General features: G+C 34.7%; 3 protein-coding genes across 5 annotated transcripts; all 3 read left to right on the top strand.

Moving 5' to 3' along the window:
• The first annotated feature begins 26,622 nt into the window (after nucleotides 1-26,622).
• LOC132183770 (uncharacterized) lies at nucleotides 26,623-38,566 on the top strand. Of its 3 annotated transcripts, none has more exons than XM_059597184.1 (11): nucleotides 26,623-27,035; nucleotides 29,241-29,415; nucleotides 29,515-29,637; nucleotides 29,828-29,948; nucleotides 30,506-30,634; nucleotides 30,837-30,946; nucleotides 31,069-31,252; nucleotides 34,410-34,610; nucleotides 35,316-35,549; nucleotides 35,741-35,948; nucleotides 38,176-38,566. In XM_059597184.1, the coding sequence occupies exons 2-11, from the start codon at nucleotides 29,393-29,395 to the stop codon at nucleotides 38,265-38,267; spliced, it is 1,425 nt and encodes a 474-aa protein (XP_059453167.1). In that variant the 5' UTR covers nucleotides 26,623-27,035; nucleotides 29,241-29,392; the 3' UTR covers nucleotides 38,268-38,566. The 3 variants fall into 3 exon arrangements, with proteins under 3 accessions (XP_059453167.1, XP_059453166.1, XP_059453165.1); XM_059597183.1 differs by having other exon boundaries at nucleotides 29,238-29,415; XM_059597182.1 differs by having other exon boundaries at nucleotides 29,217-29,415.
• A 3,294-nt stretch (nucleotides 38,567-41,860) lies between these two features.
• On the top strand, nucleotides 41,861-42,509 carry LOC132185903 (CLAVATA3/ESR (CLE)-related protein 12-like). Its single transcript, XM_059599716.1, has one exon. It carries the CDS (start codon nucleotides 42,144-42,146, stop codon nucleotides 42,450-42,452), a length of 309 nt encoding a protein of 102 aa, XP_059455699.1. The 5' UTR covers nucleotides 41,861-42,143; the 3' UTR covers nucleotides 42,453-42,509.
• An 18,677-nt stretch (nucleotides 42,510-61,186) lies between these two features.
• Nucleotides 61,187-62,139, top strand: LOC132184853 (uncharacterized). Its single transcript, XM_059598630.1, has one exon. The coding sequence runs from the start codon at nucleotides 61,269-61,271 to the stop codon at nucleotides 61,752-61,754; it is 486 nt and encodes a 161-aa protein (XP_059454613.1). The 5' UTR covers nucleotides 61,187-61,268; the 3' UTR covers nucleotides 61,755-62,139.
• The last annotated feature ends 9,950 nt before the right edge of the window (nucleotides 62,140-72,089 follow it).

Below are 72,089 nucleotides of genomic sequence, written 5' to 3'. Positions count from 1 at the left end.
AAGTTTCTTCTTTTAGGGTTTTGAAGTCTTGTGCGAGCTATGACTAAAAGTCTACGAATTTTAGGGTTTCTAAAGTATTTCTAAGTCTTATAAATAGACTCTTAAGTCTTTAGAATAGGGACATAATTTTCATGGAGAAGAATTGGAGCTCTTCAAGTTCAAGTTTCGGGTTTATTATTTTCATTTCTTATTTTATTTTAGGGGAAACTTCACTTACCCCCATAAACTTTCGCATTTTTTGCAGGCACCCCTCCATTGTTCAAAATCTCTCACTTTGGTGTATCCAATTTTTATTTCGTTTCACTTTTCCCCTTCCGTTAGGATTTTTTGTGAAATCCTAATGGAGCCCTTTGCACGTGCTGCGCATGTGGGAAAATTTTAACAAAATGCCTATTTTACCCCTAAACCCATTTGGACAGGCCACGTGTCTTTCTTCTTTGCTTCTTCGTTTAGTTTTCTACCACCATTTCCCTCCTCTGCTTCAGCTATAACTTGCTCTTCTTGTTTTGCTTGTGAGTCTTTATGGGCTTTCTGATGTGGTATTTTTGTGACCAAAAATATCAATTATAAAAATAACCACTCGCAATAGGACGAATCTTTGCAGGATATGGCTACAGAGAGGGTGTCGAACCTCAAAGACTGCAGGGGTTTTGTTATCAAAATTAACTTAATTAAAAAGAGAATTGATTTGATTTTCTTTAAAACTAAAGTACATGAAAATAAAAGATATTTAAAATAAGAGAGAGAGTGTAGGGTATTGACTTCACCTCTATCCGCACAACAATGGCTAATCATAATTAATCTCAGAAATTCATTCTATGTATGTTATAAATAAACAAGAAATTACCTTATTAAAGAATAAGCATAATCTATCTTTGGTTGGCACGGATCATCCACTTAACCACTAAGATGCGGTACGACCTGTCTTCCCTAGGTATAAATTATCAAATTTTTTAACAGGATACATACAATCAACGAATAAGTGTAACACATCTTCGGTTGGCACAGATTGTCTACCTAAATTACATTAAACTAGGGTGTAGTAAAATTTGTCTTCCCTAGGTATGGCTTATCAAATCCCAATGATCATATGTCAATTAAACCCATTGTATAACCATCATTCTCATAATCACAGAAAACAAGAATGATTTGATTTCAATAAAAGTAAAATACTTTCTAAGACAAGAGAATAATTTCACAAATATTGATTTTGGAATTTAAGAACAATTGCATTTAATAATTAAGAACAAAATCAAAAGGTAGCAATTCTCATAGTTATACAATCAACATGCATAAATTGAAAATCTAGAAATTAAATACAATCAAACCATTGTGCTTGTATATGGTTACATCAGCACCCCACGAAGGGGTTTAGCCGTTCATGATCTTCTAATTCCAAAGACAAATTTTTGATTTCTAGCTCTAGGAAGCGGTGTCTTTTTTCTCAATGCTTAGATGCCTATTTATAAGGATTAGGAGAACCCTAGAAGCTCTAAGAATCCCAGAAAAATTGTAATTCAATCTCCTAGTTGGATTGGGAGACCTAGAAAAACTTTCCTTCGGACTCATTTTTGTCTCTGCCGCCCGTGTGCACTCGAGCGCACTGTAGCTATAGTAACTTTGCTACAGTAAATTGCTATAGTACTGCTTCAGTGAATTCGCTACAATACTGCTACAGTACTTTAAATGCATTTTGAGCCCAAAATCGATGATTTTCTTTTATCTTTATTAAACACCTGAAAACATAAAAACAAAACAAAATCAAACAAATAACAATGCTAAGGAATTAACATATGCAAATTAAGAGGCTTGAATGTGCAACATTCGACGCTTATCACCCCCCCAAATTTACATATTGCTAGTCCCTTAGCAATACAAAACATAAAATAAACTAAAAAACAAAAAGATAAATCCATCTTTCGTGGGATGTACGATTACATTTACCGTATGCAACAAGCCTTTTAAACCCCTAGGCATTCCCTAGAGGATGAGTGAAGTCTAGTGAGGGTTTTTCAGGAATGATACTCACAAACATTGTCATCATTATGTCATTCAAAAGGATAAAGCATCAAAAAAATAATAGTTCTCATTCATTAGCAAGCTTAAAATTATAAACTCCAATCTTCAAAATTCCAAGGAATTTACAAGTCAAATCACTTACAAATGGCAGATTGAGATACACAAATTTCAATTAGTGCAAAGTGAACTAACACATAATCATGAGACTTCAAAATAATTCCAATATGAATGAATCAACATCTCAGAATTCATTGGACTTCATATCAAATGAAATAACAAAGGCATACATTTTTTTTTTTTTTTTGGTGTGTAGGCTTTGTAGTGCTTAGCTCCCTTAAGCTTTCTAGTTGACCCATGTATCGAGTGTTAGGTCAATGACTCCCAAACCAAATGACTTTAGGGCGTAAAGACACTCCTAAGAATTTACTAACTCGAGTCAAAAAGGCTACAAAGCTAAGCTAGCCATTTTATTAATTAACCCAAAAATTTCACTTTTTGACGCGAATACTCACTGCTTAATGAGGCAAGAGGTCCGGTTACTCAGCAAAAAATTCAAACTTGATTTTTTTAATTTTAATTTTAATTTTCTTTGTTTTATAGCATGCCAAAGTTATTCACCCAATATGTCACCCAACAGAATTCAAGATATTGAAAACAAATATAATTGGTCTCAAAATTCATACCTCATAGACATGTGCTAGTGTGCTCAAGATAGATTTAAATTTAAACAAGAAGCATCTCATGTTACCAAAAGTAAGTACCAAGACTTAAAATCCTTAAGTCATATGATCATGTGTTCATAACTTTAAGCCTATCAATGAAATTTAAACCAGAATCAAAGCTCAACCATATGCTTAAGAATGATATAACAACAAAAATGAACCATGTTTTATTTTTTCATACCCCCAAACTTGAATCATACACTGTCCCCAATGTATGTATAAACTAAAGAATAAGATTAAGAGTATAGGAATACCTGAATGAGTAGATGGGGGCATATCATACCCCCAAACTTGAATGTAAGAACACGTCCTAAAAAATGTGATACTCCAACCAAATACCAATCAAGTGCATACATTATTGTAAAAATATAATCAAATATTGAAGCAACAATGGATAAAATAAACCTAGATGGAGATCATGTACCCTGGTGGAGTGAGGAGTCAAGCGCATAGGGCCTGCGCTTGATCCTATGAGGTATTTCTCAATGTAAGTCTGAGTCCCGAAGGATATTACCTCGATCCTTCAGAAGTCCAAGCAAGCTCTTCCATCCCCTCTTCTTTATGATCATGTAGCACTCCACAAGGAAGAGGATTCCTCTTAACATCCTGAAACTGCTTCTCCGAGCTAATAGGTCTTGATGCTCCCAATGATGATGTTCGGGGTGTTTGGCCCGAACTGGTTTCATGATCAACCTCGTGTCTCTATGGGAGTTCTAAAAAATGGGGTAGCCAGGGAATTTGCCAAAAAAATTTCCACCCCAATGAAATCCACTTCAACAACCTCTGAATGAAATATGTCCCCTATGGGGTTGTCATCAGGTGGTGGAGTACTTGAAGTGAGAGGCATAGACTCCGGTGGGTTGCTCCATGATGGAACTTCGGACAGAGGATTAGGAGGTGAGTCTTCAACAATTTTTCCAATGTCATCCAAGAAGAAACATGCATTCTGATCGGGCGCATTCTAGGAGGCATTGAAGATGTTCATTCTGATCTTCATACTCCCAAAGGAGATCTTCATTACTCCGGTCCGGCAATTGATGCATGCATTGGCTGTGGTGAGGAAAGGATGCCCAAGGATGACTGGAATTTGCTTCTCTAGATTTCCTCTTGAGATTTGACCGTCTGCTTTATCTCGCCCGCCAGCTCACTCATCATTTTTAGTATCCGGTCCTCAAAATTAGAATTTGAGGGAGGTGGTGCGGCCTAGTATTGTTGTTGTGGAGGCCGGTAAGTGGAATGAGGTTGGTAGGGCTGCCTGTTGGATTGAGCTTGATTGTGTGGCCCTGGGGCTGAGTTGTCTGAATTTGGATGATTTCTCCACCCGGGGTTGTAGGAATTTGAGTACGGATCATTACCCTGTCTGGAGAAAGCTGCATTAACCTACTCATTAGCAATATTAGTATAATTTTCAGTAACAGGGCAGTTATTTACATGATGCATAGGATTAGAATAGAATGGGCATGATTCAGGTAGTGTGTGCGTGTGAGCAGCATTAGGAGCAAAACCAGCAGTCATCCATTGGTCAGCTTCTTGGTGATAGCCTCAACTACTTGGTTGGCCATGTTTGGGGAATGGCCTGCTTCATACAAACTTTCTGTCTTGAGTGCTTTAGGTGCTGGTGCCCTTCGCCTGGTGAAAACCTGCTGAAGAGAATTGTTACTCAAATTTTCAAACATAGACCATGCTTCATCTTCGCTTTTTAACATGAATGTTTCTCCACATGATGCATCCACCATTTTTCTATTGGACTCGGTCAGACCATCATAGAAACACTGCACTAGCTGCCATTTCAGGACAACGTGGTGTGAACATGATCTAAGGAAGCTCTGCAGCCTATCCCAAGTCTTATGGAAATCTTCTCCCTCATATTGGGAGAAGGTAGTGATAGCTCTCCTAGTGTCATTGGTCATTCTTATGGAAAAATACTTCTTAAGAAATTCTTGCTGCAATTGAGCCCAAGAAGTGATAAAGTTGGGTGTTAAGGATTAGAACCAATGTTTGGCTTTTTCCTTGAGGGAGAAAGGAAAAAGACGCATCCTTAGGGCATCCTCAGTGAATCTATTCATTTTAGTGGTATCACAAATTGCTTCGAAATCACTGAGGAAGTCATAAGGATTTTCAGTGCTAAGCCCTAGGAAAGAAGGTAAACTTCGTATAGTGCTGGGCTTAGTTTCATAATGGGTTACCGTAATTTCCGGTAGCCGAAAACATGTGGGAGTAGTGTAAGTGGTAGGAAGATAATGATCTTGCAAAGCTACGTGGTTACCGTCTCCCATGGTCTCAGTGGAACGCTCTTCTAGCAAATTAGGGGTCCTTTGGGATCTCATTTGTCTAAGAGTGCGTTCAATTTCAAAGTCGCAAGAAATTAATGGAAAAGACAAAGAACGGCAACTGAGCATAAACAAAACATAAAGAAAAGAAAAACTAAGGTAAAACAGAAAAGTAAAGCTCACAAACGGCCCTTAGATGCATTGGGATTTTGGATGCAGGCTGCTGTTGGTGTGCTCGATCGCACGACAGAGTACGCTCGAGCGTATTGCCGTCGATGGGTGCGAGTGTAGGCGTGGAAGGATCGAGCGCAGAAGGTGGAGTGCGTACGTGCGCTCGATCGCATGCGGGCTGCGCTCGATTGCAGTCACAGAGATGGGCAGTTACAGACCTGTTTGAGAATTCTAAAAAAAAAATAAAAATAAAAATAAAACACAAAAACAAAATAAAAGTTAGCAACGGAAAACAGGAAATTAGATTATTAAGCTAAAATTAATTTTTAAAATTTGACAATAAAACCGTTAAGCAGTCCTCGGCAACGGCGCCAAAAATTGATGTGGTATTTTTGGTATTTTTGTCACAAAAAATATCAATTATAAAATTAATCACTCGCAATAGGACAAATCTTTGTAGGATACGGCTATAGAGAAGGTGTCGAACCTCAACGACTGCAGGAGTTTTGTTATCAAAATTTGAAAGATCAAAATTAACTTAATTAAAAAGAGAATTGATTTGATTTTCTTTAAAACTAAAGTGCATGAAAATAAAAGAGATTTAAAATAAGAGAGAGTGTAGGGTATTGACTTCACCTCTATCCACACAACAAAATCATAATTAATCCAAGAAATTCATTATATACATGTTATAAATAAACAAGAAATTACCTTATTAAAGAATGAGCATAATCTATCTTTGGTTGGCACGGATCGTCCACTTAACCATTAAGATGCGGTGCGACCCGTCTTCCTGAGGTATAAATTATCAAATTCTTTAACAGGATACATACAATCAATGAATAAGTGTAACCCATCTTCGGTTGGCACAGACTGTCTACCTAAATTACATTAAACTAGGGTGTAGTACAATCTGTCTTCCCTAGGCATGGCCTATCAAATCCCAATGATCATATGTCAATTAAATCCATTGTACAACCATCATCCTCATAATCACAGAAAACAAGAATGATTTGATTTCAATAAAAGTAAAATACTTTCTAAGACAAGAGAAGAATTTCACAAATATTGATTTTGGAATTTAAGAACAATTGCATTTAATAATTAAGAACAGAATCAAAAGGTAGCAATTCTCATAGTTATACAATCAACATGCATAAATTGAAAATCTAGAAATTAAATACAATCAAACCATTGTGCTTGGATAGGGTTACATCAACACCCCACGAAGGGGTTTAGCCGTTCATGATCTTCTAAGCTCCAAAGACGAATTTTTGATTTCTAGCTCTAGGAAGCGGTGTCTTTTTCTCAACGCTTAGAGGCCTATTTATAAGGATTAGGAGAACCCTAGAAGTCCTAAAAATCTCAGAAAAATCGTAATTTAGTCTCCCAGTTGGATTGGGAGACCTAGAAAAACTTTCCTTCAGACTTATTTTTGTCTCTGCCGCCCGTGTGCGCTCGAGCGCACTGTAGCTATAGTAAGATGCTACAATAATTCCGCTACAGTAAATTGCTACATTACCGCTACAGTGATGCTACAGTACTTGAAATGCATTTTGAGCCCAAAATCGATGATTTTCTTGTATCTTTATTAAACACCTGAAAACATAAAAACTAAACAAAATCAAACAAATAATAATGCTAAGGAATTAACATATGCAAATTAAGGGACTTGAATGTGCAATATTCGACGCTTATCACTTTCCCTTATGGCATTGATTTGTTTGTTTAAGCAGAAAAGTTAATTTGCTTTTCTGATTAATTTTCCTTCCTGGGATTCTCTTCTTTCTTCTAGGTTTATTTTGGAATTTGATGTTTTGGGAGTTCGTGTGCTGATCCTTTCGCGTTTTTGTTGATGATATCTTGTGGCTTGAATAGAAAATTCTGTTCCGGTTTTTGGAGCTTTGAATTCCTCAATCTGGATTCTTTTCAGAGCCCAAAAAAACATTAGTCTTTTTGGGCTCTGAAAAGAGGAAAAGCGGAAAAAAAACACACCAACAATTGTAAAAAAAACAGGGAAATATATAGAAACATGGAAAAGAGGAAGATGAAAAGGGTGTCCCAATCGAATCCATTTCATTTGTCTTTTTAATCTCTTCCATGCTCAGCAGGCCCCGTCTTGTCCCTCTCCATAATATCACCGCCTCGAATTTCCTTTCTACGCCCTTAGCATAATATAGAGACTAAAAGAGCTTGAGACACGGTGAAAAAATGGTGGCTGGGTGGAGAAGAGCCTTCTGCACATCCATCCCCAAAGATAGAGAAACAAACAAAGTGTTATCATCAGAGAAGCATTGCGAGAATAGTAGCGTTGTTCAGAGCCCAAAAATCAGCTCCAAGTTCGGGTTTTTCTCCAACCCATCTACGCCTCGCTTGCAGTCTCAACAGGTCTCTAGCCCCAGCCTCCGATGCCGGACCTTCACCACCACTGCCTCACCCACTTCTTTGTTGCCGAACAGCCCTAAACTCCAATGTAAAGCCTCAACCACCCCAAAGAAAAACAGCAGCCCCAGATTGTTCTGGCAAGACCTCAAACTTTCCCTTTTACAGCCCAAGTCCCTTGCCCAGTCTTTTCAAGAACTCTCCCGCCAACTCGAGCATGAGTTCAACTCAAGCGTGAACCCAAGTGCCAAAATTGAAGGTCTGTATTTTTGTGACTTTCCTTTTCTTTCAAAGGATGAAATGGTGAAGAAGAGGGTTTTAATCTAAGAAGCAAAGAAGAAAGACACGTGGTATGGGTTCAAGGGTAAAATGGGCATTTTGTTAAAATTTTCCCACATTCGTGGCACATGCGAAGGGCTCTATTAGGATTTCATAGAAAATCCTAACGGAAGGAGATAAGTGGAAGAAAATTCAAGTTTGATACACCAAAGTGAGAGATTTTGAACAATGGAAGGGTGCCTGCAAAAAGTGCGTAAATTTATAGGGGGTAAGTGGAGTTTCCCCTTTATTTTATGAAGATGTTTAACATAAAAAACATGTGTAACTAAACTATTTCAAATCCTAACGGAATGGGGTAAGTGAAAGGAAATTCAAGTTTGAAACACCAAAGTGAGAGATTTTGAACAATGGAAGAGTGTCTGCAAAAAGTGCATCAGTTCATGGGGGGTAAGTGAAGTTTCCCCTTTATTTTATGAAGATGTTTAACATAAAAAACATGTGTAACTAAACTACTTAGTAGGGCTAGATTGAAACCCTAATTATGTTTATTTAATATTTCAATATTAGTGCCTTTGTGATAATCATATTGTGATGCTTAACTTGATTAATTCATATTTTTATTGAATTCCTTATATGTATTTGCTTGATCAACATATGCATGTTGTATGAATTAGTTAATTAAAACAATTTGGATGACCAAGTCCTGGGTTTAATAAGAGTAACAAAAGAATTCCATACCGGGTTCTTGGGTTAATAAACATGGAAAACCGAGAGTATACACCCATGCCTTAGGTTCTATGTATTTATCGATTTCCATATATTTATGCTTTCTTAAAGAACAACTTAGTATACACCTACACTAAATCATTTAAGAAAGAAAAGAATTAGAGTATACACTCATGCCTAACTCGTTGATTAGGAAAATCTATAGCTTAAGGAGTATACACACATGCTTTTAGGTTGACAAACATTAAGTATTCATAATATAATTAAAGCATTGACATATTGTTATATTATGTAAGCATGATTAGTGGTGGATATCAAAGCCCTTCTTTTTATCATTATCAACTCAAAATCAATCTTTTATCTTGCTTTGTTTACTAGATTTTAATTTTAATCAAAATTTACCAATCATCGCGGGAATGATCTCGTACTTGCACTCTATGCTATGGCTTTGAATTTGTGCACTTGTGAGTTTAAACGTATATTTATTGCATATTAATTTAGGTAGATATATGCACAACAGAGGGCGAGGGGGAGACAGAGGGGCGTTTGAGGAGAGAAGCATCGGATGGTGGGCGGCGGCACTGTTGGTCGTTGTCCTATGGTGGCGTCTCCGGATCTGGCTTCCGGTGTAGGTAGGGGAGAGAGATGCATTAGTGGTTTTGGGAGAGAAATTGTTTCCTAAGGAGAGAGAAAGAGGGAGACAACGTTTTTTGGGCTTTTTTTCATTTGATTTTTTTTCTTTCAAAAATGGCATTTTAGTAACTTAACCTCAACAAAGCAACGTCGTTTTGAATTTTTCATCAATTTTGACAGTAATGACTAATGAAGTGGCCAAATTGCAACTGATTAGTAGTTTGAGGGCTACTTTATTATATTTTGAACATTTTGGAGCTAAATTGAAAATGACTGATAGTTTGGGAGCCCTTTTTTATTTTTCCCTAATATTAATGTAAGATCATATCTTTACTATATATAAAAAGTGTAAATGTGGCTTGAATAGTGATTTTTCTTTGACAATTGAATTTTACGATTTTGCCCTTTTTAATCATCTGTAAATGTTAAGATTGATATGGGTGTTTTTGTCTTTCAAATAATTTAATTACTGTTTTGCCTTCCTAACTTGTAAAGAGTGGAAGATTTTTTTTTGGGTGTTTTCGGTCTTTTCATTCGCACTGTGTAATTGACGATGGTACCCTTGCTTAGCTTCACGTGGACAGCTTTTCAGAGTAGCTTTTTAATTGTTTCGCTTCTACCTCCTTCCACTAAAATAGAGTCTTGCGTGTTGCTGAAAGCAAGATTTGCTCCGTTTTTTCTTCGATTTCATCTCTCAGACCAAATCATGTCCAACTCAAGATTTTCTTCGATTTTTTTGCCAGAAACTCACCAACTCTTCTGATTGATGCAAAGATATGATCTACCAACTCTATGGATATGATTTTGCACAAAACAGAGATCTCATCTACTTTTGTATTATATTTTTAGAAAATGGTCTCAACACAATTTCGTCAAATTTAACTTAATTTTTTTCTTTTTGAGTTTTTTTTTTAAAAAAAAAAGAAAGTCATGGAGAGAAGCGTAAACAAGAGAAATTTAGTTTATAAATTCAGACTAAAATTAGTTCGAATTAATAATTATCCTTTTTTTTATACCTGTTTATTAGACGACTTGACTTTCCTCATCAAACCACACTAGGGACTCCATATCTTTTTGACCTTTTTTTTTTTTTTTTTTTTTTTAACAAAAGTAGCTTCTTAATCTTTCTCTGAGCAGCAAACTTCAGCCTTTTCTTCTTCCTTTTACGTGTTTTTTTTTTCATACGAAGATTATTATTCAATTTCTACAAAAGTTGTTGAACTACTAATGGCCTGCTTGTCTTTCCTCTCCCAACCAACCTTCAGCCTTTCTTCTTCCCCTTTTACGTGTTTTCGCACCACACTATAAAAAAAGACGAAGGTGTCTTCAATTTTAACAGTCGAGCTACTTTAAGAACATTTTCTTCACGGTACGCTTTCATTTGGGTCGTCAACACGTCGCACAATAATTCCATATGGTGCCTTTTCTTCTAAGTCTTTAACACATCGGGTAATAATTCGATATGTTCGGAACTAATTGTGAGCTCTAATCTAGAATTCGATTTGAGGGGCATCCTTTGTACTGTGGGAATTTATTTATAGACTTGAAGAATTTCGATCTGGTGGTATCTTTTATACCTTGTATATGAATTTATTTATAAGCTTGAGAGTTGGTAGGCAGATTAATTCTCTGTTCCAGAGTTGGTTTAAGTCAGGAAGTTGAGATAAGAGAACAACTATTTCTCGTAAGAACAAACTTTAAATGATTATCTTATAGAGAGATAATCTTGAATAGTTATCTTGTAGAGATAACCTAGGATTCATGGGAGCTTGAGCTGGAATTGAGCTTCTATTCCCCTGCAAACTTGGAATAAGATTTCTTCATTCCAATATAATCTCGATTAGAATATATCTTCTATTAATTAATTAAATAGCCATTTCTATTTAATTAATATCTTCATGGGCTTATCCTTGGCCAGTGGGCCCAGAATTTGATGGGCTTGGTGTGTGAATTTATTTCCAACAACAATAAATAATAATTGTTGTGAAATCAAAGAAAATAATAAGACAAGATAAAAAGATTGCAATATGTGAAACTAGTGCTTCAGGAACTATGTATGATTCTTCTATATTATTGTATATATTATATACTACTCAATACTCCCTTTTATAGACATAGATTCATAATGGAAGGTTAAGGAATATGAAATGGTAGTACATGAATTAAAAAGCTACATCAATGTATTACATGAATGTATATAATTCCAAGAGATGGAATTAAATGGTCATCACCAAAATGCATTAATGCATTCATAACACTCCCCCTTGAATGACCATACACTAAGAATATGCCTCGTTAAAACCTTGCCAAGGAAACCCAGTGAGAAAAAAAAAAAATGTGGCGAAGAAAAAATAGTACTGTAGGACTGCCTCAATAAACCTTGCAAAGGAAAACCCAGTGGAAAAAACCTTAGCGAAAGAAAAAGAGTACAATCATCATCATCATTTTACTCCCCCTCATTAGCATGAAGAGCTTCAATTGTTTATGATGAAAGATCCTTAAGTCGGCGCATTCCAATATTATTCAACAACTTCTTAAATGTTGCAATTGGTAATGTTTTGGTAAATAAATCTGATAAATTGTCACTTGATCGTATCTGCTTGACATCAATATCACCACTCTTCTGGAGCTTATGTGTATAAAAGAACTTTAGTGAAATGTGTTTGGTTCTATCACCTTTAATATATCATTCTCTGATCTGCGTGATACAAGCAGCATTATCTTCATATAATATTACCAGGCTATCTTTGATTGTGAATAAACCACACTTTTCTCGAATGTGTTGAATTACCGATCTTAGCCATATGCATTCCCGACTTGCTTTATGAATTGCAATAATCTCTGAGTGATTTGAAAAAGTAGCAACAAATGTTTGCTTGACTAATCTCCATGAAATAACAGTACTTCCACATGTAAATAGATATCATGTTTGAGATCTACCTTTATGCGGATCAAAAAGAAAACTTGCATTTGCATATCCAACTAATTGCGAATTTGAACCTCTTGAATAAAATAATCTCATGTTAGTTGTTCCACGAAGATAACGTAGAACATGTTTGACCTCATTCCAATGCCTTCGAGTTGGTGCAGAATTGTATCTTGCTAGTAAATTAACTGAAAATACTATATCAGGTCGTGTGCAATTTGCAAGATACATCAGAGCACTATTTGTACTAAGATATGGTACTTCAGGACCAAGAATTTTTTCGTCATATTCTCGAGGGCGAAAATGATCTTTTTTCACATCAACTGATCGAACAATTATTGGAGTGCCCAAATGATGCACTTTCGCCATGTAAAAGTGTTTCAGGACTTTTTCTGTGTATGTTGATTGATGATCACGAATTCTATTTGGAAAATGTTCAATCTGTAAGCCAAGATAAAATTTTGTCTTTCCAAGAACTTTGATCTCAAACACATTTTTTAAATAAGTGGCAGTTCTTATGAGCTCTTTTGGAGTCCCAACAAGATTTAAATCATCTACATAAATTGCAATGATAGCAAATCAAGATTCTGATTTCTTAATGAAAACGCATGGACAAATTGGATTATTCTCAAATCCTTATTTCAATAGATATTCACTAAGACGATTGTACGTCCAGATTGCTTTAACCTGTATAAAGATCTTTGTAGCTTAATGGAATACATACTTCGGGATTTCAAATTATATGCTTTAGGCATTTTGTATCTTTTAGGAATTTTTATGTATATATCATTATCAAGTGATCCATATAAATATGCTGTAACCACATCGATTAAACACATATCCAAACTTTCTGTAACTACCAAGCTAATAAAAAATTTAAATGTAATTGCATCCACTATAGGGGAATATGTTTCTTCATAATCAATACTAGGTTTCTGCAGGAAACCTTGTGCAATAAGTCTTGCTTTGTATCTCACAATTTCATTTTTCTCATTACATTTTCGTACAAATATCCACTTGTATCCAACAGGCGATACACCTTTAGGTGTTTGGACTATAAATCCAAATACTTAACGTTTTGCTATTGAGTTTAATTCTGCCTGAATTGCTTCCTTCCACATTGGCCAATCATTTCTACGTCGACATTCTTCGACGGTTTGTGGTTCAATATCATCATTACTTCTGGCAATGTCAAATGCAACTTTAAGAAAATATGTTGTCGACAACAATTTTGTTTCTATCCAATATTTCACATGTACTTAACATATTTTATTGAAATCTCATTATTTTCAGGTATCTGTTCTTCGTTAGGGGGTAACTCTTTAGAAGATTCCTCTTTGGGGGATTCATTTTCAGGAGAATTTTGTACAGAAAGTTTGGATTGATCAATTTCCGTTGTTTGTTTTGTGGGTAAGGCATCTTCAGGAGCGCCGATTTCATTTCCTTGTGCTTTTCTCTTTTGGTGAATATTATCACCAATAGGTCTTCCACGCTTCAGGTGTGCCTTAGACTCATTTGCTACTGTATTAATTGATTGTCCTACAATGACTCCTATCTTTGCTAGAGTATTAGCAACTGGAATGTGAGACTTAACTATTTTCTTGTTGTCAGTAGATGCATCAGGTAATTGATTTGCAATACTATGCAAATGAATGATCATCTGAACTTCTAGTTCACATTGATTTGTACAAGGATCAAAATGAGATAATGCCAAATTATTCAAAGTGATTTCTTGTTATGCTTCTGGCAACGACTTTTCTCTTCCAAGTGATGAAAATATATTTTCATCAAAATGACAATCTTCAAAACGTGCTTTAAAAATATATCTTTCATGTCACTCAGCTTTGTTACCCATATATTGTACTTGACTTTGGCATGTCAGCTTTGTCCCATTCCAACTATTGGAGGGAACCTGATATAATAGAGCACTACCTCTATTTACAATATAGTAATTGCTCAACTACTCTGGTTTATTTTTCAACGATCATCAATTCGGGCTAGTTGCTGCCATCTGTTGCGTCATAATGAGCCAAAGATTTTGATTGGAATCTAATCTTACCTCAAATGCAAATTGGTACTGAACGAAAAAATTTGACTTTGACTCAATTAACTGGAAAATTTGATCGAATGAAATGCAAGTTTAGGTTAGCCAAAAAATTGGCAGCTCCAAGTGATTTCTTGTCGTGCTTCTGGCAACGACTTTTCTCTTCCTAGTGATGGGAATATATTTTCATCAAAATGACAATTTTCAAAACTTGCTTTAAAAATCTTTCTTTCACGTCACTCAGCTTTGTTACCCATATATTGTACTCAGGGCGGAGCCACGGCACCCCCAAAGATTTTTTTTTAAAAAAAAATTTTCCCAAAAATTTAAAAGAAAAAAAAAATTCCAAGGATGCTACTATGTATGGTAAACTTTAATAATGCCAAAACTTATTACATATGTATGGTAACCAAAAAAAAAATCCTTATCTAATACATATGTATGTTAAACTTTAATATCCATATGATTGTTTATTTTGTTGTTTAATGTTAATAAACTTTGATTGTTTCTTACGAGGTAGTGATTTAATTTGAAAATTTTAGGTTCATGAATAAACTTTAGGTTCATGAATTGATTGATTTAACTTGTTGAGAGCTTCAATTTAAATTCAATACTTGATGATTTTGTACTTCTAAGAGACCATAAAATGCAGTTATATATATATATATATAATGCCAACATATTACATTTTTAATATATTAATTTGAACACATATTTATGAACTTTTATAGATATTTTTTTGTGATGGATATATTATGTGAATTACCAAATTTGTAGGGTGGAGAAAATTTTAGGACGCAAAAAAAATTTTAACGGCACCCCCAATATGAATTGGCTGGCTCTGCCACTGATTGTACTTGACTTTGCCATGTCAGATTTGTCCCATCTCCAACCATTGGAGGGAACCTGATATGATGGAGCATTACCTCCATTTACGATATAGTAATTGCTCAACTACTCTTCCTTGTTTATTTTTTAACGATCATCAATTCGGGCTAGTTGCTTCCATCTGTTGCGTCATAATGAGCTTTTTTCTCCTAACTGAAGTAAACAGAGATTTTACAGCAATAGAACATAACCAGAACAGATAGAAAAATGACCCATTGATGCACAATATTAAAAAAAAACAGACACACACATAGAGCAGTCAATAATTTATATTTTTAAGGAAGGATTGCTTCAGAAAAGTTTTTGTCATGACCTGCTAGCTGTAAAAGATTTAGTTGTAAACGAAATATTTTGGTAGAGAATTAAAGACCGGGACAACAATATCTTGTGTCTCGTTCTCACATGGCGCAAGACCGGGACATCAATTGGACAGTACATGAGGAGGAAATTTTAGTAGATATTATCTTCCGGCAAACGGGGGGAAAAGCAATCCCCAAAGATTTTGATTGGAATCTAGTCTTACATCAAATGCAAATTTTTACTGAACGAAAAAATTTGACTCTGACTCAATTAACTGGAAAATTTGATCGAATGAAATGCAAGTTTAGGTTAGCCAAAAAATTGGCAGCTGTTGGAGGAAAAGAAATCTATGATGTCGAGAATAGGAATGTCGAAGTGGTAAAGCTTCTCTTTCTTATTTTTCCTGTAATTTTTCAGGTCAAATAGTTTTTAATAGTTTCTAATAGTTTCTTACAAATGGAATATCAGGAAAAGGAATCTCCCGACGGAGTTGTTCGACGTTGTTGTAGAAATTACGTGATGTTTAATAAACTTCTTACAAAAGTGCCCCATAACATCGGTGGGCTTCGAATTTTTGTAGGAGGTAGAAATCTGGCTGTTGAAGAGAGAGCCACTCCTATAGGCAGAGGAAAGCGATTGATGAACGATGTCAACCTGCAAGTTTGCAACCCATCAAAGAAATCAAAAACGACTACGGAGAGAAGCATGGTTGACCCTGCAACCCCAATGACCCCGACCCATCAAGAAATCATAATTGCTGAATGTATGAAGCATCTAAATGGGATTAGTGACCTCCCAGGAGGTGCTTACTTTTTGGCGATGGAAGGATTTAAATGTCCGCACATACAAGATTTTTTCCGATTCATGCGTAAGGATTTAAGGCGGTTGTGGATAATTAATGAGTTACCTAAACAGTTGCCTAAGTGAAGGTAAGTAAACTGATGTATAAGTGTTTAGTTTAATCTTACAAAATTGCCTACTTTTCATTGAACATTTTATTTGCACTAAAAGTGAATTTGATTTTAGTATCTTTGTGGAATTTGCCAGCAGATTTGTTGCTGTAGGCTTCTCTGCAAAGTTTGTAGAGTCTGGTTTTGCTTACTTGAATGTGTTCTTATTGTAATTTTAGTCTTATTTTGGGAAAGCTTTCTGGTAGTGATTCCTGGTTTGCTTGTAAATTTTCTGATTGCAAGCTGTCTGTAGCTTTGTGGTTTTCTTTCTAGTTTGTTTTGGTTAGTTTTAAACCTCTGTGAGGCTCTTGTTGTAATTGTCTGCTTTGATAGCTTATTTTTTCTTCTGTTTTCAGGAACTGGGGAGTTGCCATATTGTTTATGTGATGTAATTATTTTTTTGAGGGTGCAATTGGAATATATATAGCACAACCAAAAATACGAAAATGAAAAATATTTGGTGGTTGACCAAATGCAAGTTGTAAAGGGGAATGTTTTTGGTAAGTTGTTGATCTGATCCGAACTAATGATGCAGCATGTAATATTGCATGTCTCTAAGCAGAAATATGTAATTTTGTTTTCATAAGTAAAGGTCGAGAAATTAACTGAATTCGTTTAATAAACGATTCAGCTAAACCATTTTGAGTATGAGTATGAGGAATAGGATCTTCAACATTAATTCCAATTGACATGCAATAGTCATAAAATGCTTAAGATGTAAATTCACCCACATTATCCGTCCAAATAGATTGAATTGGATAATCAGGAAATTGTGCTCGTAATCTAATTATTTGAACAAGAAGTCTAGCAAATGCAACATTACAAGTAGAAAGCAAACAAACATATGACCACCTAGATGATGCATCTATTAAAACCATAAAATATCTAAATAGCTCACATGGAGGGTGAATCGGCTCACATATATCCCGTTGAATTATTTGTAAAAATGATGGAGATTCGACAATTATCTTAGAATGTGATGGTTTGATAACAAGTTTACTTTAAGAACATGCAACACAAGGATAATCACTTGGTAAAATAATCTTCTAGTTCTTTAAGGGATGCCCATGAGAATTCTAAATTATTCGACGCATCATAATTGTTCCCAGATGTCCAAGATGAGCATGCCAAAGCATAAACATCTTTGGATTAGAGCAATTCTGGTGTATCACAACATGTGATTCAATTGTTCTTATTATTGTATAATACAACATAAAAGAGAAAGTAGGTAGTTTTTCCAATATAAGCTTCTGGCCCGAAATTATTGAAGTAATATAAAGATATTCGTCACTGCCTTCATTAGTGGTTTCAACATGATAACCATTTAGACAAATATCCTTAAAACTAATTAAATTTCTTCTAGATTTAGAAGAATACAAAGCATTGTCAATAAAAAATTTTGTTCATTTTGGCAATATGATATTTGCTCTTCCAAAGCCTTCGATTAGGTTTAATGAACCTGATATTATATTGCCACTAGCTTTGTTTAATATAAAGTATTGAATATATTTCTTATTTCTAAGAATTGTGTGCATTGTACAACTGTCTACTAGATACAAATCTTCACCAATCATCTTAGAATTAATCATTTAATCAATATGACCCATGCCTCCATATATAAACAAAATATATATTAAATTTCAATAATAAAAAAGAAAATAATAAAATACAATTAAATTTGACAATGTAAACATACTGTGATTAAAACATAATGAAAACGTATTAATTGTTGTAGATATATTCATCACCAATCAAAAGATCAATTTTTGTGTTAGAGTCTGCAAAGAAATCAGAAACATCAAGATGAATGTTACCCTCTCCATTTAGAGTATCAAGAAAAATTGGAGAATTTTCAAGATTACTATGATTAGAAAAATTAATTTCAATCCCCTTTTCTTTTATGGAGGCTTGATATAGGTCTACTAAATGTTTAGGCGTACGACAGGTACGTGACCAATGTCCTTTCATACCACACTTATGACATTTATTTTCATAGTTCTTTGTAGGTTTATTCTGTAAACTTTTTTTTTTTTTTTTTTTTTTTCATTTTGTTTCGCCTTAGTGTGATTCCACTTCTGGTGGTATGGAGCATTTCTTTTGTAAGAATTATGAATATGTTCCCTTTGACCTCCATAATTTTTTTTTACCACGTCTACGTCCACGACCACAGTTTCCTTTATTACCATGAAATGAGGTTCCATTTGCTTCAGAAAATGTTGTAGAACCCGTTGGACGAGATTGATGATTTTTCATTAATAGCTCGTTGTTTTGCTCAGCCACTAGAAGACAAGATATTAGTTTAGAATATCTTGTGAAATTATGCTCTCGATATTGCTGCTGCAGGAGCACATTCGAGGCATGAAATGTGTTATATGTTTTTCTAACATATCCACATCAATGACTTTTTCTCCACACAATTTTAACTGTGAGCTGATTTTAAAGAGTGCAGAGTTATAGTCACTGACACTCTTAAAATATTGCAACCTTAGGTGCATCCAATCATAACGAGCTTTTGGGAGGATAACTATCTTCTGGTGCTCGTATCTCTCCCTTAAATTATTCCATAAGGTCAATGGATCATTTACCATAAGGTATTCAATTTTTATATGCTTCAGGCATATAAAATTATAAAACATCATATTCATTGCATTAGTATGATAACATTCTAGTTTATATAAATCTCACATGGATCATAATATGTAAATGTTATAATATGATTCTTAAAACACTAAAAACTTATAAGCATATGTTAGAATGTTAATTAACAAAATAGATAATAAGATTATTAAATGTTAAAGAAACTTACAATGAATTGATAATACATCACATATAGCTTTTGATGTTGAAGATCAAAAGAACACAACAATTGGTTAGAGTTTCGTGCTGATAATGTGTTGTAAAATCAAATAAAATAACAAGACAAAATAAAAAGATCTCAATATGTGAAGCTAGTTCTTTAAGAACTATGTATGATTCTTCTCTATTATTATGTATATTACATACTACTCAATACTCCATTTTATAGACATGAAATCATAATAGGAGGTTAAGGAATATGAAAAAAGGAATATGAAAGGGTAGTACATGAATTAAAAAGTTACATCAATGTATTACATGAATATTATATGAATTCTATAAGATGACATGAATGTGTAGAATACAAAGATATGGAACTAAATGGTCATCCACCAAATGCATGAATGCATTCATAACAATAATGCTATACACACACACACTCACTTTCACACTTGCAAATAGACTTTTGAAATCACAACTGATAATTAAAAACTAAACTCAAGAAGTGGAAAATAGAAGTATAAGCGCAACAAATACTAATATAAAATTCGAAATACAATAGTATTAACGAAAAATAATTAATGCTGGAATGTTGACAAAGACATTAAAACGACTTTTTACTTCATACTCTCCCACTTTTTTTTTAAAAAAAAAAATTAACCATGAAATTTGTATGACTAAGATGTTCACCCTTGTGGGTCCTATAGATTTAATGATTGATTTATAAAAAATAAAAAATAAAAAGATGAATTGGATGAGTGTAATGCTACAAGTCCCTAAAGTATCACTCTTGTGTCCATTTAAGGATATGTGACTCTTAAAATCACCATGGGGCTTGTAATGGATCACTATTGAATTTTGATCAAATTATGATTTTAAAAGCCACCTTGTTTTTTGAGTAAAACAAGAGGGGTATAAGAGGGACTTCTAGAATTACTTGAATTGGAGAATATAAAATGGTATTTCTCTTGAAAATAACTTGATGAATCAAAACAATGGGTTCTAAAAATTTAATATGTTTGCGAAATCTTTTTTTTTTTTTTTTTTTGTATTCATATTTTTAGGAATGTGATGCTTGAAAATCTAAACTTTTAGAAATGTAACTATTTTCACATTCGGGAATATAAGATTTTCATGTTTGGTTTACTCATTGGCATCTTCTACAAAATATTTATTCTTTTCAAAATATCATTATTTTTCTCTCTCCAAATGCATAATGTTGTTTGATACAAAATTAGTTAAAAAATAAACAAGAAATGGTAGGGATTAAACTTTTATATACATACTAGTTGGGAGGGCATGTGCAAAGCACATGCTTGATTCCATGAATTTGATAATAATAAATATAGTTATTTGATAAGGGTAACTTCACTTACCCTCCATGAACTTACGCACATTTTGCAAACATTTCCACAATGTTCATATTCTCTCAATTTAGTGTATCGAACTTTTGTTTCGTTTCAGTTATCCCCTTTCATTAGGATTTTCTGTTAAATCCTAACGGGGGTGTGTGAAATTCCTAAAATACCCTTACCTTTTTATTATATATATATAAACTCTTGACCCGTGGATTCACCGGTAGATCTAACCCACCCATATTGTGACCCACATGTCATATTATTATTATTATTAAAAAACATAATAATAATAATAATAAAATAAAAATAAAAAGACTATGGGTGGGTCATCAAGTGACCCAACAGAGGGTCACAAGTTGTGACCCGCCATGGGTCACCTTGGTGACCTGCCATGGGTCACAAAGTGACCCACGATGGGTCACTTTTTTTTTTAATATAATAATTTTTTATTTATAAATAAGGGTAAATTTGAAATTTTTAAAAAATTTAGGGGCATAAAGGTCTTTTACTCATTTCAACGTTTGATTTAACTGTAATATCTAACGGTAGGGGGTATTTGGAATGAAACGAAAGTTCGATACACCAAAGTGAGAGACTTTGAATATTGGGAGGGTGTTTGCAAAATGAGCGTAAGTTCATGGAAGGCAAGTGAAGTTACCCCTATTTGATAATAATGAATATAGTGTGTATTGATAGATTTCATAATATGACAAATATAAAATGCGAAATAATAAGAAATATAAAAGAGACAAGATTAAGGTGGTTCGGCAATATGCCTACATTCAAACACTAAAACCCTATAGGCTACATCTTGCTTTTTATTGAGTGATTGAATAAAGGAATGCTCTTTTATTTATAGAGAGAAGATTAGGTATGAACCTTCTATCTTAGCAATGTGGGACTAGAGGAGGAGGTTTTATATAAGCCAATGGCCAAAGTCTCTCCTCACTTAAGCAATGTGGGAGAACCCACATATGCTCTCTAACATTCCCCCACAAACTTGAGGTGAGAATTTGTGAAATCTTGAGTTTGCTTTTTGATCGGCGATGGAAGCCGAGATGGTGGTCGGTTGAAGTCGATGGCAGCCGAGGGAGGTGATTGATGGTGCCAGAATTGGAAGCATCGACAGCTCTTGAATGTGAGCTTCAACTACTATGGCTGGGATTGGAACTTCAGCAATTTCTGACTGGAATGGGCCAACATTGGGCCTTACATGGAAGCCAACTATAGGCTGAAATGAGCCTAAGTTTTAAGTATTATCACAAAGGCCGGACCTGAATTTTAAACAATACCACAAAGGCCAAAGATATGGGGCCAACTATGGGCCAAATATAAAAAGCCAACAATAGGCTAAAATGGACATGGGCTTGAAACAATATCATAAATGCCAAAATATAAATAATGGGCCAACAAAGGGCCAAGAAAAAATAAGGCCAATGAAAGGGCCAAAATAACATGGGCAACTTTGGCCTCTTTTGTTGACAACTTTAGAGCCTGTTTGGGATTACGGTGAAAAATAGAGCTTTTGGATATAGAGCTTTTGCCTGTGAGCTTTTGTCAAAAGTGCTATTACTGAAAAGCTGTTTACATGTTTGGTAATTGCATGTCTTAAGTGTTTTTTTTAATGTTACTGATATTTGGTAACAAAACTAAAAAAATGCTTTTAGTTGCAAAAATGACAACAAATGACATGTAATGATTTTTTTTTTAGTATAGTATGAAAAAAAAAAAAAAAAAAATTACGTGATACCAAATATATGTCCTTTTATGTGAAATCACCACATGTTGGTAATGACAATAAAGGCCTAAGGTTGGTAATGAATTTTTTTTTCAACATTTTATACCAACCGTTTTATATAAAAATAGTTAATGTTAGTTTTCACAAGTACAAATTATTTTGTAATGTTTTATGTAATAAAACGTCAAAATTTTCTTTCTTTTGTACTTATATGTAATAAAAAATGATGTCAATCATTTTATTTCTTTCTTTTTTTAACGTATTTAAAGTATTTAACACATTTTTTAACACCACAACGCTTCAAAGTATTTAACACATAAAAAAGAACAACATTCAAGGAGATCCTTGCAACATTTTCAATAGTTTATAACATAACAACATTAAAAAAAAAAGTGAACATTAACGGGTAATAAGTAGATTAGCAATATGATCACGCTCAATGTTCATAACATTTTCATTGAACGTCTCTCATTGTTGTATGATTGACTCATCTTGTGCTTCGTCATCGCCTATACTGTCAGTAGGTAGTAAATCATCATCATCATCATTGAATTTTAGCCAAAAATTCAGGTAAATGGTAGAGTTGGTAGATTTCTGAGAAGGAAAATTAATGAAAACCTGTAACGGTGCGAAAAGACAAAAAAGAAAGAACTAAATTCTTTTATACCTCACCAGATTATGTTAGTCAACATACTTATTAAGGGCAAAAGAGTCAATTACACGATTTACTAGAGAAGGAAAAGACAAATATATATATATATAACTCTTTAACAAACAGAAGGGTAAAACAGTCATTAAAAAGCCTAAAAGACGAAAAAGCCCACCTAAATTCTTTACCACTTACGATTAAAGAAGGACTAAAGTGTCTTTTGATCATCAAACAAAATTGCACTATTCTTGTGACATCCACTCTTTTTATATAGCTTTAAGGATAAGATTTTACGTTCATTTCAATTTTTTTTTATTATTATTTTTTTAATATAGTTATTCATTTTTGTATACAAATTTTGCAAATGGTCACAATCAAACCCAAAATAATAATAATAATAATAATAATAATATAAGAAAAGTATCACATAGTGTAACTTTTTTTTTTAATGGGAAAATTACAGTTTACCCCCTCAAAATTGACAGCGTTTTTCAATTTGAACACCAAAGTTTTAATTTTTACAATCCACCCCCCAAAGTTCCTAATTTTTGCAATTTGACCAATTTTATCCAAAACATTCCATATTGCCCCTAATTTTTATTATTTTTATTTTTTATAAAAAAAAATTTAAAAATTCGGGGTGGCTTTGGTCATCTGATCGTTTTTGCACCCCAAAATTTGTTTTCGCTTTTATAAAAAATAAATAATAATAAAAAAAAAATCAGGGGCAATATGGGAATTTTGGGATGATATTGGTTGAATTGAAAAAAATTGGAACTTTGTGGAGGTGCATTGCAAAAATTGAAACTTTGATGTTCGAATTGAAAAACGTTGTCAACTTTAGGGGGGTAAACTGTAATTTTCCCTTTTTTTTTTAATTTTATTTTTTATTTTTTATATATATATCCATAACAATATTTCTTAAATAAAAAAAAAAACAAATAATAACATTAAAAAGTCGAAAAAAAAATCTGCATTATATTAATAAAAATGTATGAGATGAGTACATTATTATTTAAAAGAAATAAAACATTCTCACAGCTAATAGAATGTGGATTCTCCGCATTGTTGGGAATAGGATTGCAAATCAAAGTATTTGCGTAGTGAAAGGAATCGAATTCACATGCCAGATCCTTTATGAAGAACATGTAAAGAACCATTGCTATTTAAAATTAAATTGTAAGAACGAATAACACTTACTTAGATATCAAGGCCCACTCCTAGCTTTGGGCAAAAATCTTTTTACTTCTCTAAAAACATGTTATTTATTGTTCAAGAACACGAAGAACAATTTCTTATTTCTTGAAGAATACGAAGAACAAATTCTTCTTTTTTCAAGAACACAAAGAATTTGGGGATATAGAGACCTCCAGATCTTCTCACCAATGACTGATAATAACCAAGAGAGTGTGAGCAATTACTTGGCTCTTCAAATCTTAAACTTTTGTTTTTCGTTAGTTAACACAAATAACTAATATAGCTTTCAGAAAGTTTTTGAAAACTATGATCAATAATACTTGATTGAATGATTTGAGGCTCCTCTCTATTTACAGGCATAGCAAGGAGGCAGAGAATCATATTTAAGCAATGTGAGACAAGTTGCTTTAAGAGACATAGTCCAACTTAGACTCTTACTTGAGTGGTGGACGCTAGGGCTAAAACCCTAGCCTCCACTACACCACATGGACGTACGGCCCAAGGAGACAATCTCCTTGGGCCATGCGTTCCCATGGCCTGGGAATGGGCCTGGATTTTACTCCATCCATTTCTCCTTGTCTCTAACGCATAGGCCCAGTGAATAACTTTGGCCTTATGTTTTTTCACTTATGCTCATTGCGCCTCTGGGTTTTATCCCAAGCCTAATTACATCTAATCTCTTTAACCCATGTTTTAATTAAATAAAACACTTAGCCCAATAAAAAAGAAAGCATTATGGTTAAATTACATCAGCTTGGTGAGTGACTTAAAGGGAAAAATATTATTGGCTTGAATATGTCCGTAATCGTGTCACCCCGACATTTATTATGCAACAATATTCTAATCACAATTAATTCCACTAAATGAATGTGACTGAACTCTAATAAATATTTTTGATTTTAAAACAATTAATTGCTTTGACTTTTTGACTTATGATTCCTCCATAAAATATTCCGTAGCAGAATTAAGACTTAGGATACTGTCACTTAATTCTCTACCTCTTTACCATTGAGTCACTGATTTTATGTTATTGATAAACACACACACACACACACACACATATCTTAATTAGGATATATTTTTTTTTTTGTATGCCAACCAAAATGCTTCGAAGACTCTGAAAATAATATCCATAAAATCTATCTCAAGGGAAAATTTCTTGTCTCTTTGTTTACTAACAAGAGATTTGGATTGCCTCTTGAAGTTGGTGTTCCCACAATATTAGATGTTACTACCCAATGCAATGAGTTCTGTTGACCGACAATAGGTCTCACTCTATGATACATCAAAGTAATCATCACTTCACATCTGAGTTCACAAACTTTTCAGGATTTAGAATCAAAGTCTAAATAGCTTTTAAGGAGTTTATTATCTTTTCTCAACATACAGTATTTTTATGAAAAGACAACCCATTGGTCCATTTAGTGCCTTAGGTTCTCAGCACACTACACATCAATGCCGAAGTCACTACTTCGCTTGAACAAGATCACCAAGATTCGATGTGTAACAGTCTTACTCAAAATAGAATGCCCAGTTCCATTTACTGACTGCAAACTTTATACTTTAAGGATATAAGGATTATGGACTATGACCTTATGTGATAACCATGTTACTCACACCCATATCTATATTCAATGTAATCATAGGACCTTTCACATGCATAACAAATATGATAAACTTGGTAATAATCATGTAAAAGACATTTTATATGCTATGTGCTCAATTCATTTTAATTAGTGAATATAACTATATTCATAACAAACATTTGAAAGTCAACACAAATATATAAAATCATTGGGATTCAGGACGTAATCCCAACACACTCCCACTTGCTTGTAATTCCAATTAGGCACATATTTGAATCCCATTCCTCTCAAGCGAGTTTTTAAAATCTCCCATGGCAAGGTCAGGTCGGCCAAAACCTTAGCCAATGGTATCTCAATTGTAATTGTATCTCATTGAGATACTATCTTCTTTATGGGATAGATACTCTTGCTTTTGTGATTACTATTTCTATGGTTCCTTAGTTCGTTGGATTATGCAACTACTCCATTGTTGTTGTGAAACAACGTAATAAGAGTTTGTTCTATCCTAATGACACTAAGAACAACCTGAGGTAGCACCATCTATTATTCTATTATCTTAGATACCCTTGACTCTATCCTAGCATCTTTCTTTTGGGAAGGTAGGAAGGTTACTAGAAGTGCAAACTTCTGTACCCATTATGCGGCACGTTGGGCCACGACTATAAATTTTTCTAGCTGCATTCCCTGTTACCCCTCTCCTTCTCTCTTGGTTCCTATCACTAGTGGGAAGGATTCTCTGGTCTCTTTATTGCTTTCTTAGTTTTGTTTGTTTGTTTTGTTGTTTGTTTATTTGTTGTTGGTTTCTATTGTACTAAAAAAAAAAAAAAAAGAAAAAAAAAAAGGAGGTTAAACTTATAATGCAAGTTTATAATTAACATAAGTCTTGGGGTCAAAAACGAAAATTATAAAACTTATTGGTTAAGTTTGTTTTTCATCTTTATAAAACCACATGTTTATGCAACGACCTCATAAAAGTTATACTCTTCCATATTCTCATAGACGAGCTGTGCAGTCAGTGTAACACTTCTCCCTTCGTTAAAAACGCACGCCCTCTTGTCTCCCTTGCCTTTCCCGTTTCTTTCTTCTCTCCTGCGTCCCCTTTCTTCTTCTTCTTCTTCTTTTCCTTTTCTTTCTTTCTTTCTCGCCTTCCTCTTTTCTTTCAGAGAGGCAGACCGAGAGAGAACAGAGAGAGAGCTAGATAGAACCGAGAATGCAGAGAGAGAGTCTGAGATCGAGAGAGAGGAAGAAACTCTGACCGTGAGTGGTGCGATTGGGAGCGGTGGTGGTTGGGTCATCATCTTCATGCAGTAGGTAGCGGCTGGGTGGCAGATTCCGGCCCTGTTCCGGCAAGCCGCGATTGGGTACCTATAACTTCTCGACGTCCAAACAGTGATTAACAAGGTAGGTGATTTGTTCCTTGATTTTCATTTTAGGGTTTTGTTTACTCTGAGTATGATGATTTAGGGGTTTCTGTTGAGGCTTTAATTTGGATGTTTTGCTGGTTTGAGTGACCGAAATTGAAGTGTTTTGGAATTGGATTGTGATGATGTTGATGTAGTAGTAATTAGTATGTTTCACAAATCTTGGGCAGATAATCATCAAAATAAGGTGAGGTATTAGCATGTTGATAAGGTTATTCCCAAAGTCACATGTGTGTCAAGATATTTGGAGTTAGGACTTGGGAATGCTGCCAAACTTGGTACTTTGCACTACAATCTACGATAACAATAATGCCTAATTAAGAAACATTAATGTACTACCCCTTTTAGAAATACCTGGATTAATTGAGCTGTCATAAATTACTAAGGTCTTGACACACGGGGAGTATCTTGACAACATCTAGTTTTGAAGTTTGACCGTGAAGGTAGGAAGCTAGGCAATTATGTGAAATAAAGGCATAGAATCACACTACACCGATCAATTATTGTCATTCATGGAGATTGATGAGTAAGTTTCCTAGAGAAAACTTGAGATAAAGGAACAAATAAGTATGTGTTGCGATACTGCATTGAGAGTAATATTGGTACATAAAAAAGCAATGATTACATAGAGAAACCTTATAATCAACAAAAGGTTAAAAGGTACTAAGTTATACTTCCTATGTACTTGGGTTGTGCCCCTCTGCGCTCTTTAATGCATCATTACTTATCAAAAAAAAAAAAAAGGTACTAAGTTATGGTATATTTAAATATCCCTTCTGTAATGGATTATAATCAACCTTATAATCCAAGATGGAAGATACATCTTGGATTTAATATGGTGTACACCTGTTGTTGATTATGAAATTGAAAGGCCAGGAAAGGGATCTCTTAAAAAAAATGATTTTAAGCAAAAATTGTGGTCTCAGACTCTCAGGTAATAAATTTAATTCTATGAGAGATTTTTGTCCTTTGAAAATCAATTTAAGAATTAAAACATAATTTAAAATACTGTGGAATGGATTAGAGATTTTTGGCTTAGGAACCATGAAGAATGGAATTGTCGATTCAATTCTATAAAAGTGAAATCTTGTTGAGATTTTTCACCAGGGAGAGCGACTAGAGTTTGAGATTGTCATGTTCGCTCAGTTATGCAATGTTAAGAACATTGGGGTGTATATGATAATCTGGAGACATTTCTTTTTATCTCTCTGCCTCTATCATGCAGAATGCTATCCCACTGGGTTGAGATGGAGTCTATGCAGAGTTTGCTAAACTTAATGATATAACTTTAATATGATGCTTGAAACCATATTAAAGTTGATATTACATCACTGGAGTCCTATGGTCAGTTATCCTACAGCTACCTCCAACAATCTTTGTTTTGGCTACTATACTGATGGCAAATAAAATTTTGGAACTGAAGCAAAATTCCATGTATTTGATTTAGATACCATGAAGCCATTATCATCAAGGTGTCATTACTGCCAACAGTTTTGACTGGGATTTTGATATTTAATTTACTCTATATTTGTTTTTGAATGGAACGAGAATGACAAGAAAATTGTCTTCAACAACTACACAAAGTAAGCGATTTTTGCTATCTACACGTATATCCTTCTCTTTTCTCTCATCTTTTTCTTTCTTAGAACCAATTGGAGACAAATTTCTAATTTCTCAGAATACACCAATAATGGTTGCCAACTTGCCAACACTGTCTGGATGACTTTATCACTCAGGAACCATGAAGAATTGATAATGCGGCTAACTATAATGTTGTGAGCATTAAATGATACTTATGAATTAGAAACTGGTAACATAAGAAAAAATGGGGTTAGAGAAGCATGAAGAATACGTTAAAATCATGGTTCTTAAGCCAAAAATCTCTAAACCTAAACCCAGGTTTTGGTTTGAGGTTTTTATTCTTATTTTTGTTCTCGTAGCTGTATAATGGTAACAATGTCATCTAATTGTAAACCAATTGACAATGGTGATGGTAACAGTTTCATCTATTTCTGTGCTCGAAAGTGTCATGCCACAAGTCCCATTTGCACATTTGTAATGCTATAGATGGGCAAATTGAAAGATTTTATGCTTTTGTGATTGTTTAATTTCCAAACAGAATGTTGACTTGTGTGTAAGTATGCATTCTCATTGCTTGCAGCATTTGTATATTGGAGAACAGCAGAAATTAGAAGGTTAAAATAAGGAAAGAAAGGAGAAGATCAAGAGGAGAGAACAGGAGGAAACCAAACAAGAAGAACAATAACAAAAACACTAGACTTGAACTACAAAAAAACCTAGAACTTCCTTCGCTGATTGACTTCAAAAGCCAAGAAAATGAGTGTCGAACCTTTCAACAGGTAATCCAGGGCCTGAATCTTAAAAAATTGCAAGAAAAGATAGTGTGATTTTTTTTTTTTAATTAATATTGAAGTTGAATTTTTATGGAATTGAAAAAGGTTGGTGAAGCTTGCAGCGAGGGCGTTCTACGATGACATAACGACAAAAGGAGATAATCAACCCAAAACGGGTCGCAGTGACAACAGAGGCATCGCCGTGGTGGTACTTGACGCACTCACCAGGTTTGCTTTCGCTTCCACAATTTTTCATAACATGTGATTCTGTTTTAGTGTATGTGATAGTTTCTAAATTGCAAGTAAATTGATTGAAAGTAAATGCAAAGATATTTATGGGAGGATGAATAAGGAAAGCAAGGAGAACCAAATGTTGAGGCTATTGTTGTTGTTGTTTTTGTTTTGATGAAATATGCAGACGACAATGGGTGAAAGAAGAAGATTTGGCCAAGGCCTTGAAATTGCACTCGAAGCAACTTCGTCGGACTCTGCGATTCTTCGAGGAAGAAAAACTAGTTACTCGAGACCATAGGAGAGAGGTCAGTGTTGACTTTTAGTGTATATGTTTTAGTTTTACATGTGTTTGTGATAGAATTACATTCCACTGGTTGAACTTGTATTGAGGAAGAGTTAAAGACATTGCAGATTTAACACTTAAATGAGCACACACACACACACACACACACTTCCAAATATATATATATGTATGTATTTATTAGTTGTCTGTAAAGATTTATTCAAGTGAAAAGTTAGATGATTAAGCAAGTTCTTACAGATGTACATGTAGCAGGTCTCCTGTGAAAAAGCCTATAGTAATGTTAATAGTTAGTGTTTATAGCCCCAATCAAAAACATTAAATGCTTTCAGCCACTCTTGTTGTAGCTTCTTCATTTTTCTGATAAAGTTCATGCATACTAGCTGTCCTAGTGGTTTGGATATAAGCTCCAAGAGTTGGCTTACAGTTATTTCATGGCGGAAACTTGTGGTTTTCATTGTTAGTTTAAGTTATGCATCTACAAGTTGGCTCAAAGCCTCGAATTAAACCTGTTGTTTAGATATATTCTTCATACATCATATGTTTTATATTTTACCACAGACAGCGAAGGGTGCAAAGATATTTAGTGCTGCCGTAGCTGCCACAGTTGATGGTCAACCGACAACAAAAGAAGGGGAGGAAAAGATTAAGCTGCACACTCACTCTTACTGTTGTCTAGATTATGCCCAGGTCTCTCCCTCTCTCTCTCTCTCTCTCTCACATTTTGATGTTCATAACTGCATGTTTATTTAGTTCATTGGACACAAAAGGCAAAATTAACATTTGTTTTTGTTTTTTAGTTTTTTTTTCTGTTCAACCTTGATTATTCAGTTAATCAGATGTTGAACGAATTCTGGCTTCTGCTAAAAGGCCTAAAACAAATGTGGTGCAGATATATGATGTGGTTCGGTACAGATTGCACCGCATGAAGAAAAAACTGAAAGATGAATTGGACAACAAAAACACAGTTCAGGAGTATATATGCCCCAACTGTGGGAAAAGGTTTCAGTAACAGCTGATTTTTCTTTTTAATGCTATTTTTTTTTTGAGTACTTAAGTCACACACACATGCACACGTCTGGATAAATTTTGTTTTCTTGAAAACTTGAGGTTCAAATTTTCAGGTACACTGCGTTGGATGCATTGCGGTTGGTATCTATGGATGATGAATATTTTCACTGTGAAAGTTGTAATGGGGAACTGGTGGCTGAGAGCGACAAGTTAGCTTCTCAAGAAGGAGGAGATGGAGATGACAATGCAAGGAGGCGAAGGCGTGAAAAGTTAAAGGACATGCTTCAAAAGATGGAGGTTTACTTTTATCTAACTATTATATATATGAATGATGTTGGTACTTTTCTCGTCTTGAATGTTATTTGTGAATATGTAGTAATATAAAAGTTATAATCTTTTTGTTAAAATTGGTTCTACTTTGTAATAGTTAATATTGTTATCCAACTTATCAAAAAAAAGAAGTAAGTATTGTTTTCCAATTCTACACTCTTAATTTAATCAATTAATTATAATTAAAAGTATATTAATCAATTAACTATAGCTCTTACAGGACAATATTTATATGATATTATGCTTGTGTGGATTTAATTACATGGTACTCACGCTTCAACTTTGGCTTTGATGGTAAAGTCGGGGGTAGCTGGGGTAGGATTTAGGTTAAAATGTTACTAATTGAAAAGAATAAAGAATAAAGTAGGAAAGAAGAAAAGAAACATTTAGGGTATTTGGCTCTTTTGTATACTTTTCATGTACGAGGGCTTTGCCCTTTTCTTTCAATAAAATTATTATTATTCATTAAAAAAAAAGAAGTAGAAAAGAAACAAACAGGTTCATACAAGTAAATATAGAGAAATTCCTGAAGAGAGGCTCTATTAGTAACAAGTAAATTCCTTGTATGTAAAGTCTCGATATTTTTTTTTTTGGGGAATAAAATCCAATCGCAAGGTCTGAGATGACCCAAAAAGCACTTGTTCATGAGTTCTATTTTTAGTGACCTCATGGTTTTCTATATCTGAACCCAATTTCGATTGTAATTTGATAGTGTTAGAAGATTAATCTAGATTTAATAGGTGTTTGAACCAGGTGAGGTCTAGCTAATTTCTTGTAATTCTGTGGGTCTTGCTCTCCGGTTCTCCAAAATGGAACTGTGTAAGTAGGACAATGGTGACTATGAGGACATGATAATTTGTATTAATCAATTCAAAGCACTCCCAGAATCTCCATTTACTTTTTCTTGCACACATGTTGGAAGTCATATGTCACACATTAATGTGATGAATGTAGAATACAGAGCACATGGTTACCAACTTGATTTTTTATTTATTAGTAAATTCAATTTTATTAGAAGGCGCAAAATGGGTGCAACCCAAGTACATTGGGAGTTTCCAAGGACACTCAATTAGGGAGGAGGAAGAACACAAATCTAGAAATTCTAAAAAATTAGAGAAGTGAGAACTGTAGAGAGCAACCATCCACATATAAAGTGTTTTGAATATCAAAGCTTTTAACTTTGCCATCGTTGTCCCACAACCTTCAAAATTTATGGCATTGCGTTCTCTCCAAATGTACCATATCAAACAAAGAGGGACCGACCTTTGGACATTATGCAACCTTGACTACCAAACTAGCCCCTCCACCTAGCCAACAACTTCACTACCCGTTGTGGCATGACCCACTCTACCCCAAAAGATTGAACATCGATACCCAGAAAACTCTAGCTACGTCGCAATGGAGCAAAAGATGGTTGATGGATTCCTTGCTCTTCTTGCACATGTAACACTAGTCCATCACAATCACATGCCTCTTCCTCAGGTTATCTAAGGTTAAGATCTTTCTTAGTATGGCTGTCCAAACAAAGAAAGTCACTCTTGGAGGGGCCTTGTTTCTCCTAATGCTCTTCCAAGGGAATTAGAGCCCATGAGAGGACAAAGCAAACGATAAAAGGATCAACCTCAAACGTCCACCTTTTGGAAGTGGTCCAACATATTCTATCCCCACCTAGAAATTTTATTCTAGGTTTTCAAACACTCATCTCACTGTCCCTTTGTGTGTTAGTGTGTTTGCATATGTGCATTGGCCTTCAACATGATCTTATGTGTTAATTGCTATTGGCTATTGTTGTGACACCCCTGAAAATTAGTCTCACATTGGGAAGATGAATTGCCTACATTGAGTGAGTCAATTCTAAAGATGCTAATGGGTGTTAAGTTCCACATTGGTTCCTTATTAGAAGAGATTGCGCTTTATAAGTGATTCTAAGAAGCTCAAAATGTAACTCTAGTTCTTTTGGAATAATAGCACATATATAACTAGCATTTTCCCTGAGTCGTTAGAAATGGTATTAGAGCTAGGTTAGTAATACTGTGTGGTGTTGAGTCATTGTATGACATGGGCCCTCACACCCCATGTGGAGGAGATTTTGATACCCCTGAAGTTAGTCCTATGTTAGGAAGATGACTTGCCCACATTGAGTTGGTGGATTATAAAGATATTCATGGGTGTTAAGTCTTACATTGTGATAGGAATCGTAGTCAATATGGGAAGTGTGGGCAGCAGCTGATTTGCATTCTCATCTTTATCTTTATCTTATTATTTTTTGTTTAGTATATCCTATCCAGTAGTTGGGTAGTGTAATCATTGTTATCAAGTAGTAGTATCGTTATCAAGATGTAATGTTGTGCATTAGGTTTCTATTAGTTTTCCTATAAGATGAAGGGTGATGGCAAGGAGAGAGTCATTGAGAAATATTGTTTAAGCACCTTGTGTGTATGGTGATTCCTACCTTAAGTGGAACATTTATCTATCATAATTCCCTTTCCTATCTCTACGTTCATTCCCAAACATCATTCATTCCATTAGTATCCTATCACATTGGTTCTATATTAGGTGAGACTGAGCTCTATAAGTAATTTTAGGGAACTCCAAATGTAACTTGATTAGTCCTTTTGTGGGTTGCGCCTCTCTGCGCTTTTTATATCATTATTACTTAAAAAAAAAAAGTCATTTTGGAGTAATAGCTAGACGTGCTAAAACTTTCTTTGAGTATCTAAAGATGCTCATGAGTGTTAAGTCTCACATGGGTTCCTTATTGACTAGCGCTTTTTTTGGGTTGTTACTATTGTACTTATGCTTACTACGTATGTGAGTCCTTTATGGGTTGGCTGTCTTTTCTTTTTTGATAAGTAAAACAAATTTATTAGAAGTGCATGGGACACAACTTAAGTACACATAAAGTATACAAGAGAAAACACCTAACAAGATCATCAACAAATTTATGGGTTAGCTGTCTTTCAACTTGTTTATTATCATGATTTTTTTTTTTTAGCCTGCCTTCATTTTAGTGGGGTCAAAGGTAGTCTTCAACTTGCTACATGCAAATGTTGCTGGGTATGGTACTTCTCATGTATAATACATTGTCATTCATTACTGAGTTGATAAAATGGAATGAGGGCAGGTACAACTTAAGCCTTTAATAGATCAACTCAGTAGAGTAAAAGACTTGCCTGTTCCCGAATTTGGTACTCTTCAAGCATGGGAAGTTCGAGCAAGTGCTGCTGGTCGTGCAGCAAATGGTGATTCCAGTAACGATCCTTCCAGATCTTCTCATGGGCTGGGGTATGGTGGAACAACGTTGCCTTTTGTTGGAGACACCAAGGTAGACCTTATTCTCATCTCTTTTTCATTCCTTGTGCATGAGCTTTGTGGTTTTTATTGGAGCAATAAAATCTTCTTTGTTTCTTGATGTTATATGGTGTTGATATTAAACTTTAAGCATGTTATAATTATCTTTGGTTAACATCCCAAGATATTTAATTAGTTTTATAAATTGCTTGGTGTATGCTAATCATGATTTCTGACCTCACTCTGTCCACGTAAAAGGGTTGTGATTCTGATAGCGTGAACAAAAGATTGGCAATAGACCTAAATATATGTCTTCATCATCAAGAATCAGGAGCCATGATATCTGATATAGGTTGTTTGATTTACTTGAATGCTCCCCATAATCTGTATTGTCAAAAATATTTTGGGAAGGAATTCTTGACTAAATTATGGTGAATCTCTAGTAACTACGAAGTTGTAATCCAGACAATTTTGGTTTGGGGCCAACAAACTGTCTGGGTTCTTAATTCCTTGAGATGAATGAGATTTTACTTCTTACATTACCAGATATTTGAAATTATTACTAGCATTGTAACATGTAAACTCCACAAGTATTCTTCAGAAGTGTTTTTCCAACACTGAAATATACTCCAAAAGTACATTATTATCATTTGTTGGGTCTGCAACCCCTTAGTTTCATACTTTGATGTTTGAACATCTCTATCGTCAAATTGGATGGTTAATGATTGGGTTTTGACAGGTTGAAGTTGACTTTTCTGGGGCTGAAGGCAAGGGAGAGAATATTAAATCTGAAAATGAGAGTTCATCTCTGAAAGTTTTGCCACCATGGATGATCAAGGAAGGAATGAACCTTACGAAGGAACAACGGGGAGAGGTCAAGCAGGAGTCGAGGATGGATGACAGTTCACCAGCTGTAGAATTTTCAGATGACAAAAAGTCAACAGTTGAGAATGACGATAAGAAGAATATACAGGTTTGTGCAATAAGAAAATAAGAGATAAGCCGAGATTTTCTGATCTTGGTCAGCATCATTTAGGGTTTTTTTCTTATGTCCCCCACTTTTTGTCTTTGTTTATGTCAAAAAGGGTTTTTGTTCTCGCTCCTGCTCTCTTTTTTTTTTTTCCTCCCCCTATATTACTTAATTTATACTTGATTAATTTGAAGGATGAGTATGTCAAAGCTTATTATGCTGCTTTAATCAAGAAACAACAAGAACTAGATGAAGCTGCCAAGAAGCAAGATGAATTATCAAACACGCATGCCTTAAATGGCATCTCTGGAATGACTTCTAATCGCCAAGTTGGAATGAAGTCGAAACGTGATGAGGACGATGGAGATGATGATGTGGAATGGGAAGAGGCTCCAGTTGCAGGTAAGTATCAATCGTTTCGTCCATGCTTAAAGTTCAAGGGTTTTATTTTTGGGTTTTTTCATAACCTCTTCAATAGTTAGATAAAATCTAAGCTAACAAATAATTAAGATAACATATGGTTCTTAGTTTTTGATTGGTAATTATTAAGTTTCCATGTGAGGCATTAGCAATATTGGTGGGCTTTATGTGTTGGTTAATATGATACTTGGGAGGATGTATTTTAAACTTGCCTTATAACATTTATGGGAATGGTTTGTGGCCTTATGTGTCCTTGTTATAAAATTCTATACTAGGAAATCATAAACATAAAGAGAATAAGAGATTGGATACTTTACCAGAACTTGTGATATGAGAATAGCCAGTTATTGTAATAGGTTCATAATCTTTGTTTTTATTGATAAGTAAAGAGGTTCATAATCTTTGTTTTTATTGATAAGTAAAGAGGTTCATAATCTAACTAATTTTATTGGAGGAAATGTTTGGATTAACTCAAGGGAAACTGGAGGAAGATAAATAGTAGACTTTATACAATCTTGTAGAGTAAAATAGCGGAGGACATTAGAGATTATGTGATCTAAATGGTCATGAAGGGTAAGATAATGGATTGCACTAAAGGATACATGTGGATTATGGATGTGAAAGAAGAGTTTGGCATGAGATTTAATCTTGGAACCGTTGATGACATTTGATCTTAATAGTAGACATGTTTCAAAGAGGAATTAAAAAAATGCTTTTGAAATAATTCAAACACTATCTGTAATGAAGTTTTGCTAACAAGGTAAGGCTAAATTTTAATGTTGATCTTCATCGTAACTTAGGCATGAAGGATGAGTGAAATAGCTATGCCCACTTTCCAGGATGAGGGAAAGTTAAAATCTTGCCCAAATTTTATAAATATTTCATGTTTAAGGTGAGTGAGTTTAGTTAACAAGAATCCATCCAAAAAAAAAAAAGAGAGAAGGAATTTAGTGAACAAGAATGATATCTACCCTATATGTGATTGCTCTAAATGAACAATAATGATATCTACCCTATATGTGAAAACCTTTGGAAGACTTAACTCTAAATGAACAATATCTACCCTATATGTGATTGCTCTTCTCCCTCTCTGTTTCCCTTTTGGTGGGTTGATCATCCACAAGGAGGAAACTGAGAGGACATTGTTCAATCTTGTTATTAAGTCTGAATACGTATTCAGGAAAAGGAAAAGTTTTATGAGCCAGCTAGGTAGTTCCAACCGTATTTCATAGTCAGAAATGTGTAGCAATCCATAACAATTTCCCAAATGATTCCAGATGAAACTTAATTGTAGCTGAAGTGTTCTGAGAGATTGGTGGAAAGAAAGATGATCATGAATAGATTCTTTAGAAGGCATATGTGGCCCAAATTGAGGAGACTTTTGAAATTGTTTATGTGGGAAAGGGATGTCGCACAGTCCTTATGTGAAGGGAAAAATTACTTATCTTAATTAAGAAAGGGCTAGTTTTCAGTATATATGTTGGCATAACACCTCAACATTGCATCTTATGAAGATGTTTAGGAGATATACTTCAATCTAATGCTTTATATCTACTCATCTGCACAATTACCTGCAAAAAGCATTTCCTTGATAAAAAATCACGGTGAAATAAGAAAAACTAAAAGAAAAGAAAAGAAAGAAAAAAACTGAGTGTAAATTACATTGGTTGGACTGAATAATAGCTCCTTATATGAGCTTTTTGCTGAAAATCTAGGGCTGTGCAAAATAACCCCCTACCACTTGACGGCCGAGTACCTACCGACACCGCTTAACCGATGGCCGGTAGGCGTTAGACTTTTTCTATTTCCGGCAAACTCGGTTCAGTAGGCGGAATAACATTTTCTAACTGAACCGACTGACTTTACCGACCAACTTTTTTAGTTCTTTGCTTACCGACATTACCGACTGTCACCATAATCATGTCAGTAATGGAAAATAAAGTTGGCGGAATAAGTCAGTGAAAATTCCGACTTTACCGACCATGGTGGTGCAAAATGCGAAAATCCCATTTTTGTAACCGAATTACCCGACTCTCAGCCCTGACCATCATTGAGGAAAACTTATTTATGGGAGTTCATTTGTATGATGGGCGTTCATGAAACTTGATGTCTTCTGTTAGATTTTCTTTTGATGAATGTATTGATTGTCCAGTTATGGATTGCATAGTTTGGTGGTCGTTAACTCTGCGTTTCTCTTACATTATTACAGGCAATGCAAATGAAAATTACAAAGTTGACTTGAATGTCCAAGTTGATGCTTCAGGAGAAGATGAGGATGATATAGACTGGGAGGAAGGTTGAAGAGCATAGCTTTTCTTCCCTAATAGATTAGATGGATTGTCATTACCTCATTTCACGTGTACTCATCCAGGAATTGTAGGTGTGATGAGCTCAAAAATGTTTCTTTTAACCTACATGTTTTCCAGTGTTGCCGTCTTTTACCCTGGATTCTGAAATACAATGTTTTCTAGGTCTTGGTTTTTGGTTGCAATGCCTGGATTCATGCTCTGATTTATTGAGACTCTGATGAGCACCAAAAAATGCACAGCATTGTACCACTCGACACGACAGATGAATAAAAATACTAACATTTTTGTTTTGGTTTTGTTGGCAATGATTTCTCTTACCCCTGTTTTTGTACCTAACTTGTTTTTCTACCCACATTTGTATAAAAAAATACTCACGTTTGTAACAATGCCATATGAAAGCTTTGTTATATTGCCACGTGTAATGTGCAGTCACTGAATCTGATGGGGAGAGGGGGGTGGGCGTTGAAGTTGAAGTTGCATTGTTGGGTGGTTGACTTTCTGAGCTCTAAAGTTGGTGATCATCGTTTTCCTTTTCGTGGGGATGGCCAACCACTCCATTGAAATTTTGGTTTCAGGAAATAGGATTTGTGAGAAGCAGGATGGCTTGCAAATGGCGGGCCATCTCAGCTTTCCACGTGGCCATTTCTGGCTTATATAAATGCCATGGTCTTCCCGACAAAACCCTCTCATTTTGCAAAAGTCGTTCAAAGCCCCTTTCCACTTCCGAAAGACATGCACAGAGAGAAAGAGAGAGAGAGAGAGATGAATTTTGGTTCAAGCTTCCTAAGGACTTGGGAGCTTGTGAAAGCACACGCAACGATGATGGATCTTTGTTTTTAAGGGTTTCTTTCGTGTGTGAGATCTTAATAAAAAAATGGCAAAGTCATTCTGGTTGCCCGTTACAATGTATTTTCGAGAGAGATTAGGATTTACAGCAAAGTTTTACATGAGACCTATCTGCTATCTGCTCGAGGAGTTGGTTGGGGTTAATAATTTTAGTGATAATTAGCATAGTTTGAGGTATACATGAAACTACATTCCAAAGTATAGCATTATTAATCTCTGAACAGAAAAAATGAAGAAACAAATAAAAACATTGTAAGTTGTAATTATCTTTTAGGGTTAGGAGAAAAAAAAAAGACAATGATCCGTTACGATTTTTCTCAAGAGAAATTGTTGAGTGGATTAATAATTGTTAAGCATATAATATTTCATTTGAGGAGGAGGAGAGTTTGTATTCAAATCCTCATGTAGACCAAAACAAGCCAAAAAAATATTAATAAATTGAAAATAATAATAATAAGAGAAAAAGAGAGAAAAGAAGAGTGTAATTGAAGGGAGTGTTTAGTCCCGTGCATACTTAGCGTGTTCCAACATACTTTATAGGCTCGTGGATTCACATTCTATATAATTTATTACACATAAAGGAGGGGTATTGTTCCAATGAATATATATGGTCAAACCCATCTCTATTTCCTAATATATTTGAAGGTCGACCAAAACAAAAATGCTTTCTTTCTTGATGCATAAGATTTTTTTTTTTTTTTTTAAATAAATAAATAAATAAATTCCCGTTGCATATATAGTGTGTACTTAAAGTTAGATCAAGTATATCCTGCCAACTGTGTTTTTTTTTTTTTTTTTTTGAGGATATATCCTGCCAAGTGCCAACTGTTACATGTGGCGTATGTATGGATGAAACATTAATTTTCACTGAAAATAAAAATAAAAATATATATAATGTAGCCTATCTCGCTTGGGTGTAACAATTGAAAAGTTAGCTTGCATGAATCCCTGCAAGATTTGCTCAGTATAGTTTTTGTTATTTATTTTTTATACTTAAAAAAAAAAAAAAAATCACTACAAAAAGATTGCCTAAGAATCTGTATTCTAAAAGTTTGAAAAAAATTAAATTAAATCTTGCAAATTGTTAAACATTCGAAAAATTAAATCATTGGTACGAGTTCGCATGCATACAATTCATTTACTTCTAGGGTTAAAGATATTAGGGAAAATTATCTTTTACTCTCATGAACTACAACGCTTTGGCACTTTCTCTCATGAATTGTCAACTGTACTATTTTTCCCCCATGAACTACCATTTTGTACTCAAAACCCCATTCCGTCATTCAAAGCCGTTAACTTAGACGGTTAAAGTCATAATGCGTTGTAGTTCATGAGGGCAGAGTGACGGATTGATCGTCTGAATTAATAGCTTTGACTGACGGAAGGGGGTTTTATGCATAAAATGATAGTTTATGGGGGCAAAGTAGTACAGTTGGCAGTTCATGAGGGGAAAGTGCCAATGCATTATAGTTCATGGAGGCAAAATGTAGTTTTCCCAAGATATTAATAAGTTTAGTTATGATCGTTGAAACATCTTGGAAAAAATCTATGCACTCTTTTCAAATTATCTTCCAATTGACTATGTTTTTATAAACTTTTAATTGCAACAATATTTCCTCCAAACTATAAAAAATTGTCAATGTCCCTCAATAATGAAAATACCCTTAATAAAATAAAAATATTAAAAAAAATTATTTTTTTAAATAAAAAATAAAAAATAAAAAACTAGGTTGTGGAAATTATTATTATTATTATTATTTGTTTTTTCTTAAAGATTTTTTTTTTCTCCAAATATATTAGCTTGTCTTATTGAAAAAAATTTAAGATCATTTTTGTTGGCATTAGGGGGAACATTGTCAATTTTTTGGTAGTTTAGGGGAGACATTGTCTCAATTGAAAGTTTGAGAGACATTATCAATTAGGTGATAGTTTGAGGGGGTGGATTTTTTTCCAAATATTTTCTTGTTGTTTCAACTATGAGAGGTCTTCTAGAAGATCTTATTTCAAATGGAGAAAGCTTTTGGAATCAAATCATAGAACATGGTTGGATTATAAGATTGGGGTTTTATTAGAGAAGAAAAATAAAAAATAAAAAAAGAGAAAAAGAGAAAAAAAAAATATATAGAGTAAGAAATAGTTTATAGGGAAAACGTACACACTCACTTCAAACTATCATTAGGATTGTTAATGTCTTCAAACTAAATATTGCGTCAATATCCCCTCCAAATTACCAAAAATTGTCAATGTACCCCATGACAAAAATAACCTTAATAAAAAAAAAAAAAATGGTGACCAATAGTAGCTCTTCACTTTTTTTTTTTTTGTTCTTTTTTTTTTTATTTTATTTTTATTTCAAATTGATAAAGGCATTTTTCTCTTTTTGTGAGACAAAAATGAGACATTGACAATTTTTTGTAATTTGAGAAACTATGCAATCTTTAGCTTGAGAGAGACATTAATAATCGGGTGGTAATTTGAAGGGCATGTATACTTTTTCCTAGTTCCTAATGAACATTTTCTATTAATTTTTTTTTTTTTTAATAAATAAGTTGATTTTGCTCTCATTTGCTACTTACCCTTTAGAATTAAGGTATTGAGTGACCTTGACATATCTAATATATTTTTAATCATCACAATATATAATTCAAGGTTTGACAATCTGCTTTTAATGTCCCTCTCTTCCTTGAACGCAAAGGAAGCTTCATTGGAAGATGAAAATGCTCCACATTTCTGCCCCCCTCTCCGCATCTGCTGCACCTTATAATAAATCTCTCTCTCTCTCTCTCTCTCTAAGATAGACATATAGTAATAATCATCAAGCATCCAAAATTTAGCAGTCTCATGGAAGCAATCACTCTCCCATGTCAACCTTGTGCAATATTTCATATGCTACCCTAGCATCTTCAAGCTGTCAACCCTTCCAAAACCCTCTTTCCTCTCTAAAATCCCACCTTTTTTTCTTCTTTTCATTTCATCACCTCAATCTCCATGCTCTCCCTTCTCTTCCCTTTTCTCCCCCACCATGGCTTCAAGGCTTTTTCATTTGTTTAGCACCATTCTTTGGCTCTCTCTTTTCTTGTTATTCTTTCATGGGTGGTTCAACACCAGCATCCACAGCAACCACACATCTCTCTCTCATCACCATCACAGTACTTTGAGCAGCAGGAAAGCATTGAGTAGCAAAATCGACTTCACCGCCTTCCTCCGCCACCGGCATCAGCGGCCTCACCGCCCTAGTCAAGCCCCCGTGCAGCCCGGAGCTGAGATCGACCCGCGTTATGGTGCTGAAAAGCGCCTTGTCCCAACTGGTCCAAACCCATTGCACCATTGAGGTTTTGATCTTGATCTTGTTGTTGTAATCTTCTTAATTTATTCTTCCAAAAAAGAAAAAAAAAAAAGAAAAAAGAAAAAAGAAAAAAGAAAATCTACTAAGAATTCTGAAATTACCTGTATCATTGTATAAGATTTCATACCTCTTTAGAAACCCTACTTCATCTCCATTCTTACTCCATTTAAATGGATTTTTAAAAATGTATGTTCGAGTACTGCATATATATATGTTTATTAATGATCTGTAATTTATTTTCTGATTCCAATTAATTAAACATATCATATCAAATAAATAAATAAAAATGTTTAGTTTTCCTATATATTTATTGAATTATAATTCAACTTATTATATAAGAAATTAATTAATTGAATTTGATCATGCAAATAGTTTTCCCAAGTTGAATTTGTTGTGGTGTGAAAGAAAGTAGAGTGGATGTGACGGCACGGCTCTTCATGGGAAGTGAATTATTATAGAAAGTGGTTGACTTTTATGAATAAATAAATAAATTTATTTATATACACATTCTCTACATTACATAGGATCCTCAAGTGTAATGTTTTTCTCCTTCATGGCGGTCGGGCATTCAAATTTCAACAAAGAGTTGGTAATTAATTAGTTGATATGGAGAAGTTTAAACTAGTTGGGTTACTCTCCATGGACTTTGGGTTGATTTTAGCCAATCCAATGCTGCCACGTGTAGACAGCTCATTTGTCGAATCATGCTGACGATGACCACATGTTTGATTTGTGGGATATGATCATGAGGGACTTTGATTAATTAATGGTGCTGTATGTATTGTGTGAAACTGTTACAAAGCTTTTTATGGTGGTCGACTTTGACTAATGAGAATTGTTTGTTAGTGGCCACACCACTTGGCCGGAGATTCTCTTCTTTAGGCCATCACCGTGGGGATCATGCGGGCTATGTTTAGCAATGGAGTCAACTTAGAAAGTAGATTAGTATTGTATCAGATTTGATTGATGTGAAAGAAAAAAGTAAGAATGTTTTGTATAAAAAGTAAAAAATTTTGTTTTGTAGTGATTTTTTTATTTGAATGGTAATAAAAATGATTGATTTGATGTAAAAAGTAAAAATGTTAGGGTTGATTTTGAGAGAAAAAGTATAATATTTTTTTTTGGGTTTTGGGTCATGGGTCCTCTTTCCGGTCCGGCCTCTTGCCAAACATAACCACTAGGATTACAAGTTTGTTTGGAGAGAGAGAGAGATGATAGCGGTAATATGATGTGACACCCTATCCCCTATAGAATTGGTTTCATGATTGCCCATATTGATTGAATGGATTATAGATCTACTTATAAATGCTAAGTTTAACATTAGTTTCTGGTTATATAAATTACTACAAGTCCATCAGAGGCTCACTAATGCAGCAATGCTCAATAAAATTGTTACCCTCGGGCCCATGTGTGGATCTCTTTAGAAAGATCATCGATCCATGGAACTCCGACCGACGGATAACCCTATGAGAGGTGGGTTGACTAACAGACCTTCAACTGACGGTCGGTCCTCCAATTGATTTATGAATCGACGATCCCTTGACCGTCAGAGGTGGCCGAACCACCATCAATGGCCATGAGGGTGGTTCAGCCATCCCATATATGGTCAGAGGGGAAGATTGAACAATCTCCTATTTTTTTGGTTTTTCTTTTTTAATTTAATTTAATTTCTATATATATATATATATATATTTGCTAGTTATTGAGAGAATATTAACAATGTTTAGGTAGTTTAAGGGATACATTATCGCAATTTAAAGTTTGTATGAGATATTGTCGATTCAATGGTAGTTTGAAGAGAGTATGTGGCATTTTCCTCTTTTTTTTTGGTCATTTTGGGATGGTTGGCTACTCCTTTTGCCAAATGGACATTCCACAAATAAGGGTTTTTTTTTTTTTTTTTTTTTAATTATAAAGATAATTTTGTCTTATAAAAAATTTTATGGTCACTTTTGTCTTTTTGTTAGCCTTGGAGGGACATTGTCGCAATCAAAAGTTTCAAAAAAAATACTGTTAATCTTTTTTTTTTTTTTTTGAAATGAGATTCCAAATTTCATTACTCAATAAAAGCTTGCTCCGCAAGTATAACATCTGTTATACATTTTGGATAAGAATCCCTCCACATTTGATCCTCACCTATAGTTGTTGCCAACTTTGCAAGGCGGTACGTAGGCTGCTTCATTTGCAGTTCTTTTAACATGTTGAATTTTCCAGCTCTGCATATTGTGAAGAAGAATTTGCACTTCATTAACCATAGCTCCATAACTGTTCCAGCATGTCTCGGTATTGCTCAATGCATTCACAATCTCTAGGGAGTCGCCCTCCAATATAACCTTCTGTAGGCCTAGCTGGCAAGACAACTCCACAATCATCCATGCAGCAACTGCTTTAGTTGTAGCAGGATCCAAAATATAGGGTCTGGCTATGCATTTCGTTACTACCACTTGACCTGTATGATTTCGGGCAATGATGCCCACTCTCATCCTCTTCCACGTTTTGTCTATTGCAACATCCCAATTGAGTGTAATACACCCCACATGTGGTTTACTCCAAGCCATTACCACATTGTCACTAAGAATAGGATCCCATCCTTTCAAGCTTTGTTCAGCTTTATTGAATGCCTCTAGTTGATCTGTTGCCAGTTGAAGCACTCTTCAAGGCGGGATCAAGTCTTCTCCAAAAACCACCTTGTTCCTCCTGAGCCAAAGTTGTCGCGCAACACATGCTACCAGCTCAACATCCGATTCCTCCAGCTTTTCTACAACGCTCATAAAATTAGATTTGTCGCTAGTACACTTCTGAATTTTTTTGTTGCATGCCAACCAGACGTCCCTCGCTGCAGGGCAACTCCATAGGACATGGCCAGGAGTTTCGGTTTCAAGCTCACAGACCACATAGAGAGGGTTTGCATTAATTTAACGTTTGTACAGATTCTCCTTGGTGGGAAGGATATTGTTACATACCTTCCACGGAAACGATTTCACCACCCTCGGTCCTCTGATGCACCAGATCCTCTTCCACATCGTGGTCAGAATTTGGGGTTTTGAGCTGGCCCCTAGTTCCATGGTTGTTTGCTCTTTCGTCAAATGATGGACATTTTGACCGAAATATTATTAATTGAGTAATAGTTTAAAGAGAATTTGTGAATTTTTTATAAGAAATATTGTGCCAGACTATGCTGGTTAGTGAAGAAAAACAGCATGCATAATAGTGCCATTTGTTATTATCGTTTTGTCATGTACATCATTACATAATTTACATGTCTTGCATTATTAAGATGTCGCACCGATTTATTGTTGTCTTTTTGCCTATCAATTATTATGATGAAAATAGGGTGGTCTTTTTTTTTTTTTTTTTTTTTTTTGACTCTGACATTAATCTCGCTTACATCTGTACTGAGTTGGCATGCTTCATCTATTATTAGTATTTTTTTTTTCTTTTTTCCTTTTACTTGATGATGCATAAAGCATGCTAACCCAGCAAAAATCTACACAAACAAAGAAGCATTTCTCAAATAAAAAAGCAATATTTCTCTATGGATTTTACTAGTCGAATGATGTTTTGTGCTACATAGATATTTGATAATATCCTCGTCAAAGGCACACTTCGATAAAAAGATGTGGAAGTTGCTTTTTCGGGGGCATGATACAATAGAGGGATAACAAAATGAAAAATAACCCAAACTAGGATTGAATTATATAATTTTATTTAATTCATTTCATTAGAAAATATATATGTATCCTTAAATGTTTAAAACTATAGACAACTGAAAGAGGGTGCATGTCACCAATTTTGGGAAGCACTGAACAGTTACAAACAGGTGAATAAGTAAGTCATTTACAAGTTTAATTAATTTTTTTTAAAGATAAACTTCCCTTTCCTCTCTTGATGTTTAGGCGCTTTTATAATTATATTTTTAAAGTTAAAAAATTTATAATGTTGGGTTCTCATGTTTTAATCCATTTTAATTACACCCATACTTTATTTTTTTTTTTTTACATGTCCACACAAGGGAAGGGAAGGAGGGAATTCAAACTAGTGACCTCCGTTTTATGGGGCGTGATCCACTGCCGATTGAGCTACCCCTTGGGGACATACCCCTTGAGGACATTACACCCATACAGATAAGATTAAAGGTTAAATCAAACAGTAAATAGATGAAATATCTGCTATACCCCTGTAAAACTTATATAAATACAAAATTATTTTAATTAAATAATTAACTTTTTTATAAAAAAAAATAGGGAACCCACAACTGGCCATGGGTCACTATAGGCCCATGGTTGTGACCCAAGGCAACATTGCAATTTATTTGTTTTGTTTTGTTTTGTTTTTTTTTTTTTAAAAAAAGAAAAAGGTATTTTAGGTATTTTAACATCTTTTGTTTAGATGTTACAGGAAATCTTAACGGAATAGTGACATTGCAAAATTCTAAAGTATGGGAACCTGATATTGCAAAATTTTAAACTTTAAGGGTATAATTACAAATGCACCTAAACAATGAGGAGCTAAATAAAGTTTTTTTTTTTTGGCCAAATATATAACTCTACATTCTAACGCTAGCTTCTTCTTCTTTTCTTTTTTAGAAACCAACTCTAGATTCTTAAAAAAAAGAAAAAAAAAAGTAAGAAAACTGAACAGCCCAGCCTGAGAGCCCAACCCAGCTGTTTTGCGGGCTTCCACATTTTTAACGAGTGAACTGGGTTCAATTTTTAAAGATTTGCCCAAGTCTGTGCAATTTGGCATGGACTTGCACTCCCAACCCACCCCAAAACAAAAACGATTCTTAGTTAATCCTTTTTTCTATAATCAATAATCTCAAGTTACTGGAATATTTATGGATAATACAAAACTATTATTTTAGTAGTAATAAATATTTATTTTTCTTCAATTACACTAATTAAATAGCCTGTTTGGGCTAAAAGATTCATCAACGCACATGCATTTGAAGCAGTAGAAAGCAGTTAAAGGAAATATATATATATAAAGAAGAAATGAATCGATTATATAACATTTCACGGAGATATTTGAAGGGTAAAGTCCAATATCTCTTAAATTAGCACCAAATTGACATTAGCTCCTCTAAACTTTTAATTGAGACAATGTTCCCCAAACTCCGAAAATTATCAATGTCCTCCCAATGATGAAAATACCCTTAATTTTATTATTATTATTATTATTTTTTTAAAAAAAACTTGAGTATGGAAATTTAAGAAAATTTTGTTTCTTAAAAGAATTTTTTTTTTTTCAAATTTATTAAAGTATTTTTGTTTTATTGAAAAACATCTAAAATTATTTTTGTCTTTTTGCTGGCATTGAGAGGATATTGATAATTGGGTGGTATCTTAAAAAAAAAAAAAAAAAAACAATTGTGTGGTAATTTGAGAGGTATGTAGACTTTTCCTTATTTCAATCATGTGAAAGTGGTATATTTGTAATTGTACAATAGATGCTTAGTTCTATGCATATATACCCACTTCTGGTAGGAAAACACTACAATAGTTCATCTAGACAAGGAGAGATTACAAATCCCTACTCAAGGTGGGAGAATTCTACGATTTTACAAATATTTTATCTGATTAATTTACAACGAAAGGGTCTTTAAATATAGGGTATAGTCTACATACCCCATTCAAACTATCACCTAATTAATAATGTCAATCCAAAACTTTCAATTGTGACAATATCTCCTTTAAACTACCAAAAAATTGATAATACCCCCCTTAATGCCAACAAAAAGACAAAAAATGACCATAAATATTTGTCAGTAAAACAAAATACCCCTATAAATTCAAAAATATATATATATTATTTTTTTTTTAACAAAAACGACTTTTTATAGAATTTCCACTCCCTTTTCATTTTTTTTAAATTTTTTAATTTAGTTTTATTTTTTAATTTTTTTAAAAAATTAATTTTAGTAAGGGTATTTGCGTCATTGGGGGACATTGACAATTTTTGGTAGTTTGAACTTTGAAGAGTACATTGTCGCAATTGAAAGTTTAGAATGGACATTATCATTTGGGTGAGAGTTTGAGAGGGTTATGTAGAATTTTCACCTAAATATACTACAATTGGAGCCTAAAATGAGAAGATTTCAAATAAATTATAATCATAATAACTTAATCCTAGTTTAAAATAATCTAATCCTCTAATCCTAATGAGTTGTTTATTCCAACTCAATCAATCATTTTTTTTTTTTGATAAATTAGATCAAAGAACTCATTCTATCTCACCCTAATCCTATCCATATCATAAACATTCAAGTTTGGTTTGTTTAACTTATTTTGACCACGAGTTGAGCTTGAACTCGTTTTGAACTAGATTATATATTTAGATTTGATTTATTTTTCGAATGAATTTGAATTTTTTCTTGATGAACTTATTAATAAAATAAACATTGTTTTCAAAAAATTAGTTAATTATTATTAAGATGTCGTGGTTCAAGTTAATTTGTAAAAACATTTCTATTTTATGAACTTACAAAGAACTGACTTTTGGTTGAAATTGTATTTTACCATTATGCGGTTATTTCTCAGTGAATTTGCCATTTTAGGTCGTGACCTCGTTGGTAATGAAAAAGAAAAAAATATAGGGAAAAATATATTTAGCTTTTTAAATTATTATTTATTTTGTAATTATGCCTCTAAATTTTAAAAAGTAATATTAAGGCTCACATGCTATCATTGTATGTTAAATTAGACAGTTTTGTATTTTTCTTTCTAAAATACCGTTGAAGTTATTAATATATAATAAAAAAATAACTATTTGAAAAAAAAAATAAAAATTAAGAGGGCTAATATGAAAAGAATCACCAAGTGTTTTTATTTATTTATTTATTTTTTAATAATTTTAATTTTTTTTTCAAGTGGCTATTTTTTAATAAATTGACACACGGGGTAGTTTGAGAGCCCTAATTAATGTTCATTTTTAAAGTTTGAAAGAGGTGATAATTTGGAGCATATATATATATATATATATATATATATATATGGAAAATGATAACGTATGGAAATATCCTTGCCTTTTGGATTGGATTTAATAACCTAAAAATTCTTGGTATAGTTGACAGGAAGTAGGTCAACGAGTTCAAGTAGACATGGGGCCCATGGGCCATGGCAGAGTCCATAGAAAAATATGGGAGATGATTAACAGAGTTGACCCAAATCTAATCAACCAACCCTAATTACTACTTTGTTCAATGGAAATGGAAGGTGGCCTACTACCGGAAAAAAGGGTTTGGCAACTTTCTCTCTCTCTCTCTCTCTCTCTCTATATATATATATATATATATTTTTTCCTTCTAATTTGGCAACTTGGCACTCATTTTCCCTTACTAAAATGGCTTCATTTTTATCTCCTAGTAGATTCCAATCACTTTTTTAAGTGATAAATAATTCTTTAAGATTTAAAAAGTGACAAATAACATCATGTGGTATGCCTAAGTGACAAATAACTCACTCCGTACAAATTTTGACTATTTTTTGTTGGTGATAATATAAAATTACACATTTACCCTAAAAAATTATATAAAATACAAATAAAAGAAAAGAAAAGAAAAGAAAAAGGCACTGCCCTAGGTGCCCTTAGATAATTTTGGAGGTAGTTTGGCCAACCTCAAGGTCAACACTTCTTTTATTTTAGTTTTTATAATTATTTTGGGGTAAATACGTAATTTTATAATAATTTCGATGGGATAATGGTTAGAATTTGTATAAAGAGAATTATTTGTTAAATATGCATACCACATAAAGTTATTTGTCACCACCTGAAACCCTAAAGACTAACTTTACAATTTTCCCTAACTTTTATTTTGGTCCTTCTATCCATAAAGTGGCCAAGTTGTAATGGAATTAAATTGGGTAGAGGTCGACCTAAAAAAGTGTCCCTTCATGTATCTAAAAGGTTGTTTTTCACAGTTTATGAAAACCTTTTGATTCAGATACTTCAAGTTAGTCAACTAATACCTCATGATTCTCATCTTTTGATTTCTTTAAGCTATCAGCCTTTATAGTCAAGTTGGAATTATGCCCTCTCTTTTTTTTTTTTTTTTTTGTGAAAGAAAAAATGGGTTCATTAATCCGTATTAAAAAAAAAAACACTTATTTTTATTAATTCTGGACCTTACATTCATGAAAATGAAGGATACTTTAAAGTCAATTTTTTCTATTTGACAAAAAAAAAGAAAAAAAGTCACCTATAGAATGCAAGCTCCTTCATTTATTTATTTATTTTTGTCTTTTTCCTTTGAGAAATGTTATGCTTTATTTTTCTAATCATCTCTTGGCCATCTTCATAGATATATTTTTTAAATCTATCGTTGAATATGTAGGACCTGCATGTAGACCTACAAATCCAATTTGAATCCATTTAAAAAAAAAATGGTTTTAGGAGAATGAGGCCGGGCATTTCTCTTTTCATTTTACACATTGAAATCTATCGGATAAGCCTCGATTAATATACAAATTTGTAAAAGATAAAGAAGTTAATGAAGATATTCATAAATCACAAGTTGTAAAGCGATAAAGAGTGCGTTTGGTACTATTTCTTTTAGATAAAAAGTGCAATTTTGAACTAAATCGCAAAAATTAAATCGTTTGATATTGCGTTTTTAAAAGAATTAATAATTAAAAAATTAAAAAATATATATTTTTAAAGGAAAATACTAGGTACTCTCCTCGTGTTTTTCTGGTCTTAGGTGTATATTATTTTCTAAAAAAAAAAAAAAAAAATTCCCTTATTTTTCTCACTTGGTTTTTAGGGGAATGCTAGTTGCTCTTAGTGTTATTTTCGTCCTATGTGGCACTACAAAAAATAGATTTCTTTTTGACAAGGTGTTTTTGACGTGTTATGTGGCCTGACACGTCACTAAACTTTATTGACGTGTGTCAGGTGTTAAAATTATGAGTGTCAAAAATGAAGATTTTTTGACGTGTCACTGTTTAACACGTTAATAATTTTTGACGTGTCAAAAAGTGGCATGTCAAAAAAAAATTTTTGACGTGTCATTTTCTGACACGTCAAAAAATTTCTGACATGCCAGAAAATGCCACGTCAACAAATTATTGACGTGGCAATTTGACATGTCAAAAAATTTCCTTGAACTATTTGTTGACGTGGCAATTTGACACGTCAACAAAATTTATGACGTGCCACTCCTGCCACGTCAAAAAAATTTCTAATGTGCCACTATTGCCACGTTAGTAATGGTTGACGTGTCAATAATGACACGTTAGAAATTTTCTGACATGTCTCACTAAATTGTGACGTGTCATAACTTGACACGTCAGAAAATATGATAATTTTTAAATTTTGTTTTTTTGCCTCCCCCTATATATTTTTTGAATTTTTTCGGGGTTCTATTCGAATTTTGGATTTAACCTGATATACAATTTTCATATACAACAAAACTATCCATCAATCCATGCAAATAACATAATACATATCCATCAACGTCGATCACAAACATACAAGCTCGATGTACATCTAACATACTATCAAGAAAACCAGCTTCAAGAGACAATAAAACTATTTCTGTTATCACAAATAAAGACATATATATAACTATATATCTAACTACATCAAGAAAACTGAGGCCAATTACTATTACATCAACAAAATAACTTATGTACACCAAGTGCGAATGACCAACCATTTGTTAAATCCAAGTCATCATTGATATCAATAGCATCCTCTCCACATCCACTAGCTACAAATGATAAGAAACAATCACCAAACAATATTCTAGAATCTTATCAAGTCTTAATCATTGAGCAACGTCACTATATATGTTAACAAAGGTCATCATACTTAACAAATTCAGATTTATATTTACAGCCCCAACATATTTTCGTGATCAAATCAAATGGACGTCACATTCTGCAAGGACCATAGTGGTCCATCTCACGATGCCAAACACTTCAAATGCAAAGCTCTAACCCACATTCACCACCAAACCAACCAAGATATAAACCAAATTCAATAGGATTTGCAACATCATTAATGACAATCACTACATGTGCACATATATATAGGGACAACATACCCAAACTAAACAAATTCAGATTTATATCTACACCCCAACATATTTTCGTGATCAAATCTAATGGACATCACATTCTACAAGGACCATAGTAGTCCATCTCACGATGCCAAACACTTGAAATGCAAAGCTCTAGCCCACATCCACCAGTGAACCAACCAAGATATAAATCAAATTCAACATGATTTGCAACATCATTAATGACAATCACTACATGTGCACATATATATAGGGACAACATATCCAAACTCCAAACTCTATATGTACAACATATCCAAACTCTAAATTTAGAAGTGCACATATATATAGGGAAAATTCAAAAACCACATTGACAATTAAAAAATGTCATTACCCCGGATCCACTATCGACCGACAATCTCACAATCACAAAGGGTGGGGAAGCTCTATCTGGCGCTCCATTATATTGAGTCATCTCCGGTGCGGAGCTCGACCGCATTATTTCCTTGAGTTGGTGAAAACAGGCCTCAAACATTGTTGTCATCTGAGCTTCCTTTTCCGTAAGATGCACTGCCATATGAGCCTCTTTTTCAGCCAACTGTGCATCTCTTGTAGCCATTTGCGTAGCCACCTACTTTGCCACCTGCCGAGCTACCCGTACATCTGTCTGCTCCCGCTCTGAGGGCAACAGTGCATCCATCTGTGCCTTGTGCTATGCCCTCTCAGCCTCAAGTGCTATGTCAAAAAGTTCTTATGAGACCGCGGAGTGCCCGAAGCTCTGTGACTGTGCTTGTGACGTGTATAGTATGAGTGTATGTTGCTCCGCACAGGTAGAATATTCGGTCAAACCTGTCCAACCCTACCAGCGTACTCAGGCTTATTTCCATTCGCCTGGGCGTACGCGTCATTCGGTGCCCACTGTACCGTCCCCCCTATCACGCTCGACGATGCTGTAGGGTCAGTGGGTATTAGCTCTTCCATCCTCTCCTGTATATTACATTAATTATTAATGCGTTATACAACTGTTAATTGTAAATAAATTATCACACACATACAGAAGCAAAACAACAAATAAAAGGTGAGTAGCATACACATCTCTCCTTGATTAATCTCATTCAGATATAGACCATCATTCTTGTGTGTCTTGATGTAAGATTGTGCTCGTGTAGGAGGAGTGCCCATAGTTATGGCCTGTCGAAGAAATAGAACATACAGAGATGTTATATATATATATTCAAATATTTACATCTATAAGTATAGGGTAAATTACACACATACCTCTTCATGTGTCACCCAGTCGAAGCTCTTCGACCCCGTGCAATGATGCGTATTGTTCAATGTTCGCAATCTCTTCATATACTCAGCATACTCCTACATAATTAACATTCTTAATATGTGAGTACTAACACAATTACAATTAATGAAACTATACAAAATTATAGTATAACTCAGGACCTACCTGGTTCTGCTTGCTACACCATTTATCCAACAAGATCTACAAGTCGAAGGGGTCGTACTCGTCTAGCTTTTCTTGCCCCATTCTCACCCGTACGGTGTCTGAAGTATCTTCTGGCTGAATGGCAAGATCTATTTTAACTGGCGCCTCCAAGTCCTCAGCTTAGTGCCCATACTTGAAATGCGTCCATCTTTATTGTAACCATATTGCACTCGGGCGGGACGTAAAAGTCCACCTACACAAGTTAAAAATTGATAAATTAAAAAAAAAACAAAAATATGTGTATATGTATATACATATAAACACCTATATATGTACAACTTAGAGCGTATATATACATGCATTAGGAGTGCTTGACATAATAAAATACTCATGCTATCATATAATATCTAGTTAAAACATACCATCAAGGTGTCCTGTATATCCTCCTTTGTATGCTCTGGTACCTTCGTCCAGTCGTCCCGTATTCGAACATAATTTTCGCTCTTTATGATCTTACTAATCATCTGTCTAAACCTTATAGCGCTAAAGCCTACGGGCTGCCACAAACTATTGTAGTCGAGTACGATCCTTTTCCCGGTGGGGATCCCCGGCAACTTGTGCGAGTCGGTAATGGTGAACAATCCTAAACAGGTGCTTCCATCTGGATTGATACTTAAAATATTAATAATTACCGATGTTAGTTATTTCGAATTGAATACTAACTACAAATATTAAAGATGTATATGTTTTTATTTTGGGCATATATACTTACTTATCGTTCGAACATGGCAAGGGCCTAATACGGTTGGAGCAGTGTTGTCGGGCTGCAAGTCATCCGTAGCACCTATCTCACCAAGCAGGTCATTCGGGGCCTGTGTCTCACTGTTTTCCATACCTGCCCTAGGCTGGTCGTAGAGCCGCTCCACATGGCCCTGAGAACACAACCTTAACTCGCTGCACGTCGGCAGGTGAGCTGGATAATAGGATGCATCTGCGTCATACGGAGACAGCTCATACCGATACCTCATCTGGGTCAGGCCTGTTGGACTGTATGGATTATGGACAGGGGTCTCCCCTTCCACATCATTTGGAAGTAATGGTCGATACTCGGCCTGCTGCCTCATAAGCTGAGCAACGTCCTGTTGCTCGCTGTAATCAGGGTGGTCCGATGGAGACCCATGCGCCGTAGACTGCCGCACTGAAGATGGGGGCCTCCGTGCTCGTCTTTCCCCTAGTACTCATATCGACATGTGAAACACAGCACGCACCCAATTAATTACGTATACAATATATGAAATATTTACCACCATATGTAAATGACTCATATATTAAAAATAATATATATATCAAATTTTACCCAATGCACAAATTAATTAATTGTGTTGATGTAATAATTAGTGAACAACTACCATATATATATATATATATATATATATCAACTTTATATATATATATATATATATATATATATATATATATATATATATATATATATATATATATATATATTCAACTTTTATTCAATTACATATGCTTGGTTTGGATCTAAGTCGGGTCTGACGTATTCGATGTGATCCTGCAGATCGTGATCATTATTACTGGTTAATAGAAACGGTTCACACTCGTGGTAGTTGGCACATGTATTATGAGGCCCTTCACCCTGACCAATGTCGTATACGTTTCTATATATATATATATATATTTAACTTTTATTCAATTACATACGCTTGGTTTGGATCTAAGTCGGATCTGACGTATTCGATGTGATCCTACGGATCGTGATCATTATTATTGGTTAATAGGAATGGCTCACACTCGTGGCAGTTGGCACATGTATCATGAGGCCCTTCACCCTGACCAACATTGTATACGTTTCTAGGTTTAGTCATTACAGCGCAAGCTCAATCTGGGTCTCTATCATCTCGGACGTAAAATACCTGGTCAACTTGTGAAGTTAGTACATAGGGCTTATCAGTAATTAGCTCTCCCGTGTGGACAAGGTTTTAGAAGTTGACAAGCATTATACCATACTCGTCAACCTTGTACCCCTTATCCCTCGTGTTGTCCGCCCAATCACACCTGAACATAACGTCCTTAGTATTGTCGTAGTACTCAATCTCAAGTACTTCCGTTAACTTCTCATAATACGTTTCACCATCAACAGTTGGCATACATACGCCGTTGTTCTAAGTCCTCTTTTCGGCATCATATGCAAGAGTGTGAAACAGCTTGCCGTTAACTACATATCTATTGTATCTGATTGCTGACTCTCTCGGCACTCTACAATGCATTACCAATTTGTCATCAAGTTCCTTCTTGTATCGTTCGTCCAATCGATCGACCTATGAATATATTACGTACAATGGAAAACGCAAATTTAGTTTGTTTAGTAGATATGAACCAGAAGCAAATATACTCCAACGGTTCTTTTGTTAAACATCATATTAGTCTTATGTAGTCACGGTACCAATTGTAGAACTGCTCATAATGTTGGGTTTCCAACTAATCTTCCGTCATTCGCCCCTATTGCATGATCGCCTAAGCGTATCTATATGCATCTTACAATTCAAAATTAGTTTCATTATAATTCAAAACTAATGGTACAAGTTGATTGAACATACATATGCTAGTGAACCTCGACTTACATCTGCACTTGAAGGAACTCGTCCGAGTTAAACATAATATACCGGTGAATCTATGTCAATGTGATACGGTCGAGTCCGACTCGTGTTCCATGTCCCTTTGAACCATCCAGATTTTTTGTATCTTATTGTGAAATGTTGGTGCGTTATCTAAATACCTCGAACAGAATGTCACCTACTTAGTTGCTATGTAGCCCTCCTCAATGCAACCCTCAGGAGCCGCTTTGTTGCGCACATTAGATTTGAACATTCCAAGACTTCTGCATATGAACATCGAACGTGACAATCAGTTTAGTTAGTAATTGTCTTGTATTGAAGTGAAAAAATAAAAATCAGGAATATTCGTAATCAAATTTTACCTCTCTCCCGGATACATCCACCTATACTGTATCGGTCCACCGAGTCGGCATTCATGGAGAAGATGCACGACCACGTGAACCATGCTGGTAAAAAAGCTGGGGGAGAATATCTATTCCATCTTGCACAAAGTGATACAGACGTCACCTTGTAGTCGGTCCATATCCTCTTGTGTCTTGTTGAACATAGGCCCTTAAAGAATGCAGACATCTTAACAAGAGGTCTAACTACGTTGCTTAGAAGTGATCTACGCAATGCAATAGGTAGAAGCTGTTGCATCAGTAGTACGTGACTGTCATGACTCTTTAAACCCGATATCGTACGTTCCTTTAGTCGTGCACAATAGGAAATATTCGAGGCATATCTGTCGAGCACCCTTACATTTTGTAGCACTTTTAAAAAATATGTTTTATCATCCTTGGACATCGTGTGTAAAGCTTGTCGCATATAGGTCTTACCATCCTCGCCAATGTAGGGATAAAGTGTATGTCTTAAACCCATTTCTTGCAAGTCTGTGCGGGCTTGGATGTTGCCCTTCATTTTTCCTGGAATGTCTAGTATTGTGCCAAGTATGTTATTCATCACATTTTTCTCTATGTGCATGACATCAAGGTTGTGTCGCAATAAATTATCTTTCCAATACGGCAACCTAAAGAAAGTACTTTTCTTCTTTCACACTACATTATCTGTATTTTTCTTCTGCTTCTTTCATTTTTCTTTATCATCCGGCTTTGCCTTACTTGCGCTCTCATCCCCACACATCAACCCTTCTAATTGTCTTAGGATTTCATCTCCACTTGACACATCAGGGGAACATTCTAGTTCTTGGTTGCCATCAAATGTTCTTTGTTCCGCCTCCACGAATGATCTATGGGCAAGTATCGCCTGTGTCCCATAAAACACCATTTATGGTCGTGTTTTAACCATTTGGACCTTGTTGAGTGCATACAATAAGGACATGCCTTCTCACCCCTAGTAGGCCATCCGAATAAATCTGCGTATGCTGGGAAGTCATTAATTATCCACATCAAGAATTTAATTAACTAAAACATATCTATTAATGGTAATTAAGTTAGGTAATTATGCTAACTTATAAGCTAGGTAATTATGCTAACTTATAAGTTAGCATAATTAACTAACTTAATTACGGTAAATAGCTATGTTTTTAACCTAGCTAATTATGGTAAGTTAATTATTTAATTGGTAGTTAAGTTTTATAAAACCTAGCTACTAATTAACTATCTAATTTTTAAAAATAAATAAATAAAAAGTGGTTCTTAAATCACTTGATTTTTTGATAGTCCATGAAAGGTATATATATATATATATATATAGACCTAACAACTAGCTAGCTAGATAGGTTCGAAACTCGCTAGCTAACTATAAGTACCCTAGCTATATATGAAATTAAAGGTCTAATTAAATAAGTAGGATTACTTTGGAAGTAAAAATAATTAATGCATGTGAAGTTTCTGTATTGTGAAAGGCCTTAATATATATCTTATGGAAACAATCTAATTAATTACAATAATCATTATACGCATAGCAATTAAATTTTTATTATTAATAGTTAAACATTAATCGATTAATTTTTATTAATCATTAATTTTTTTTAAACACAGAATTTTTATTATTAATTTTTAACGTGTGAAATAATGACACATCAATAATTATTGACGTGTCAAAACGGTACGTCAATAAATATTGATGTGTCAAAATAGCAAGTCAATAAATATTGAATATTGAAGTGCCATTTTGACACGTTTAAATATAATTTTAAAAAATTAAATTGAATTTAAATATAGCAACGTGGCAATCTTTGACACGTTGCTATTTATTGATGTGTGGAATGTGCCACGTTACTAAATATTGACATGGTTCATTCAATACGTGAATAAATTTTTTATTGACATGGCACTTTTGCCATGTCAATAATTATTGGCGTGAGAAAAATTGGGTTATTGTTTGCCATGTCAAAAAAAGTACTATTTTTTGTAGTGTGGATATTATTTTCTAAAAACAAAGCGAGAGAAATAAGTGACATTTTTTTGTTGGTTTTTTAGAAAATAATATCCACATAGGACCATGAGAACACTATAAGAGTGCATAACATTTCCATTTTAGAAAATAATATTCCCATAAGACCAAAAAAAATATTAAGAAAACCCCATAACAACACCTAATATTTTTCATTTTTAAATCGGAGGGTTCAATTAATATTCCTTAAAAATAAATAAAGACATGAAGATGATTGAGGGTTATAAAGAAAAGCAAACCAACAAGTTGGAAATAATACATATCACAAAAGGCTATATATCTTCAACAAGTTGGCGGTTATAGCGCACCGACCTAACGAGAAAATTAAGAAAGCAGTTGAAAATGAAACATGGCATGCATTGAGACTTGGTCTTCCAAGCAGAAATGTGAGACACACGACCAAAAGTTTCCTACATAAGACCACACCACCCACTTGCCCCCATTACACACGTCTATTTTCGGGTAGGCTTGTTTTGTGCCACACAAAAACATCAAAAAAAAAAAAACAACAAAGATTTTTTTTTCTTTCACGCCAACCAGTGTTGATTCAACCCCCGCCCCTGGTTCTGAATGCATGACACGTGGATATCATGATCTGGTGCGCAAAACACTGCAAGCTTCGTCAGCCATTCACAGTTCTCAAAGTGGATTCTCACCATTCCTTTTTTATAGAACGATGATAAAATGGGCAACTTAAATGGTGGTGGTATTATGATTGTATATCCTTCATGATGATCAACTTTAATGGTCTAAATTTATTTTAATTTTTTATTTTTTTATAAAAAATCTAAAACTTGATCTTGTCGATTGAAAAAACAAATAGTACAAGTTTTTTTTTTTTTTTTTTCCTTTTCTTTTTCTTTTTCTTTTCTAGTCAAATTGTATTTAAAGGACATAGTTTTCTTTTTAAATTAGGTTAGAAGAAAGTTTGGAGGAAATTTGGAATAAATAATATTAAAACAGTTTGGAGAAAAACTCTGTCCCTATTCAAATTCATTCAATCAACTAAGTATTTTAACAGGTGATTTCTCATTGGACAAAAAATTTCCTCTAAACTAGTTTGGAGGAAATTTGGTTCAACCTATTTTAATAAGTGACAAGTGTCATTCAACATGTTTGAGTTTCTGAAAAATCAATATTTGGGTTTATAGGTTAGTAAAATGGCAATAAATGACTGTTAATTAGAGAAAGTTTGGAGAAAATTTATATCATTTCTCATTTATCATCCAATTTGTACACTTATTTTTTTTTTTACTATCCTAGGTGACTTTTAAAATTATCATTAAATTTAAGATGAATTTTTATTGAATTCTAATTCAATGGTAATTTTAAAAAATATACAAGAAATTTGAAAATGGATGTGAGAAAGTGCGAGTGTGTATCAAATACCTTATCATCGGAATTTCCTCTTGGCAGGTTATCATTTAAACGAATAAGGAAAACATTTATTTGAATAAAACATATTAACCATTTCAATTTAATCAAATGTTTTCGAAAAGCCCAACTACTTCTACTCATTTCCTCCCCCCCCCCCCTCTAAATATATATCTTTTACTTGACAACTAAATTTTAGCTTAAGATGTGAGATGACGAGATCAAACTAAGTTGTGTATGAATTCAAATCTTACCAAAAGCTTTCAAATTACTTAAATTGTCCCATTTTCTGCAGATAAGTAGACAATAAGATCGTTGAAATTTTAATCATCCTTTTTTTCAAAATTATTAAACACCTATTTTGGATTAATAATTAAAGAGTGGCTAACTGTTTCAACCCTTCTATTATTGAAATTAAACACATAATAATAATATTGATTCTCTTTAATTATCTATATACAAATAAATTTGACTATTTCAAATTTCATGGATTATAATCTATAAGCATGCTTCAATAATAATAATAATAATACTAATAATAATAATTTTTTGAAATTTAGTAGAGATAATTTGTGTTATTATATAAATATATAACTAGTAGCCTCAAGATAATGCCTTTTTTTTTGAAAAAAAAAATAAAAAAAATTCTGTTCTTTAATCTGGTTTGAAATATATATTTTTATTTAAATTTTTTTGATGTGACGTAAATATAAAAAGAATTTTATTTTTGCGTTTTTAAGTACCTATTGTGTTTAAATTATTTACAGTGAGTCAACATAAGAGGCACCGGCTATCACCGGTCACCGAAACCCATTCATCACGTGTATATATATAGACACTCCGTTCTGGCTCCAAAAAAGGAGTTAATTATTATATATTAACAGAGAGGGCGAGAGGCACAACTCCCGGCCAAATTTCTCCGACACAAATACAGAGCAAGGCCGGCGAACAACATGGTCGTCCTGAAAACACCAGAACGCGTGTGGGGGTCGGCGAAGCTGACGTCAGCCGGCTTGTTCATCTCGATGTCGGCCTTCATGGCTCTATGCGCTAAGAAAGCCGGACGAATCTCGCGCAAGCTGAAACCCAAGCCGATGATGATGAGCGATCGAAAATTCGACCCTAAAACGTCGCCGTTGGTTACGCGGCCGAAGCAGCTGATAACGACCTTGAGCAACAAGGCGATCAAATTCATGCACCGGAAAAAGATGGGCGAGGAGGAGGGCGGCGACGAAGGTGGGCCCGAGCTGAAGGACTGGGGGAACGGTGGGGTCTGGCAAAGGACGATCTTGATGGGTGACAAGTGTGAGCCGTTAGATTTCTCTGGCGTGATTTATTACGATAGTGACGGGAAGCAGCTGAACGAGGTGCCTCTCAAGTCCCCACGTGCGAGTCCACTGCCCGGGTATCTCACTAGGGCGGGGAAATCAGGGCTTTGATCAGGCCACCCGCCGGGGTTTGAAGTAGGTCACCCGCGGGGGGTTGTCATAGGAGAGGAAACGGCATGTAGCAAATGTCAACGTTCCATACTGCGTGTTTTTCTACAGTTTCACTTTCACATCTGTCGTGTTGTGATCTTAGTGGTCGGAGAGAATTGGGGGACCCCGGTGACGATGACACTGTCATTCACTTTGGGTTTTGTTTTTGGTGGATAGTGTTAATTATGTGTACAACATGTTTTTCACTTTTATTTTATTTTATTTGTTTTTGTTTTTGTTTTTGGAAATTGTAGCGTAGATACTTGGTAGAGTTTAAAAATAAATAGAGGAAATTATGAAAATGAGAAGGCCAGGCTCCCCTGTGACAAAATCAATAAGAATTTCGTAAGCCTCTATATTTACTTCCATCTCATTGGTTTGTATTTTGATTAGTCAATGTTTTTGTGAGTAATTGAAAAGGCAAGAATACATCTTCACATTTCACAGTATTATTATTTGGTTGACAATATTGGAACTAAAGCTTCGGTTGTATTCAATGCTAATATAGTAATATCACCCAAGGTAAAAGCCTAAAGACTGATGCACGTGGACACAGAAGATCTGAGTGCTACTTGAATTACTAGTATTTAGTTGTTTTATGTTATTTTATTTAATTTTTAAGACTTGAGGGTATTATTTTGTAATTTAATAATGAGTTTAACTTAAATCTGTCAAATTAGGGTTAGGATTAAGGTTTCAGTGTAGACAAAATTATGAATAATTGAACAAATGATTCATATTTTCTCTTTTTCCTAGCGGTGAGAGTCCATTAAATTCTCTTTTGTTTTTTTTTGTTTTTTGATTGTGTGACTTAATACTTTTCTTTTCCTCTTTCTTCTTTGATTGTGTGACTATTTTTCCCTCCCTTTGTTATTCTTTTACTTTTTTTTTTTTTTTGTTCAAATGATTCATATTTTCTCTTTTTCCTAGTGGTGAGACTCCATTAAATTCTCTTTTGTTTTTTTTTTGTTTTTGGATTGTGTGACTTAGTACTTTTCTTTTCCTCTTTCTTCCTTTGATTGTGTGACTATTTTTCCCTCCCTTTGTTATTCTTTTCCTAATTTTTTTTTGTCCTACATCAAAAACCAAAGGTATTGCAATATGCTTGTTTTTTTTTTTTTTTTTAAAAAAGTATTGCAATATGCTCAATTGGTCTATTTAAGTGTTATTTTGTACTCTAGACAAAACCTTTTCTCTCTTTTTTTTTTTTTGGCGTTGAGACACCACCAAATTTTCATTGTGTGATTCAATCCTTTTCGTTTCCCTTTTCTTCTTTGATTGTGCAACTATTTTTCCCTTCCTCTGTTATTCTTTTTATTTTATTTTGTTTTGCATACAAAACACAAGGTATTGCAATATGCTCAATTGACTTTCTTTTCCTCTTCCTAAGATGTCTAATTCAATAAAAAATTGATTACTTTACATAACTAATGTTGCATGCAAGTTGTTAGAATATTATATTTTCGGTGTGATGCGCGCACAACAACTATGGTGCAACCGTGAGCAGCAATCTAGTGTGACGCGGTACACAGCAATAACTATAGACCTGCAAGCACGAATCTAGTGTGATGCGGGACTATGGTGTAGAGTGGATCTGGCGCATGAAGGCGAGTGGAGAGAGTGGGGAGCGTGTGGCGCGTGAAACTCACACTCAGAGAGAGTATCTGGCGCGTGGAGGCACGTGTAGAGCGGTGGAGGCACGTGATGGCTTCGTTTCTTCACAAACTTTCCAATTTTGCACAATAAAACCTCTAAAATTTCTGTCATGTATAAAAACAACCGCAACAAGCGTTTGGTGTATTGTTGAAACAAAAAGAAACACCAAAAAAAGGCTCAAACGGAAAAAGAAAACTGTACGAATGGGGAAGGGAGGCTTAAAAGAGGCACCAATAAAAAAGTGGTTCTAATATCATGTAGAAAAAGACAACAGAACAAAAAGATAATTGTAGAGAAGAAATTTGTATTTCTGATATCTGTTCAATTGTACAATAGAATAACCTATTTATAGTTGAATGATGCCATAAAAGAAAAGAAATACAATAATTACAAAATCACATAAAATCAGCATATTTACAATAATGAATATGATATCAAATATTTTTGTAATATATTGAGAATATTACAGGAATATAATATTGCGGGAATATAATATTCTAACGCAAGTAAACACTATCTTGATAGAGATTATATATATATGAGACTATCTTGATGGTAGTAGTGCTATCTTGATGTCACGGGTGACCTGGTTATAGACACAAATTTGTATATTGTATTAATTAAAGCAGGCCTTATTTTCTCTAAATTGGTGATAGTTTCTTTTTTTAATCAGGGATGCAAAACATGTTTGACTTATGTTGTTCCAAAAAATTGCTTTCCACTTTTTGCTTCCACCTTAGATCCACTTCCAGTAGGACAAAATTTTGGACATAAATTTTGCGGCCACGCTCCGAGAATAATTTGACAACATAAGAAGAAAGATCTAAGGCGCCGTTTGGCAATAGACTTGCCCAAGTCTTAATATATATATATTTTTTAAAATTAAACTTAATAACATTTTACTTTTTATATCACATCAACCGTTTTAAGGTCACGTTCGTACCAAAAAATTGATGTGATTTCTGTCCGAGAATAATTTGACAACACAAGAAGAAAGATCTAAGGCGCGGTTTGGCAATAGACTTAGCCCAAGTCTTAAATGTTTTTTTTTTAAAAAAAATTAAACTTAATAATATTTTTACTTTTTATATCACATCAACCATTTTTTTTTAATTATTTAAATAAAAAACCCACTACAAAACAAAATATTTCACTTTTTTATAAAAAAAATTTAGAGCTTCTATTTATTATATATCACGTTAATCACTTGCAAATAAAAAATTATTTGCCAAATGGAGCCTTAGAACTCATCTTTTGCTCAAGTTGCACGTAAAGAGTATTTATGAGTGTTTTGACCCATTCAAATATGATAAGAAATGGGTTTGGGTTTCTGAATGAACGCAAGCTAAAAAGTTTGAAGTGAAGAAGAAAACGATTAGTTGATTATGAGCATTTCTATTGACTGTGAATTTCGTTACGGACTGAGTCATCGTCCGAGTCAACTTCAGAGTACGTAAGCTTTGGGGCTTTTGAACAACTTTTTTACGGAAGAACATGCTGACTAGCTTTTATGGAAAATTAACAAAAAGACATTAAAAACATGCATTGTTGTGTTTTCTTTCTATGTTTTTCATCAATCTACCATGATGGAAGGCAATAAGTAGGGTCAAAACGACAACAATTTCAGGATTGGGTTAGTAGACTTTTTGGGATTGACTGTTGTGTTGATTAAGTAGGTTACAACGCATTTGCTCGGGTCTAAGAAGTACAACCTTAACTCATCCCCTTTTGTTATTGGTTCTGAGCTTTGAATCAATTTCAGCCGAAGAGAAGCCGATTCTTTTTATTAAATGGGTAAAATTGTCCGGACAAAAGGATCTGGTCAACTCGAGAGGATCTTCTTACATTCTTCACGGGGGAGGGTATAGGTTGATGCAAGACAAAAGGAATTTACAAGAAGAAAGACAGAAAAAGGGGAAAAAGAAAAGGATTGAGTCACATACCCCAAAGGAAAGAGATATAGATTTAATGACTAAATCATAACCTTAATTTGACTGAATTTAGGCTAAACCCATTATTGAATAACAAAATAAAAAAACTCTTAAAAATTAAATATTACTAACTAATAAAACTAAAATAAAATTGCATGACGCAATAAAATCGTCTTGTCCCACGTTGTTGGGAATAAAACCACACTACAAGCCCATCAGGTTTTGGGTCTTAGGGCCAGTGACAGGCCCACAGAGCTATTAATCAAATAGCAGAAGGTACAGTTAAAGTGTGGCTCTATTTCATATAGACCTATTCTAAGTTTGGATTGGGGAGAGATAGTTCAGGTCTATCTCAACTTTTCAGGAGAGCTAGTTCAAGTCTATCTTAACTCTTCAGGAGATAACTCTTCAGGAGAATCAGCTTAAGCCTACTTCAACTCTTAAGCCTCACAATGTACAAAGGGATCTAAATATTTCTATCTTGATTATGTTGAATTATTGAACTTTGTTCATCAATTGCTCTTCTCCAAGGAACTGACTTAGGCATCGAAGTTTCTCAGGCATAGATACCGGCTGATAAGCGCTGAATGTTGCACATTTAAACCTCTTAACTCACATATGTTAATTCTTTAGCGTTGTTATTTGTTTGATTTTTGTTTAGTTTTTATGTTTCAGGCTTTATTTGATAGATGCAAAAATTCCATTGGAAATTAGGCTCTTAAAGGTCATTTGAATACATTCTGGTGGCTGTGGGATTGAGCACACTAGCCAAGAGCTCGAGCGCATCTGCACTCGAGCGCAACAGTAGAAGGGATCAAGCGCATCTGCGCTCGATCACCCACCACCAAGGCTCAAGCACATCATTCCTTAGCTTGAGCGCACACGGGCATACAATACATGGTAGGAATCCTTTTACAGCTTGGATTTGGTTTTTAGTCTCCCAATTGGACTGGGAGATTGACCTCCGGTTTTCCTAGGGTTTCTAGGGTTCTCCTAATCCCTATAAATAAGCCTCTAAACATTGTAAACAGACATACCGCTTCCTAGAGCAAAAAATCATTGGAGTTTAGCAGAGTCATGAGCGGCTAAACCCCTTTGTGGGGTGTTGATGTAACCCTATCCAAGTACAATGGTTTGATTGTATTTAATTTCTAGATTTTTAGTTCATGCATGTTGATTGTATAACTATGAGAATTGCTAGCTTTTGATTCTTTTCTTAATTATTAAATGCAATTGTTCTTAAATTCCAAAATCAATATTTGTGAAATTCTTTTCTTGTCTTAGAAAGCATTTTACTTTTGTTTATCTCAAATCATTCTTGTTTTCTGTGATTATGAGGATGATGGTTATACAATGGGTTGAATTGACATATGATCAATAGGATTTGATAGGCCATGCCTAGGGAAGACGGATTGTACTACACCCTAGTTTGTGTAATTTAGGTAGACAATCTGTGCCAACTGAAGATGAGTTACACTTATTCATTGATTATATGTATCCTGTTAAAGAATTTGGTAGTCCATACCTAGGGAAGACGGGTTATACCGCATCTTAGTGGTTAAGTGGACGATTCGTGCCAATCGAAGATGGATTATACTTATTCTTTAATAAGGTAGTTTCTTGTTTATTTATAACATGCATAGAATGAATTTCTAGATTAAATCTGATTAACCATTGTTGTGCGAGGTGAAGTCAATACCCTACACTCTATCTTATACTTAATTTCATGCACTTTAGTTACAAACCAAATCAATCACCTTTTTAATTAAGTTAATTTTGATCTTTCGAATTTGATAACAAAATCCCTGCAGTCCTTGAGGTTCAACACCCTCAATATAGCTCAATCCTACAGGATTCGTACTATTGTGAGTGGTTTATTATTATTGATATATTTTGGTATACAAAACGACCACATCAATTTTTAGCGTTGTTGCCGGGGACTGCTTAACGGTTTCGTTATTAAATTTTAAGGATTAATTTTAGCTTAATTTTTATTTTTCTGCTTTACTGTGTTTTTGATTTCTAATTTCTAATTTTGGTTTTTATGATTGTTTTTTGTTTTTTTCTTGCACAGGTCCGGAGCTGCGAAGACCCCTGCACGGCTGCGCTCAAGCCCAGCTAGCCTGCGATCGAGCCTAGCATCGGTAGTGCGATCGAGCGCACCCTAAAGTGCGATTGAGCGCAGCTGCGCAAGCCTGCCAAATTCTAGTAACTGCAACATCGAATTTCCAGCACACCTTTGGGCCGTTTGTGAGCTTTTACTTTTTGTTTTAGTTTTTTATTTTATTTTATTGTATTTCCATTTTAGTTTATGTTGGGTCGCCGTTCTTTGTCTTTGCCATTAATTGCTTGTGACCCCGACATTGAACACACTCTTAGACAACTTAGAGTCGAAAGGAATTCTAAATTGCTTAGAGAGCACACCACTAAGACCATGGGCGGCCATGTGGCTTTGAGAGATCACTATCTCCCTACCACACACATTTCCCCCACATGTCTCAGGCTACTAGACATTGTGGCAACCCACTATGAGATTAAGCCTAGCACTATACAAAGTCTACCATCTTTCCTAGGGCTTAACAATGAAAATCCTTACGACTTCCTCAATGAATTCTTAGCAATCTGTTCGACCATTAAATTGACTGGATTCACTGAGGATGCTCTAAGGATGCGTCTCTTCCCTTTCTCCCTCAAGGAAAGAGCCAAACATTGGTTCAATTCCTTATCACCTAACTCCATTACTTCTTGGGCTCAATTGCAACAAGAATTTATTAAGAAGTATTGTCCCATAGGAAAGACCAATGACATTAGGAGAGCTATCACTAGTATCTCCCAATATAAGGGTGAGCAATTCCATGAGACCTGGGAGAGACTGAGGGACCTTCTTAGATCATGCCCACACCACGTTGTCCCGAAATGGCAGCTTGTGCAAAGCTTCTATGATGGCTTGACCGAGCCTCATAGACAAATGGTAGATGCATCTTGTGGGGGGACATTTATGTTGAAGAGTGAGGATGAAGCATGGGCCCTGTTTCAAAATTTGAGTAGTAATTATGTTCATCATGCTTCTACTAAACGTAGGGCACCTGCACCTAAGGCACCAAAGGCCGATGGTCTTTTTGAGGTAGGGCATTCTGCAGATGTAGCCACCCAAGTAATTGATGCTATGACTAGGAAGTTAGATCAATTGATGGTTGTTGGTCTTGCTCCTAATTCTGCTCACAATCACACATGACCTGAACCATGCTCATTTTTTTCAAGTCCTATGTATCATATAAATGACTGCCCTACTGTTGGAAATTATGCTAATATTTCTAATGAGCAGGTCAATGCAGCTTTCTCACGATCGGGTAATGATCCGTATTCCAATACCCAACTCGGGGTGGAGAAATCAAGCTCAATCCAATAGGCTGCCCTACCAATCTCTTTTCACATACTGGCCTCCACAGCAGCAATACCAGGCCACACCACCTTCTCGGTTAGATTCTAACTTTGAGGATTGGATGCTACAAATGATGAGCAAGATAACCGAAAGGGGGGACGAGATGAGTCAGATAGTGAACTCTCACCCTTAATCAATTTCCAAGCTAGAGGCTCAGATGACACAAATGGCTAAAATCCTCAACATAATGGAAGAAGGGAAGTTTCCAAGTCAGCCGGTGGTCAATCCTAAGGGACTGTACATTGGGGAGGGGAGTTCCTCTAATCTAAAGCAAGTCCAGGCCATCACTACATTGCGGAGTGGAAAAGTGGTAGACAATCATGTGGACAAGGGTAAACAAGTAAGCACAAATGCATCTTCTTCATCTGCCCCACTCCTGAGATACCATATGAGCCTAGGGCCCCATTCCCAGAATGTCTCAAGGCACCTTTCCACTTTGGGAAGCAAGGAGAGAAGATACAAGACATGATGGAGGTCTTCAAGCAAGTCAAAGTCAACATCCCACTCCTTGACGCCATCAAGCAAATTCCAGCCTATGCAAAGTTTCTCAAGGACTTGTGCACTCAAAAGAGGAAGAATTGGAAGAATATCCCCAAGAAGGTCATTCTCACCGAGCAAGTAAGCTCTTTGATTCAGCATAACACTCCTCCAAAGTTCAAAGACCTTGGAGGGCCTACAATTTTGTGCGTCATCGGAAACACTGAGATTAAGAGAGCCCTCCTCAACTTAGGAGTTGGTGTGAATCTGCTTCCTGACTCGGTATATCAGCAACTTGGCTTCGGGGAACTGAAACCTACAAGTACCGTCTCTTGCAATTAGCTGACCGATCTATCAAGAAACCCTGACGGATTGTGGAAGATGTCATCATCAAGGTGGACAAGTTCTACTATCCAGTTGACTTTATAGTTCTTGACACAGAACCTGTCCCAAATCTAGAGAAACAAATTCCTGTCATCCTCGGGCGACCTTTCCTAGCCACAGCCAATGCATGCATCAATTGTCGGACTGAAGTAATGAAGATCTCATTTGGGAATATGAAGATCAGACTGAACATCTTCAATGCCTTTCAGAATACACCTGATCAGAATACATGTTTCTTCTTGGATGACATTGGAGAAACTGTTGAAGACCCACCTCCTGATCCTCTATCTGAAGCCCCATCATGGAGAAACCCATCGGAGCCTATGCCTCTCACTTCAAGTACTCTATCACTTGATGACAACCCCATATGGGACATGTATCACTCAGAGGTTACAGAAGTGGACTTCATTAGGGTGGACAATTTTTTGGCAAGTTCCCTGGCTGCCCCGGTTTTTGAGAACCCCTATAGAGAGAAAAAGTTGATCATGAAACTAGTTCGAGACAAACACCCTGAGTATCGTCATGGGGAGCATCAAGACCTTTCAGCTGAGAGAAGCAGTTTCGGGATGTTAAGAGGAATCCTCTTCCTTATGGAGTGCTACATGATCATGAAAAAGATGGGATGGAAGAGCTTGATTGGACTTCTGAAGGATTGAGGTAAGATCCTTCGGAACTCAGACTTAAATTGAGAAATACCTCATAGGATCAAGCCCAGGCCCTGTGCGCTCGACTCCTCACTCCACCAGGGTACATGATCTCCATCTAGGTTTATTTTATCCATTGTTGTTTCATTCTTTGATTATATTTTTACAACAATGTGTGCATCTCATTGGTATTTGGTTGGAGTATCACTCTGTTTTTTAGGACATATGTTTTTGCATTCAAGTTTGGGGGTATGATATACCCACATCTCCTCATTTAGGTATTCCTATCCTATTACTCTTGTTTTTCAATTCTGTACATACATTGGGGACAATGTATGATTAAAGTTTGGGGGTATGGAGAAACAAAACACTGTCCAAATTTTGTTGTTATGTCATTCTTAAGCATATGGTTGAGCTTTGATTTTGGTTTGAATTTCATTAGTAGACTTAAAGTTATGAACACATGATCATTGGACTTAGGAATTTTGAGTCTTGTTACTTACTTTTGGCAACATGAGATGCTTCTTGTTTCAATTTAAGTTTATCTTGAGCACATTAGCACATGTTTGTGGGGTATGCAATTTGAGACCAATTATGTTTGTTTTCAATATCTTGAAGTCTGTTGGGTGACATATTGAATAAATAACCTTGGCATGTTATTATAAAAAATAATAATAATAATAATAAAAAAATTCAAGTTGAGTTTTTCATTGAGTAACCGGACCTCTTGCCTCATTAAGCAATGAGTGTTCACGTCAAAAAGTGAGAAGTTCGATTTGATTAATAAAATTGCTAGCTTAGTTTCATAACCTTTTTTATTCGTGTTAGTAAGTCCTTAGGGGTATCTTTACACCTAATGCCCTAAAACCATTTGGTTTGGGAGTCATTGGCTTAACACTCGATACATGGATCAATTAGAATGCTTAAGGGAGCTAAGCATTGAAAAGCCTGCAGAAAAAGAAAAAAGAAAAAAACAAAATGTATGCCTTGGTTTTTTCATCTGATAGAAGTCCAATAAATTATGAGATGTTGATTCATTTATATTGGAATTATTTTGAAGCCTCAGAATTGTGTGTTAGTTCACTTTGCACTAATTGAAATTTGTTGTATCTTAATCTGTCATTGGTAAGTGATTTGACTTGTGAATTCCTTGAAATTTGGAAGATGGAGTTTATAATTTTAAGCTTGCTAATGAATGAGAACCATTATTTTTGTGATACTTTATTATTTTGAATGACATAATAATGATAATGTTTGTGGGTATCATTCCTGAAAAACCCTCAAGAGACTTCACTCGTCCTCTAGGGAATGCCTAGGGGTTTAAAAGGCTTGTTGCATACGCTAAATGCAATCGTACATCCTACGAAAGATGGATTTATCTTTTTGTTTTTTAATTATTTTCTGTTTTGTATTGCTAAGGGACTAGAAATATATAAGTTTGGGGGGGGTGTGATAAGAGCTGAATGTTGCACATTCAAACCCCTTAACTTGCATATGTTAATTCCTTAGCGTTGTTATTTGTCTGATTTTTGTTTTGTTTTTGTGTTTTATGCTTTATTTGATAGATGCAAGAATTCCATTGGAAATCGAGCTCTTAAAGGTCATTTGAATGCATTATGGCGGCCGTGGGATCGAGCACACTAGCCAAGAGCTCGAGCGCATCTGCGCTCTATCGCCCACCACCAAGGCTCGAGCACACCTATGCTCGAGCTTATCATTCCTAAGCTTGAGCGCACACGAGCGTACAGTACACGGCAGGAAT

This window comes from Corylus avellana, chromosome ca6 (genome assembly GCF_901000735.1).
Source record: "Corylus avellana chromosome ca6, CavTom2PMs-1.0".
In the NCBI taxonomy this organism is placed as follows: domain Eukaryota; kingdom Viridiplantae; phylum Streptophyta; class Magnoliopsida; order Fagales; family Betulaceae; genus Corylus; species Corylus avellana.
This window is presented reverse-complemented; position numbering and strand designations above follow the sequence as displayed.

Coding starts and splice junctions, on each gene's coding strand:
- LOC132183770 (XM_059597184.1), top strand. CDS start 29,393: ATGAGTGTCGAACCTTTCAACAG. Junction 30,947..31,068: donor TGCCCCAACTGTGGGAAAAG/GTTTCAGTAACA, acceptor TCAAATTTTCAG/GTACACTGCGTTGGATGCAT. Junction 35,550..35,740: donor ACGATAAGAAGAATATACAG/GTTTGTGCAATA, acceptor ATTAATTTGAAG/GATGAGTATGTCAAAGCTTA.
- LOC132185903 (XM_059599716.1), top strand. CDS start 42,144: ATGGCTTCAAGGCTTTTTCATTTGTTTAGCACCATTCTTTGGCTCTCT.
- LOC132184853 (XM_059598630.1), top strand. CDS start 61,269: ATGGTCGTCCTGAAAACACCAGAACGCGTGTGGGGGTCGGCGAAGCTG.